The 72,089-nt window shown below is 37.9% G+C and overlaps 6 protein-coding genes and 1 pseudogene across 7 annotated transcripts in view; 6 read left to right on the top strand and 1 right to left on the bottom strand.

Annotated features, from left to right (window-relative positions):
* The first annotated feature begins 16,459 nt into the window (after nucleotides 1-16,459).
* Nucleotides 16,460-26,697, top strand: LOC126798945 (probable sugar phosphate/phosphate translocator At1g06470). Its single transcript, XM_050526042.1, has 13 exons — nucleotides 16,460-16,648; nucleotides 17,201-17,925; nucleotides 18,033-18,202; nucleotides 20,270-20,355; nucleotides 20,436-20,485; nucleotides 20,821-20,888; nucleotides 21,844-21,944; nucleotides 22,101-22,113; nucleotides 22,652-22,836; nucleotides 23,902-23,988; nucleotides 24,665-24,759; nucleotides 25,226-25,354; nucleotides 26,255-26,697. The coding sequence occupies exons 2-12, from the start codon at nucleotides 17,405-17,407 to the stop codon at nucleotides 25,344-25,346; spliced, it is 1,497 nt and encodes a 498-aa protein (XP_050381999.1). The 5' UTR covers nucleotides 16,460-16,648; nucleotides 17,201-17,404; the 3' UTR covers nucleotides 25,347-25,354; nucleotides 26,255-26,697.
* Nucleotides 26,698-28,029: 1,332 nt separating this feature from the next.
* LOC126798947 (F-box/kelch-repeat protein At3g23880-like) lies at nucleotides 28,030-30,754 on the top strand. Its single transcript, XM_050526044.1, has 3 exons — nucleotides 28,030-29,141; nucleotides 29,870-29,969; nucleotides 30,115-30,754. The coding sequence occupies exons 1-2, from the start codon at nucleotides 28,078-28,080 to the stop codon at nucleotides 29,925-29,927; spliced, it is 1,122 nt and encodes a 373-aa protein (XP_050382001.1). The 5' UTR covers nucleotides 28,030-28,077; the 3' UTR covers nucleotides 29,928-29,969; nucleotides 30,115-30,754.
* LOC126797039 (uncharacterized) lies at nucleotides 30,068-30,949 on the top strand (annotated as a pseudogene).
* Nucleotides 30,950-33,271: 2,322 nt separating this feature from the next.
* LOC126797038 (uncharacterized) lies at nucleotides 33,272-33,844 on the top strand. The gene is made up of 2 exons (XM_050523727.1): nucleotides 33,272-33,374; nucleotides 33,489-33,844. The coding sequence occupies exons 1-2, from the start codon at nucleotides 33,272-33,274 to the stop codon at nucleotides 33,842-33,844; spliced, it is 459 nt and encodes a 152-aa protein (XP_050379684.1).
* A 3,961-nt stretch (nucleotides 33,845-37,805) lies between these two features.
* LOC126798956 (NADH dehydrogenase [ubiquinone] 1 beta subcomplex subunit 8, mitochondrial) lies at nucleotides 37,806-38,454 on the bottom strand. Its single transcript, XM_050526055.1, has one exon. The coding sequence runs from the start codon at nucleotides 38,399-38,401 to the stop codon at nucleotides 38,024-38,026; it is 378 nt and encodes a 125-aa protein (XP_050382012.1). The 5' UTR covers nucleotides 38,402-38,454; the 3' UTR covers nucleotides 37,806-38,023.
* Nucleotides 38,455-65,430: 26,976 nt separating this feature from the next.
* LOC126798955 (uncharacterized) lies at nucleotides 65,431-68,843 on the top strand. 2 transcript variants are annotated; one of them, XM_050526053.1, is made up of 6 exons: nucleotides 65,431-65,823; nucleotides 66,202-66,500; nucleotides 67,443-67,598; nucleotides 67,725-67,857; nucleotides 67,953-67,992; nucleotides 68,516-68,843. In XM_050526053.1, the coding sequence occupies exons 2-6, from the start codon at nucleotides 66,231-66,233 to the stop codon at nucleotides 68,601-68,603; spliced, it is 687 nt and encodes a 228-aa protein (XP_050382010.1). In that variant the 5' UTR covers nucleotides 65,431-65,823; nucleotides 66,202-66,230; the 3' UTR covers nucleotides 68,604-68,843. The 2 variants fall into 2 exon arrangements, with proteins under 2 accessions (XP_050382010.1, XP_050382011.1); XM_050526054.1 differs by lacking the exon at nucleotides 65,431-65,823 and having other exon boundaries at nucleotides 65,924-66,500.
* A 1,586-nt stretch (nucleotides 68,844-70,429) lies between these two features.
* Nucleotides 70,430-72,089, top strand: part of LOC126798954 (uncharacterized) — a 1,828-nt gene continuing 168 nt past the window's right edge. Inside the window, exons 1-3 of the mRNA XM_050526052.1 lie at nucleotides 70,430-70,791; nucleotides 70,887-70,951; nucleotides 71,548-72,089. The exon at nucleotides 71,548-72,089 is cut by the window's right edge and continues 168 nt beyond it. Coding sequence (XP_050382009.1) covers nucleotides 70,543-70,791; nucleotides 70,887-70,951; nucleotides 71,548-71,959 — 726 coding nt within the window. The 5' untranslated portion in view covers nucleotides 70,430-70,542 and the 3' untranslated portion in view covers nucleotides 71,960-72,089. The remainder of the gene's footprint in view (nucleotides 70,792-70,886; nucleotides 70,952-71,547) is intronic.

The following is a 72,089-nucleotide window of genomic DNA, read 5'->3' as shown; positions in this document are numbered from 1 at the left end:
CACCGTATGCATGTCCTTCTTTTGCACTTGTAGACACATAAAAATTAATGAAGTAAATTATCTTTATTAAATGATTAAATCGACTAAAAGCCCGACAAAATTGTACATGTTGCCCAAAAGTCAACAAAGTTAGTGCAGATCCGAATAAAACTCATGTCAGCACATAAATGGATGATCGTAATCGAAGCTACGTAATTCCGACTTAAATCGGATATTAAATGTGACGATTCAAAATGGTAATCGGACATTTGATTAAATTAATAAATTCCTTAACGGTTATAATTAAATCAATTATTTTCTGTTTAATTCAGTTATAAGAATAATTAATTTTAAATTAATCAGAAAATACATATTGATTTAATTATACAATTAAAGAAATTTATTATTTCCAACATGAAGAGAATGAGACTTGAGAAAAAGAGAGAAAGTCACTTGAGCAAGATCACTCTCGAGAAATCCCGAAGTCCCAAGTCCACTAAGAACTATCAAGCTACCAAATCACTCGTTCTTCATCAAATCCAAACTCAAGTCCACGAAGAATTGTCAAGCTACCAAATCGCTCGTTCTTCATCAAATCCAAATCCAAACTCAAGTCCATGAAGAATCGTCAAACTACCAAATCGCTCGTTCTTCATCAAATCCAAATCCAAACTCAAATTCTCAAGATCAAGTGCATGTCACCCTTGAGCCAAGCTACATACGGAGATAGAATCAGAGGAGTTCACAAAGATTGTAACGTCGCGCTTGATTATCAATAAATCACATTTTTATGTGTACACGTGTCTGCACTCTTATTTGTTTTCAAATTCCCGTTCTACAAATTGGCACGCCCAGTGGGACCTTTTTGGCCTCTCATCTCCTTCTCCGAAGAAATCTTCAAATTCGTTTGTGTGATGGCTTCCAAGAACAACCAAGCCGTTCCATCGACGAAATCCAAGTCCACAACCGCGAGGTCAAACGGAGAGGCAGAGCCGGTCAAGAAATCCAAAGAAGCATTCTCCAAATCAAAGAGTGAACCGATTGCCCTTGTCACCCGGAGCGTGGCTAGAGCTCAACCCACAACATTTATGGCACTTGCTAGTAAGCCTCGTCAACCAGTCATCACCTTGGAGAGCTTGGGAGCAATAGAGCATGCTTCTCAAAGTGGGAAGAAACAAGTGTCAAAGGAGAAAGAGCCAAAGGAGAAATCTCTTCTACCTGTTCATGGTGATGGCCTTATCCTAGAAGACGTTTTCTTTGATGACGAATCAAGCACGACATCATACCATGGAAGTCCCAAAGAAGATGGCGATAACTTTCATTCTATGATGCTTGAATTCTCTTATGACAATGCGCAGGTCGTGGTGACGGAGACATCCACAATCGAGGAGAAACTCTCCAATCTATTGGAGATGGTTGAAAAACTCACCCGAACGGTTGAAGAGAAGGAAGTGCAAATCGTTGAACATTATAACAAGTTGGAAGATCAAGATGCTGAGAACTCCACCAAAGGGTCGCCTGCCAAGAGCAAAGTAAATGAAAAGGGAGAAGTGTCCAAGAACAATGACGACTCGTTTGGTTCCTTGTCACTCCAGCAATTGCAGGACATCATTACCAACTCAATCCGGGCTCAATATGGAGGTCTTTCTTGTGACTCCCTCACATACTCCAAACCTTACACTAAGAGGATCGACAACTTAAGGATACAGCTGAGGTATCAACCACCAAAGTTCCAACAATTTGAAGGTAAAGAGAACCCAAAGCAACACGTCGCCCACTTTGTGGAGACTTGCAGTAACGCCGGGACAGAAAGCGATCACCTTGTCAAGCAGTTTGTTAGCTCGTTGAAGGAAAATGCATTTGAGTGGTATACAAACTTAGAGCCGGAGTACGTTGATAGTTGGGACCAAATGGAGCGCGAGTTCCTCAATTTATTCTTTAGTACAAGGTGGACGGTGAGCATGATGGAGCTAACTAACACGAATCAACGAAAGGATGAACCCGCGGTCGACTACATCAATAGATGGCGCTCACTTAGCCTTGATTGCAAAGACCGACTGTCAGAGGTGTCAGCCGTTGAAATGTGCATCCGAGACATGCACTTTGATTTGCTATACATCTTGCAAGGAATCAAGCCTCGTTCTTTCGAAGAGTTGGCTACTCGAGCCCATGACATGGAGCTAAGCTTGGAAAGTCACAAGGGAAAGAATGAGTCCCTGGTTGACCAACGAAAAGACAAAGTCTTCAGAAGCAGATTTGATAAGGTTGTGAAGAAACTTTCCAAAGAATCAATGGTCATCAATACTGCACCTGTTAAGATCTCTACGCGGGATAAGAAGGAGTTGAATAAGGTGGAACCTCCTTGAACCTACTATAGGAGTAAACGCACGTTGAAGGAGATGGAGCGAAAGACATACCCGTTCCCAGACTCTGATGTGGCGGGCATGTTAGAGGATCTGCTCAAAAATAAGATAATAGATCTTCCGGAGTGCAAGCGTCCAGAAGAAATGCATCGTGTCAACGATCCGAAGTATTGCAAATATCATCGCCCGTTAGTCACCCTATAGATAATTGCTTTGTTCTCAAGGATTTGATAATGAATCTCGCCAAGCAAGGGAAGATTGAGTTGGACGTTAACGACGTTGCTGAAGTCAATTGCACTACTGTAATGTTCGGATCATTCGGGCCAGTTCTATTCCCCTTTCACCCAATGAAAGCACCATTCCACTTCACAAAGGAGGCAGGCGAATATAAGAAGACCAAAGAAGTAAAGAATGTCATGCTTCCATGCCTATCCCCCAAGTTTCCTTTAATGCCGATGATGAAGGATGTATATTGGTCACCCGGAGAAAAACTCGCAAAGGTATGATGTCAATTGCCCAATGAACCTATAAAGGGCCCACACAAACCACCTAAAAATGTAACGTATTCCTAAGTCCTTAACTCCTGAACTTGAATTTCGTTCCGGACATTAATTTGAGCTTCGGAGGGTCAAAGGCTGGCACACCGCTGACCTTATAACTTGACATGTTATGTGCAGGTCCCACTGAGCTGACACATCGGAATACATGCTACGGGAATTTAGATCTCCCGGATTTAGCTCTCGTAACATTTGGCGCTAGAAGGACGGCCCTCGTCATCACGACCCACCAGCTTCACAATGACCATCTTAAATGATGAGAATCTGCTATTGCCTTGCCAGTCCCCTCCTTTGGAGGCAGACAAAGCGCTTTCACTAAGGTTATTCCCCGACTTGGAACATATGGTCGGATGGCCGTCCCAGGTTCCCTTCACTGACCTCGAAACCACACTTAAACTAGAATTTGAAGATAATAAAAAGCTCAAGGCCGAGATGGAGGCAGAGTGCCGAGCCGTACGCTCCAAGGCGGCACGTGCAGCCGAATTTGAGAAAGAACAATGGCTCCTCTTGGCTGCCCTCGAGGGCCGTATTGGCACGTATACGACACTATAAATAGCGCGGCTACGGTTTCTTACTCCAAGCACGCGAGTGTCAACCGTGACAGGAACACGTGGATCGCCACTATGATTGGGACTACCCCGGAAGACGGTGCAGGTCACCCAACCCTTGATCAAAACATTACTAGATGGGCCACCACCACTACCACAATTCATGAACTTGGACTCGGAAGATTATCCCGGGGTTGGTCATGACAACTAGGAGGTCGCAGCTGAACTGCTACCCGTGAAAGATCTCCAGACCCAGCTCCTGCTACGAATGAATGACACCCTGGATAGTTTAATCACCATGGTGGACGAGATTGAGACCCGGAGCATGCCCCGCCTATTGCACGGGGGATATAATGGTCGAGTCAGACCATTTACATAGTCACCAAGTACAATGGATGTTCTGATCCATACACCCACTTGGAGAATTTCTAGTTCGCGTTAGCAAGTATGCGTTACACAGATCCCCAATCGTGCCACGCCTTCCAGGAAACGCTCACGGATGAGGCCATGTGCTAGTTTCTCAGCCTTCACTTAGACTCGGTGGATAGCTTCGGTCAGCTTATAAGAAAGTTTCTTAACCACTATCTTGTAGGCCAATGCACACCATGACACAAACTCCCTGCTCAGAATACAATAGTAGTGGGAGGAAAGTCTTCAGCACTTTGTATCCCGATGGCAGACCGCCATGGTGCGATGCTACGATCTGGATTATGCAATCACTGTGATGGCGTTCCCACATTCCTCCATCAGATCTACGAGAATCCTTCGGACACAAAACAATAACCAGGGGCAGGGGAGAACGGTCTGCCTGGGATAGACTAGATCTGCCCCATGCGACAAATGGGCAGAACGGCCAGCATAGAAAGACGAAAGACAAGCGTGGAGAACGCGGGGATAATCAAGGTCGTCCAGACCCATATCTGACCAAGAATTACAGGTCACTGATGAGGTATAGACGGCAGAGCCTCCACGGAACGAGGTCTTCATGAACCTCACAATGTCCTATGTCGACATATATATGAGCGCCACAGGGACCTCCTACTAAACCTCCAAGGCGGCGGTATGACAAAAGGCCGATCCAGACCAACACCGGGAAATAATGTGCCTACCACTCTGATTTGGGGCACGACACAGATGTTAGCTACTCCCTGAAGTCCGCCATCGAGGAGTTGGTCTGAGCTAAAAAATTGAACCAATATCGAACCCTGAAGACCAACGTAAATTCCATACAAGTCTATGGAGAGATTGCGACCCTGCGGGGTGGAGCGCTCCGCCCCTTGCCTCACAAACTGGCGAAATGCCAACAGGCCTTTGAGCTCTTCAAACTCAACCAGGGTGCCAAGACCGCCCCGATCGCTTGGGACACGATCCAGTTCTCCAGTCGAGAGACAACTGTTTGGACCTCCCAGAATGATCCTTTGTTGATAACAGTGCATGTAGATCATTATTCGTGTCGGGGGGCATTGGTCGACACTGGGGAAATGATCAATGTCATGTTCATTGATTGCTACCGTAAACTCCACTTGGACCGGACGAAATTCTATAGTAACCATGACCCACTAGTCAGCTTTTCCGGGGAGATTGTGCATTCCCTCCGTTCGGATCGTTTGAGTTTGTCACTTGGATCTGGATTGAAACATGTCATGATCACCACCCGGCTCCTTGTTGTATTGTGGGGACTCCAATATATAATTTTTAGGCACACACTCATGCTAAAGGTTCCAACACCGGGCGGAATTTTAACGGTCGTCGGAGATAAGGTCGAAATACTCCAGGACTATCTTGACTTTATTTCGGCCAGACGGGGACAACTTGAGATGATGCTGGTGGCACTAATGGAGGTCGTCGATGATCCCCGAGAAGAGACTGGCCAAACATCCACCGCAGGCACGGCCGGCTTCAATTGAAGAGACTGAGTGGATAAGTCTTTCGGACACGCTCCTAGATAGGAAGGTCCAGATTGGTACCGGGTTGGAGCCGAACCTCCGGGACCAACTTATGGCTTATTTCCGGAGTCAGCAACCTGTCTTTGCCTGGTCTTATGCAGACATGTCAGTGATCTGCACCGACATCATTTCCCACAAGCTAAATATTCTAAAGGGCTCACGACCGATCTGCTAGAAACGCCGGGCCTTAATTCAAGAAAAATACCACGCTATTCAGGCTGAAGTCCAGCATCTCCGGGACATTAAGTTCATCTGGGAAGTCAACTACCCAACGTGGGTCTCCAATGTTGTGATGGTTAAGAAGCCAAATGGATCATGGAAAATGTGTACGGATTACACTAATCTGAATTAGGTCTGCCCAATTGACAGCTTCCCACTCCCCCGGATAGATCAGCTGGTAGATGCAATGGCCAATTTCAGATTGTTAAGTTTTTTAGATACCTACTCCGAATATAACCAGATTAAGATGCATTCGGATCACCAGAAGAACACAGCCTTTGTGACTGACAAAGGTTTGTACTTTTATCAGGTCATGCCTTTCTGGCTGAGAAATGCCGGAGAAACTTATCAAAAGGCGGTCACCCGAATGTTTGAGCAAGAAATTGGTAAGACCGTGGAGCTCTATATGGATGACATGGTCATTAAAAGCAAAACGGCAGCCAGACATATGGCCAATCTAGACAAGGTTTTCCCCATCCTTCTCCACCACGGATTGAGATTGAATCCCACCAAGTGTGTGATGGCTGTTGTCGGTGGAAAGTTTTTAGGTTTTATGGTTAGCAAGCGGGGCAAATAGGCCAACCCCGAGAAGGTCCAAGCAATACTGGACATAAAATCACCAATGATCTAGAACGAAGTCTAGTGCCTCACCGGCCGGATCATAGCCCTCGCCCGTTTCATCTCTCGCTTAACGGACAAATGCTCCAATTTCTTCATAATACTCCGCACCTAGCACCGGGAGAAGATTAGATGGGGCTCAGAGCAGGAGAGAGCCTTTGTCCAAATAAAGGCATATGTTGCCACTGTTCTGAAAATCTCAACCCTAGTACCCGAGGAGGTTTTATTTTTATACTTGGCAGTCTCTCAGATAACAGTGAGTTCTGCTTTGATCCGGCAGGAAGATAGCAAAGAGCTCCCAGTGTGTTACAGTGAAAAATGCTTTAATGGCCCCGAGACTAGGTATCCGTAGATTGAGAAGCTCAGCTTGGAATTGATTGTCGTAGCGTGGCGACTTCATCAATACTTCCAGGCCAATAATATCCATGTTCTAACCAATCACTCGCTCCGCCAAATTCTCCAGAAGTTACAAACCTCGAGACGGCTGGTAAAGTGGGCCAATGAACTTGGAGAATTTGACATCCAATTTAAGTATCGGGGACAACGCTAAAGGGTCAGGCTGCTGCTGATTTTATAGCTGAATTCATCCCGCCAAAGGGAACCAAGGACATAAGTACCGCCAAGGCTACCGTACCGGCGCCAGTGTGGGATCTTTATGTGGATGGTTCGGCAAACAAGAGTTCCAATGGAGTAGGGGTGATTATCATCGATCTAGAGGGGAATGAATACTCTACACCCTTTGGTTCAAGTTCGAAGCCTCTAATAATACGGCTGAGCATGAAGCCTTGGTCGCTGAGACACAGTTGTGTCGGGAATTAAAAGCAACCAAGGTCTGAATCTTTAGTGACTCCCAATTGGTGGTCAATTAGGTTGATGAGAATTACCATCTAACCACCCCCAACTCATCTCCTATCAGAATCTGGCCATGTTATTGCTCCGAAATTTTGATTCATTTCAAATCAAGCAGATACCCTGGGCTAGGAATACCAAAGCATATGCCTTATCCAGGCTAACAACCGCCGAACCTAGAACCACAGTGCCCGGGATCCATGTGGAGACATTCGAGCGTCCAAGCATCAGCCGACCCTACTCTAAGATATTTACAGTCGTGCAGCTTCTACCACCTTCATGGATGGATCCCTTTGTTAAGTTCCTTACAACATGAGAATTGTTGGGGGACGAGGCGGAGTTTAAACGTCTGTGCCACAAGGCTGCATTGTACATGGTCTGAGATGGACAACTCTACTGGTGATGACAATATTTCCCGCAACTCAAGTGTTTAGCTCCATAACATGGCCTCTAGGTGTTGGATTCTTTGCAAGAAATTTGTCATTTAAATCCCACCGGACAAGATATTATTGTCCAACGATGGAGGCTGATTCAAAGCCCATTGTTGGCTCATGTATATGATGCCACCAATACGCCAACTACTCCAACTGTCCTTTAGTCCCACTTTCCATTATTGTATCTCCAGTTCCTTTCGCACAGTAAGTTATCACATCCATGGAACACCCAACATCTCCATTATTTCCCTAAGTAGTTTCACCCAGCACTTACAGTCGCCCTGTTTATTATCTCCAATTTACTTAATCCAAGTTCATTATTCCTCATATCGATGTTGTAATATTTCTCCTACAGACTTAGTCAATTGAGAAGTTTTGATTCAATAATGTAATCACCAAGTTCATTATTCCTCATATTGATGTTGTAATATTTGCCCTCCGATCATGACACTTGAAATGTAATCGCCAAAAGCAACAAACGTGTTCATTAAATTTTCTTGGCCAAACGGAATTGATTACACTTGTAAAAAAAAGAAAAAAAAGAAAAGTCTCCATCCGGCCGCTCAACCCCTCTTGCGGCCTCGACCTGGTCCCATCATAGGTTGGCCGACCTTTGTTGGAAGACTCACCCCAAACCCCTCGAGGGAATAGGAATTGGAACACTGACTCGAGGACTTGGCACCGAGTGCTTGGCGCTGCCCCCAAACTTGGCATCATAGCCGGAAGCCTTCTCCTTTCTCTTGCCTTTTTCCAACTCCACGGGCCGGGGACTCGGTGCTGAAATATTGTTGCTCTCTGGTCTCTCTCCTTCATCACTTTTCTGTAGCTCTTCCATCTGTGTCGCTCGAGCATTAATGTCCTCTAGGTAGATATGAGCCTTGTCAAAGTTGACATATCCAAGCTTTAGTTCGATGTAAATGAATTCTTGCCGGCTATCGATGACCCCATTCTCATAGGCCTCCCTCGCCCACGCCGCAACAACAACCTTCTCCTCCTTGACCCGCTTCATGAACTTGTCCTCCCGGGCATCCCACAACTTCCTCACCGGCTTCTGCTCCTCCTTCATCCTTATGTTAAGCTGGGTAGTCATTGCATCTTGCAATTACTTTCTAAAGCCTTCTTCTCCTCCTCCTCACACTTTACCTTTCTCTGCCTTCGTGTTTGCCATCTCTTCCTCCACCTTCGAAAACTCTCCAACTAGCTCCGCCACCCTCATATTGTTGGCGGTGACTGACTCCTTACTTTTCTAGAGATTTGCCCTTAGCTCCTCCACCGCCCCGTTCGCCTCGGCTAGCCAGTTCGAGTTAGTTGCCTGCTGATCTTCTAGCTTTTTCACCTTTATTAGGAGCCGTTAGTTTGCTGCTACATACTCCTCAACGGTCCTTTCTTTCTCCTCCTAGCCACAAGCATGTGACTCCAAGAAGTCTCTGGTGTCAAAGACTCACACCAGCGCCTGCGGACAACAAACATTTAGTCAAACACCAATGCTTGTTACGAAAACAAGGGAAAAACAACAAGGAATGTGGCATACCCGGACCAAGTTCTTCTTCGCCTCCTGGAAGTTCTTCGCCGGATCCTCGCTATGCCGAAATGTGGGCCCTTGGAACCTATGCCTCATATGCTCCACCATGCAGCGCAGGTGGGGTGCCAGCTCCTCGACCCCGGCCAACCCCGCCATGCTTTAGACCGGATCTCCCCGCTGGAGGACTTTGATTTTTTCGCCCTCCTAGACCCTTGGTCCGACCCTTCGCCATGGTTCTTCTTTCGTCGGACCTCCGAGGCGCCAACAATCACCCCATCTTCCTCCACACTATCCCCGTTCCTTCCCACTTCCGCTCGCGGTGCATCCGCCGCTTGATCATCCCCCTCTAGCTGCACCAACGACAACACTTGTTCTAGCGCACAACCTCTTCCTCCCTGGGTGCCACTCCCAAGATCTCCCTCTCCCCCTCTGATCCGACAGTCAGCCCCTCCGCGGCTCCTGGACCTTCAATTGGCTCCATCACACCCTTCGGACGAACCAGGGGTTCTCCAGCTTTCGTCACCTCCCAAAACGTCGCCACCTCCTTCGACAGCTCCAGGTACTCCTCCACTAGCAGCAAGATCTGGTATAACCTTTTGTCGTGCAGCAGTTGCAACACCGTAGGAAACATCTGCACAGTTTTCACATCCACATCGAGCTTGCATTACTCCTTGTAATGCTCCTCCAGCACCACCTGGACCTCGAAGTTTGTCGGATGGTCATCAGGACCGGGGTTTTTCCTTCCGGGCATCGACGGCCTCCACCGGCACCTGTGCAATAAAAATAACTAATCAGCACCCAACTCCAAATAGAAAACAATCACGTAAAAACCCGAATGCAGTGGCTTACCAAGCAATTTGTCAAGACAGTAGAATTTGTTAACCCCCGGACGACACAAGCACAAGGTCGACCAGTCCGCCGGGGGAAACATCACGGATTGGGAGATACACTTACATATCAGCTTAAAGGACCTGGGCATGATAAAGTGTGTCCAGATGTTGCCAAGCCTTGTCCATGATGAACACTTGCTCATGCCAATGATCTGGGCTACCACTCGGCGGATCATTCCTCCACAGGGCGTAATTCTGGCCGGGGGTGGCCAACCTCATACGGCCCCCGCTCCCCGCCTTGTCAGAGTATTTGGGCACCCAGCTTGTCAGGAACTCCCTCCAAGACGGCTTCTGCTGCCTCAAGGCCTGGAAGATGACCATGGTCCCCAACAACTGTTTTCACATGTTGGGGGTTACTTGCCCTGGGGCAATATTGAGGCACGAGAGTGTGTACTACACACACCATGGTAGCGGGAAAGATAACCCACACACTAGCGTGTGCTCTGACACACAACACGTGCCCGGGGGCTGATCGTGTGCCAACTCCCCCTCCACCAAGGGCCTCAGTACGACCTCCTTAGGAATCTTAAACATCGGCTGCATGGCTACTATCTCCTCATCGGTGGCGTTCCTCCTATGAGGGTCTATGCATTGGTCCCCCAACCAAAACTCCTCTTCTTGCACTCCGCTAGAACCCGCCTCAACGTCTCTCCTTTCTGCCATTTCTTCGATTACTTGTAACAAAAAACCGAGTGGGTTACTCAAAGACCCTGCATCGCTCACAAACCTCATCCCCACTCCAAAACACTCTGGCCGACTTCCCTATTTGCTACAACCCCCAAATCAATACAAATCAGCCCGGAACCCCAAAAATTCACCCTGAACACAAGAAAAACCAGTTTTAGATCTAGTGCATACCTTCGGTGGTTGGAATCGGTGTCGTAGTTGAATTTGGTGGTTGTAAATGTCGGTTTTTTCGCACTTTTCCGAATAAAAACCATCGAAAATATATATATCTCTCTCTCTCTATTCTCTCCTATTTCTCTTCTTTCTCTTCTGATCTCTATTTTCGCTATGTACCTTTCAATCTCATACAAGTGTGAAAAGAAATCCAATTTCCTCTCCCTCTATATATAGCCGCTCGAATTCATCTAGGTCGTTGAACCTAAAAGGCAACAACCGTCAAATCACTGACATGTGCCCCACTAACCCACGAAACTCCTATGTTCCCAAACTGACTTGCCCCACACACGCACATAATCTCATAAAACCCTAACTGACCCCCACTCGCTACAGTTCCCCAAGTGTCAACATGAACACCGACGTCAACGACGTTAAAATCCTTAAAGGCCCCACTTTTGTCTCTTGCATTAAATGCCAGACCCCCTGAGTAGACTGGTCATTTGCTCTGGCCGGTTTCGGTGTGATTTACCATTGACTGGGGACTTTGGGGACTCACCATGATACTCCAGATTAAATAAAATCACCGACCCTAGCCATTCTCCAGATCCATGGATGCTTCGGAGGCTAGCTAACCCTCGTGCCTAGCCCCGAGATCCAATGTCACTCTCTAAGTCTATTGATGCCCCGAAGGCTAGTTAACCCATGTGCCTAACTCTGACTGTTGGTTAGCCTATGCATCTAACATTGAGATCTTAGGCCACTCACCAGGTCTTAACCACACTCCATGTCACGCCCCGAATTTTGAACAATAAAATTCAAATTTGAAAATGTGATCATTCGAATCAACTTTGATTATTACCCTTACATCGTTGTGCACAACTTCTCTAATCTCTCATGCTACGAACCTGAATACCTCTACCTGCACATATAACTATACACCATAGATTGGTGCACCAGATTGTAAACAAACAAACTGGTAAGCTTTTTAAGCTCGTATGAGTAAACTTAATTACAGAACACATGCTTATAATTTTTCAGATACAAGCAACGACATCTAATTGTACGAATCACACTCAAACGAAAACGCAAGATAAAAGTTAGTGATTCTTGCATAAAAACATAGTTCAAGAATTCACAAATAAAAGTAAATAAGATAAGTGTAATCCATGCATAAAGTTTAGTTCAGGAGGTCACACGCATACAAAAAGAGAGCATGGAAAGATGAATTTGTGATTACTGCATAAAAGCATAGTTCAGAAATTCACAAATAAAAGTAAATAAAATAAGTGTAATCTCTTCATAAAGTTTAGTTCAGGAGATCACATATAAATAGAAGAAAATCACAAAACGAAGAATTTAGCAACTCAATATGAACCCAAGAAAATATCACAATCCATGGTCCTAGTCCTTCATGGACCCTTGACCCAACAACAACAAGATGAAAAAGAATAACTATTCAACTGACAAAACTATATTCCTGAGGTTACAATAACCCTCAGTTGCCCTTAAGAATAGATTGGCAAAAATACTAGAGCTCTAGCGAATTATCCCCACACCCGGCCAAGGTGTAGTTTTGATACTGCCTATCGCCACTTTAGCCTTCACTTTGATGAAACAAATAGAAATTCACAATACGCCAGTTTGAAAAAAAAATAGTAATTCACAATACGCCACTTTGGCAAAACAAATAGAAACTCACAATACGCCAGTTTGGCAAAACAAATATAAACTCACAATATGTCACTTTTGAAAAACCAATAGAAATTCACAAATAAAACAACACTTTTACCAGAAGGTACATTTTCTTCCATTCTGCCACAATAAACCACAATCAACATCAAATAATCAAAATTACTCGGAAGGTACATTTTCTTTCCTTCCGGTCCCTTCATCCAACAATAACCATTACACCATATAACTTAATTATAACATATCACCATTCCACACCATCAATACATATATTCCATATATACGTAGGCATTTACTTAAGAATCACTCACTAACACCAACTATAGTTCACGATCGCTAAACTTTTCAAAAATCATTTTTATAATAAAACTATTTTACGTACTTATCAATTGTAGTCGATCAAGTTCATATGAGTTAAAACAAAACTTATTTGTAAAAAAACAACTTCACATTTAGCGATTCAATAATTATAAACTGCTTTTGATCATGGCGATCATTATGAGACTTATGCACCTTAAATCCCGATGCGTCTTCTACGATATCAACACATAGATTAAAGCCTCCAAGTCAATCACCTAACAATCAAAATTAAAACTTAGTACCGATTAGAAACTAAAGACTTTGACTCAAACCCAACACACAAATATAACCCGAAGACTTGTCTTACGAGACAACTCTTTCACCCAGACCTCCCAAGGTCATGGAATACTCAATAATCCAATACCTCTACCAAAACAATGCTCTAAAATGTCACTTACCAAGAATGAAATATCAAATCATTCGGAATCCTCACATCTTCATATGGTACCAAAACAACCAAATTAATACTAAAACGCTCGTATCGACGAGCATGGGACACTAGAGCCATCAAAAGCTCTGTAATTAGTTGGTTGCACTGTTGCAAGCCACCATAGTAGGCTGCCTAAAGCTCTTCCCTAAACTTCCTGACCTCTCCACAATCCAACACCACACTCACAGACATCAAAGCATGGAAATACGCTTTCATACTTGAGGAAGTCCTAAAATCGACGGGAAGACTACCTGAATTTTCGTCACCACATGAACTTCAAAATTGGACACTCCACATTCCAAACTGAGTTGCAGCACAACATAATCAAGACTAGGAGTAGGGGCATCTTTTTGGTTCGGACCCGTTGCAAAAAAAAAAATCTGAAATGCCCTCTTCCACTGCTGCGAAAATTGAATTTCATCACATCCACTTCAATCCTTCGAAATAGACATCAAGGCTTGCTTAATTGGCTCTAGACATGAGGAAACATCATGAATGAAGTGGTTGAACGTCCGATTACCGCCGGAAGACTTGAAATTGAAGTTGGCTCAGAACCGAGTCGTCTTTCAACCTTCGATTTGCGCTACACGATGTAAACTGGGACAAGCCACCACAACAAGGAGGCGCGGAAAGGAGTGGTGAGAGGATTGGGGCTGGCGGCGAGGTCGGGCAGCATTGGAGTGGCAGGTCAGGTCAGCCGGGTTCAGTCGGGTCAGAAGAGAAATTTTGTTTCTGATAGAGGTGCGCGTGGAGAGAGAGAGAGAAGGGAGAAAAGATGAGTTGTGCAAATAATGAAAACTTAAAAAGAAAGTTTCTATTTATATTCACATTTTTTTCGGAACCCAAAGCTTCTAATGATTACAACGTTTACATACGACCTCCAAATGATGCATGTCGCGTGTTGCGTGTCTACGAACTCGTATCGACGAGCTCTACGACTTTCATGAAGGAAGTATTTTGAGATTCCCAACGACTAAAAAGTCAACACTCGACCCCTCACGATAACGTTCTCGAGTGATTACTTGCTCGATCAATTTCATTTTCACCCTCGCACTATAAAATCGAAGCACACACCTAATTAATAATCCCCGATATGTACTTAGAAAGTAATTATAAATTTTCAGGATATTACACTTCAGGCTATGGATGCTCGAGCATTTAGTTAACCGAAGTGTCTAATACATAGATCCTCGAACACTTTATAGATCTATGGATGCTCTGGAGGTTATTAACCCTCGTGCCTAGCCCCGAGATCCTAAGTCACACTCCAAATCCATGGATGCTCCGGAAAACAGATAACCCTCGTGCCCAGTCCCGAGATCCTAGGTCACTCTCCGGAAATGGATGCCCTCGAGTGTTAGTTAACCCGTGTGCCTGACATCGAGCTCCTTGGTCACATTCTTACTGGCCCGGGTCTCGAGCAATTTGAACTCGGATTTTTACGCCAGAAATAATGATATGAAACTACCCACCCAAGGAATCTCCTCGACCGGGGACTTGGGGACTTGTTAACACCTCCCTATGAGCGGGGTTCTTCCCACGTAAATCTCCTCCTACTCCGGTCGTCGGACCGACGACAGGTAACCCAGTAATGCTAGGTGGCCGGCTGGCTGACCCGGCAGCCTCACCGCTGGCTCAGACCGCCATTAATGCCACCCAAGGTGGCTCGCTTGAACAACAAGTACGCCATGTGTTGTTTTACATTCCCACATCGAAGAAAGGGCCTAGTCCATCCCCCAATGCACCTATAAAAGGCCCAAACAAACCACCTAAAAAGGGTAACGTATTCCTAAGTCCTTAACTCCTGAACTTGAATTATGTTCCAGATACTAATTTGAGCTTCGGAGGGTTAAAGGCCAGTGCACCGCTGGCCTTTTGACTTGACATCTTTTGTGTGCAGGTCCCATTGGGGTGACACATCGGAATACAGGCTACGAGAAGTTAGGTCCCCTGAATTTAGCTCCCGTAACAAACTCCAAAGCTGACACCAAACACATTACCATATATAGCATCAGTATCAGCCATGTCTCAATATGATGTAGGTGCTCGCAAAAAATCTCGTCTCGGTTTGACTTGACATTTGTGGCATGCATGTCCCACTAAGCTGACACATCGAAAAACATGCTACGAGAAGTTAGGTCTCCTGATTTTAACTCCCGTAACAAACTCCAAAGCTGACACCAAACACACTGCCATATATAGCATCAATATCAGCCATGTCTCAATATGATGCAGGTGCTCGCACAAATCTCATCTCGGTTTGGAACCCTAACCTTAGAGAGAGACCTTAGCTAGGTTTTGGAGAGAGAGAGAGAGAGAGAGAGAGAGAGAGAGAGAGAGAGAGAGAGAGAGAGAGAGAGAGAGAGAGAGAGAGAGAGAAAGAGAGAGAGAGAGAGAGAGAGAGAGAGAGAGAGAGAGAGAGATGACGACGTTGTAGTAATAAGACAGATTCTTTTAAACTTTATTACTTGACACAACCTATTAGGTTATGTTAAACATTAGGAATATCAATCGTTATTCATATTCTATCATGGTGAGCCTCAAACTTCAAGGTTGGTGGAAGGAAAATATGTGATCTTGGAAAATGGAAATAAGACATAGAACTGCTAAGGCAAAATGCTTTGACAAATCAATCCTCCTCAATTCATGAAAATACTATATAAAGTTGACATACAGGTTACATAGTGAATATTATGTTATTGATCCGTTGCTTAGTTATTCAGACTAATTGACATCATTGAAATCATGAGTTCAAATTTTATTAACGTATGTGTATCATGTTGTTTATTAATAGATTTTGATACGAGAAGTATCATCACAAAAAAAAATCATCATATAGGATCAACATGTAAACAAAGGAAACAAAAATCTATACTGTGCATGAATAGAAATCAATGGGCGTTTTTAAATGTATCTAGCAAACTTCTAACTAGATCCGGTATAATTTTTATTGACATTTTTACCCCATTTCAAGGTGAGAAAATAAAACTAAAACATTTTTATTAACGATTAGCAATCGATTTTTTGTCTCGTGTAGTTAGTTTTAGTCTAAAAATTTCTACCTAAATCGCTACTTTTTGGGGTTTGAGTTGATGGGTAACGAATATATTTTTCTCCAACTATTATTTAATATTAAGTTTTGACTTAATACATAACATCTGAACAATGCCACCTAAAAGAGAAGAAGAAAGAAACCAAAGATTAAGCAATAAAAGCCCCCTGTCCTGTTTCTGGGCTCTGACTTCGCACCAAACGACCAAGTACATATAAAAATCTCCAAAACAAATCCCAGATTGGATCTCTTTCCCTATCTCCCCCCTTTCTTTCCTCAGCTCATAGATCTCTCTCTCCCAATCTTTCCCGCGCCCATTCTATCTCAATCTCCTCTTACATAATCTCAGGTCAGTTCTATTCCTTCTTCTCCCCTTTTCAATTTCTATCACTCCCATTTTATCTCAAAACTCTGTATTTATATATATGCGGCACGTATTTTTGAGGGTGGAAAGTTTCTGGGTTCTTCTTGTAATCTCAGCTACTTGGCATTTGTGTACCTGTCTTAATGTGTGTGTTCTCAGCAGTTATTGGTTTGGATTTTGTTTGATCTGGATGTTTTAGAGGAAACTGTAACAACGTTGGTTTGTATGTTTGTGTTCCAGCTGTAATGCTGTGCCATTTGTTTCATTTGGTTCCTCTGAAGTTGTCTCATACAAAGTTTTTACTTGAGATAATTCTGGGAAAGTCTTAGAAGATTTCAGCTCAGTGATCGTTTACATGTAGACTCTAGTTTTAACTTTTGGTTTCCAAGCTTAATCTTCATCAAGTTGAGTCATGTTGGATTCAGTTTAGCCAATACTTTGGAAGTTTTAGGCTTTAGCTTTGTTTAATAGGTATTTTGAATATGTGTGTGGGAACTGTTGGAGTCTTCCCAGATTAATCCAAGCTTAGATGTTCAGGGGTTGCGTGGCTAAATCTTTCTACTGGTGTTTTGAGTACTTTTGACATCTGGACAAGACTTGGAATATCGTATTCGTGCTAGATTCATGATGCTCGTAAGTTAACAGATGCTGTTGTCTGATTTTGCGGAAACCAGTCATAATCTTAGCCCACTGGGAACAATTTGGAGGGTATCAATGAATTAATTTAGATTTGGATAGGAGATGGTGGAGAGTGGTGTGGACACAGAAAAGGTTGAGAATTCAGGAGCCAAATCCACTCAGAGTGGAAGCGAAGAATCCGGTATTCACAGGGATCCCTCATTTTCTCGCTGGTTTGATGAAAATGGAAGAGTGCAAGTTGATATAGAAAATACGAATGCCAAGGTAGAAGAAGATCCTGACTTTGAATTGCCTCTGCCCGAACAGGGAGAGCTAGAGAACAAGGGTTCAGACATGGACAGGGACCGCAGCAATATATCTCCAAGGGGGAGTAAGCGCTTGAACAGTGGTGATACCTTAGTTAGTTCTTCCATCCAGCTAGATGGAAATGATCACGAAAAGCTTTTGCCTTTTGACGTTGAGAAGGCGTCTGCAAGGGAGCTACAGGACATAGATCACTCTATTTCAGTGGATGACCACAAGACATTATCCGCTAATTCAAAGTTTCCGATTTCTGCTGCAAGTGTAATAAAAACATTGTTCTTCGTACTAGTATGGTACATTTGCAGCCTATTTTTGACCTTGTAAGCTCCCATTCTACATCATCCATCATCAGTAGTATCGATTTCTTTGATTTAAAAATGATTTAATGATAGAAAATTATTAACCTTTGCTGCCTTTATTTTCTTAGGTATAACAAAAGTCTGTTAGGAGACAATTTGGGAAAGTTCCCGGCTCCCTTATTGATGAATACTGTTCATTTTACAATGCAAGCTATTTTGTCGAACGGAATCACGTGGTACTGGTCTCATAGATTCAAAACCAGTGTTACTATGTCATGGAGAGATTATTTTGCTAAAGGTAAATAATGTAAACTCAGTTTCCTTTTCCTTTGTTATGTAATCTTGTATATCTGAAGTGAATTTTTTTTAAGTTACATTTTTCAAACTTAGCTAATGCCAGCATCCTCCAGCTCTAGTATAACAGGTGTTGGATTTCCATTTTTATTATATTTGGTATGATAGAAAAGTTCATTTTAAATTGAGCAAATGATACATTTAAAATAAATAAATTATGGTGTGTTTTTTTTTCCTAAAATCAGTGGATGAAATTTTCTACGGGTAATATTTATATCTATTTTAGTTTATATAATTGTATCAGGAGAAATGATTGAGAAGTTGGAGTTCATACCTCTGTTTCTTAAAGAGAAGTACTTTCTTTAAGGATGATTAATTCGTTAAAAATCTAATACTCTGCCATCTATTTCTGTTTTGTTTTGTTAACAATGCTAAATTTATATCCAAAGGAGCATGAAAAGTGAATATAAGGGAGTTGGAAACACAGCTAAGTTAAAGTAAATGACATGGACCCTCAAGCTAATAAGCATATATTTGACTGATTTTGAAAGGAGATCGTCTGGGTCAAAGTCAGGAATGGAGCATGTAGATATTGCATTTGCTCTTACCCATAAAACATCAACCTGGATACGAATAGGCCAGTATGCATAGTTTTTGGAAATTAATAGGAAAAAAAGAGTATGGACCAGGACCAAAAGATACCTGTTTATTAACAATAAGCTTAAAAAATAATTCTTTGTGAGTGTCGGATGCACCTGCTATTCTAAATTAGCTGAAATGGAAAAAGAAAATAAAGTTCAGTTTTTGTTTCGAAAGCTGTTGCTTTTCCTCATTATTTTTCCCATTCCGTTTTTCTCCCGCGAGTCTAGGTTCAGTTGTTATGTGGAGCTTTGTACGTGTCACTAATATGCTATTTAGTTGGGTCTCTCTGGTTCCATTATCAAAGTTGAGTCTATGTCTTATGACTCTCAAGAGGCTGGAATCTTTCATAAGCCATTTTAGTCCTGCTACGGAAGGTGCTCTCATTTGTGAAGTTCTTTTGGATAATTATTTGATGTCTAGGGATATGAATAGTAGGTAATCTTCTTTCAAATAAGATATGATCATATAATGCTCTCAGATATTCAACTGTGGGAAAACCACATCAACCAGTACAAGAAGTCAAGAACTGAATTTTTGTAACATACTTCAACTAACAGATTCCTTCCAGTTTAACAAAAAAAAGAAGGAAAGACTCGTGAACTTAAAATGAAATGAAGCAGATGCACTGAAACAGGACTAACAGTGAGCATATCTCATAATATCTCTACCCCTGTTTTGCTACAATCTGACGGATTTGCTTGTGTCCTTTCCCATCCAAATGACCCAAATGACAATCAACTGCACAAATTGTTCCTTGTTTTCCTCCACCAAAGCCTTCCACTGGATATAACCAACCATTCCTAGTATTACTGTTGCCATTGCATCCAATATGTCTTCAATCTTCTTTCCAGGGTTCCGTTGTTGTGTACGTGGTGTGTGCCATTAAATTTGAGAATACTGAAATAAGATGCAGTCTGCTCAGATCATGGCAGCGGTGTTCATGCTTATATGATCAATATGGACAGGCTTAAGTGGTTGGAATGGACCAGCATCTATCAAGTTACTAGTTACGTGAATAGGGAAATTGTACTTCAAATTCTTTATTATTTTATAGTTAATTAACTGCTGGAAATGTCAAACTTGATTTTTTTTTCCTTTGATTTCCTTTTGGTATGTGGGAAGCATTCAATCATATGCTAAAGAGGGTTGCATCGTCTACATTGTATAAGTACCAATTTGATTTAGTTCTCAGTTGGTAGATTATTATCCACGAATGTCAATTTTGTGAAAGGATATATAGTTTTCTGAATTTTATATTCAAATAAGTATCCATAGTGTGGTAATTTCCTTACAAATTCTTTACTGAGTAGATGTTGATATACTCTAAAAAGTGTCTGTCCATTTTTAATAAGCTAGTGGTTGTATACCTCTTGTTTTTAAATTAACTTTTCTATCAACTAATGCTACAGAGGGACTTTGCCTTTCACAGTTGTACCAACGGCTCTTGGAACAGCAATGGATGTTAATTTGAGCAATGCGTCCCTTGTATTTATATCTGTCACATTTTCCACAATGGTTTGTTTTCTTTCTCTGTGTTGTTCACACTATAATGTTTTACTTCATCAATCACTTATTTATTTTCTTCTATTTTGCAGTGTAAATCCGCTGCTCCTATATTTCTCCTTCTATTTGCTTTTGCTTTTAGGTGGAACTTCTTGCCTTGAGTTTTTTAACCAATTTCTCTACTTATAGCTTACATATTTCCAAGCTAACCAACATTTTCTGTTCAATCTACTTTCTTTAGTAACTCTATTTGTTTCTGGTTATATATATGTATCTTATGCATGTGTTCTCTGTCTCTCTCTCTCTCTTTCTCATCTTTTTTTTCATTTTATCTTATCATTGTCTGGGCCTTGTTCATGCATGTTAGTATCTGTGTCACCCTGTACCCTTAATCTATATGCTTTGACTGATGTCATCTACATTCTCTTTGAATTTGACCTCTCTTCTGCCGTTGAATGCAAATGATTTGGTTGGAAGGTTGGAGTCCCCAAGCTATAAACTTTCGGGAATCATTTTGGTTATATCCATTGGAATACTATTAACAGGTACTTGGCTTTATTTCCATTAAATTTGAGCATATTTTCTTTCTGCTGCTCCAAATGTTTTTTTTCCTTTTTAAAATTTCTTCCATATCAGTTGTCAGTACAAACATAATGGGCAATAGGTACATTGATTTTGTGGCCTTTAAAGGGGTGGCTAATGCAAAAGAACTCACATAACCCAAAAAAAATGTGGCTTCTGTATTATATAATAATATAAATGCCACATTTGCTTGGGTTATGTGAGTTATCTTGCATTGACCACCCCTTTAAATGCCAAAATCAATGTGCCCATTACCCATTATTTTTGTAGAGTGTATACCACTCTTTCCTTATATAAGCTACTCTTTCTACTTTTACCTCAATTCCATTCTCTGCCACCAATTATTTCAATAAGATTTTGAATATTATGTCTGCTATGAAGAAAGTTAAACTAGAAGTGCCGCATCTGTTCTTCATAAATTATCAGTTTATTCTTGCTGTTTCTTTGGCAAATATGTCTTAAAATCTAGATTTTCATTCCTGATTCCAAGTTTACAATATTGGCCATTCAGTTTTGTTGCTGTTGTTAGACTGTAAATGGCTCTAAGAAGATCCATATATCAGGGTGGGCTTAAGATCATAGCTTGTAAAATATAAGAGGATTCATCTTGATCTTATTACTATATTGAGATGATTGAAACATTACAACATATGGTGACTTATATAGGGACTTTATGACCAAAGACACAAGGGACTAAAACTTTTTTTATGGTAAAAAGTTGTATAACTTGACTTATGCATAACTTATTAAGGACATGTACGATTCAATATGCATAATTTTTTTATGGACCTTTTGAGGTTCCATTTCTAAATGATCTAAACTTAAATGTTTCTTGTCCTTTAAAAAAAATATTTCTGAAAATTAAACAATCAAAATTTCCTGTGTTCATTGTTTATTTCCATTTTGAATTATGTGCAGTTGCGAAGGAGACTGAATTTGATTTCTGGGGATTCATTTTTGTCATGCTTGCTGCTGTTATGTCCGGTTTCCGTTGGTGTATGACTCAGATACTTCTTCAGGTATGCATTTTTCTGCTTTCCCTTTTTCAGCCAACTTATATGATATTTTTCTACTATTTTACTGATGTATTAATAAATGACAACTACATCTGCTTACATCTTTGATGGCTATTTTGTCGGTGCCTTCTGCTCACCCACATTGATTCCAACATAAAGAAAGAATCATATGGTAAGCGCTATATGCTCATTTTAGCTAGAATTCAGTGGTGAATCACATATTTGTATTCTCTAGGGTTCCTGGAAAATGTATAGGATGATTAGTTGTGTCACTTGTGTGCATGATGTAATAATTTCATGTTATTCAAATTATATGTTGATTTTGATCATAGTGCTATGATTTTATCCTGAAACTTTTGCAAGATTTTTATTTTATTACGGTCATCAATCTTTTGTAAACTATTAGTGGGTTCACATACGTGTTCTGGGATCTGATGCTGAAACGTGCTTGGAATTAGTTGATATATTTTATTTGTTTTGTTTGCCTGGCATGATTATTCGGGATTTAATAAACTTGTTTCCGTCAACCGGGGTTGTACCTGAAACATGTTATAGTTACAGGGATTTTCACCTGGTTAATCATGACAACAACAATGTCAACTTTGGTGTCTTCTAAAGTTTGTATAATACATGTTCTTAGGATGTTGATTTGACCTCATGGTCATAACTGTTTTCCTACCTCTCACAATAGTTATGTTTAATTGATCTAGGTTTGAAAAATCCACTGACTTTGATGAGCTATGTCACTCCGGTTATGGCAGTGGTGACTGCCCTGCTCTCTTTTATTTTTGATCCATGGGATGAACTTCGAAGAAATAATTACTTCAACAATCCGGAGCATATCAGTCGAAGTTGTTTGCTGATGCTTTTTGGTGGAACCCTTGCCTTTTTTATGGTAGGTATATGTGTCCAACTTCTTGTCCCATTTGCATTATTTCTCTTAATTCTAAAATTTTAATATAATTGTAATTTGTTTTTTGGGCCAAAGACAAGTAAAGACTAAGATGAGGACTATTGAGCTGTCTTGAGCTTTGAATAGTAAAATATACTAAATTTCAGTACTTAAATTCTTTTACTTTCTGTAGTCACAAACTGGCACTCTCGATTTAATATGTTATGATTCCTTTCATTTTTTGGCTCTTCATACTTAGCTAATTCTTTGTATACGCGGCTGTTTTCAATTTTCAAATATGTGAATCTGAAATTTTACAATAATGTCAGTGTTTTGTGAGTGCCATTATTAATTATTTTCTTAGGTGCCAACATTACTATGAAATCTTTGCTATGCCACTGCATTGTATTTGGTCAGTATCAGTGGCACTACTTTATCAGAATAATTTTTGGATTTTCATAGCAATCATTTTGAAAGATGTGAGATTAAATATGACTTTGACTTGAGAGGGGAAAAAAAAAACTTTTCTCACTGAATAAAATATTGAAATTGGTAAACCCAAATCATAACATTACAAAATTTCATTTTCTAAAATTTATCTGTTCTCTCTTAATTTACTCGAGTATTGTAGATGTCATCGGTTGAGGCTAGTTTAATATAATAGTTTCCCACCCCGAAATCATCTTTGTTCTTTCATGGTGTGTTCTGCTTGTCAACATGTCTTCTCTACGACGTTCATTTTTTTAGGGGTAGGTGTTGCTCTTGATTCGGATGCCAACAAAGGACTATGATATTTCAGAAATTGGCTTGGCAGGCGAATTCTGGATAAGCAAAACAGTATGCACTGATTTAGTTCCTGTTCGGGTGGGTAGGATAATATAGTGAGAAAGAAAAGTTTAGTATAACTATAAGCTTTATGGCTTTGTTTCTCGACTCATCTTTAGTATTGAGTTACAACCAAAAAAAGTTTGTACATATAACTATATAAGCTTCCTGGCTTTGTTTCTCGACTTATATTTTCTTATACAGCTTTGCAAGATGACTGACATAGCTGTCTGTTTGCTGCAGGTATTAACAGAATTCATTCTTGTGTCAGTGACCAGTGCTGTCACTGTCACAATAGCAGGTGTTGTCAAGGAGGCTCTAACTATATTGGTATGCTGTGCTCTTTATACTATCAAACTTGATCAATATCTACATATTTCAGATAGATTTTAGAATTATGTAACAAGGTGCCGGTTTCATATGAATATATATACAAATGCTGTAAACTTAACTATTTTCTGTTGGTTTGTGAATGCTAGAACGGCTTTTTTATGAGATTAGAAATTGATCTTGAAGTAGCATCTACCATGGATGTACAGGCGTACAGGCCTACTTATGCTATAAATTTTGTTTGGTGACATAGATTTGTAAAAGACTAAAAGCCAAGCAAGATACATAGAGTGATCTCTGCCTAGCGCCGGATAATATCAGGAATACTTCCATTTATGACCATTGTGGTCATATGGTTCCAGTACTTTTCCTATTCAATATCTACATATTTTCATCAGTTAAGGGAGTTATGGACCCTGGCTTTAGTCAAACAATTATTTTAATTGCCATTTAGGTTTAGAGCATTATCCAGATCTTGGTGTCGTGCTGTTTATTCCAGCTTAATTTTTTGTCAGTGTGCCTGATTTGTTGCGAGCTTTATGTGGCTATGTATTTAGATTTGATCATGTTTCCCATTTCTTTGTTTGTTGCATATGGTGTATTAGGAAGAGATACTGATCGTCTCATGTATTTGTCAAAATATATAATTTCTAATGCTATAATTGTGCATACTCAGGTTGCAGTCATTTATTTCCATGATGAATTTACTACGTTAAAAGGAGTTGGACTCTTCACAATTATGCTTGGTGTCAGCTTATTCAACTGGTACAAGTAAGTAACAATTTGCAGATATTTTCTATGAAATTTCGTGAGAGTTTAATAACAGAGTCTCATGTGTTTCAAATTGCAGCGAAAGTTTTTCAAATTAGAAAATAAACTTCTTATTCATCTTCTTAAGTTTGTTTTTGATTTTGGTCTTTTTTTAAATCTGTTATTTACTCATCATCCGGCTAATGGTGCATTGGTTTTTATCTTTGCTATGCTTTACCATGTTCTTGCCATCCAATAATTTTCTCTTCCTTTAAATGTAAGTGGGAGTAAGAATTAGGCAGGGTGAGAGAGAAATCATCCAGTGATGAAGCTTTTGTTCTCTTCATTTATTTAGATAGAGAGAAAGGGATGAAAGGAGGTATAAGAAAAGTAGTTTTCCATTAAGCTAGTATAAAGGAAATAAATCACTTTATTTCCTGTACCATATCATTCCGATCTCTTCATTAACCAGATATTTTTATTACAGATATGAGAAATTAAAGAAGGGTCAGACACGTGAAGATGACATTAATGAATCAGTCATGGTGAATAATGCTGCAAAATATGTGATCCTTGAAGAGGCAGATGAGGCAGATGATCCTAGATAAGAGCTTCAGTAAGTCCATTTATCTGAATACGGAAGCTACTCCTATGCCATTCACTAATTAACTTCATATACAGTAAGGAGTTTGGTGAGGTCCAAATCTAAACAGTTAACTGTATGTCATGCCATGCCTGTTTTCTAAACTGTAGGTCAATTAATCACTAAATGGTATAGGGCCGGTAATGTTCTGAATGCAGTTTTGGCAAATTTTCCTATTATTGGTATATGCATGCCAATGTGAAAAAGTTCCGCATATCAATAGGCTTTGTCTTTATTATGTGTTATTTTGATCCAATTGGAATATCAAGTTGTCTGCTAGGTTCAAGGTAGATTTTTTTTCCACATCCTTGGACTTTGCGCTTATTTGATCACATATGCCCTTATTCTCTCCAGTTTGATTGACTGTGACCATTAGTCAACCAATAATTAAATTTATTTCTGAATTGTTGACGTGGCAAGTTATCTTGGCTCAATGACAATGTGAATGATGTGTTTCTTGTGTCACATGTGGCCAAAAGCTAGTTTAAAAGGGCTTGCCAGATGAAGAAATTGATGGATTAAAGAAGAGTGGTCTATCTCAAATTGGAGAGTAGATCGAAGGACATGATCAAATTAGAAGTTTCAGTACAGAAACAATTTTGAGTGTAAAGTTTCAGGGAGGTAAAAGTAGATTTAGCTCTCTTTTAAATTTTCACCTATGAATAAGAGGTGCAGCAATGAAGGGGTATAAGTTTTAGTCATGGATTTGAGTTATCTAGGGAAAACCCATTACACAGGGTTCTAATTGAAGCTGTCGTATGAGCAAATGGAGCTTTTGTGACCTGTCACAGTACCTTTTTATTTTCATTCTTCTGTTGATCGAGTGATTATAGTTTCTGCTCATCTAACTTAACATCTTTTATAAATATGCAGGGAAAGTTCATATTTGAGTCCACTTTTCAGTGAAGCGTGTGGCAAGATACATTTAGTCTGTCCAGCCTCAGATATTCAGCAATTGTGTTCCAAGCTATACATTTACAGAGCTCCAAATCATTAGGATTTGAGAACTTGCAGCTACTGCTAATGAGTGAGAAAGGAAAAGCCACTTGATAGGTTTTAGTATATACCCTGAGTGTCATTGTTAGGATGTGTACATCTGGGTGACGGTCAATTTGTTCCATTACTTTCAGAAGAGGATGTAGACTGCAACTGGCAAGCTACCCAGAATTTTGTATTCCATCATGCTAGATGGAATTGGGTCCATTGCCCTTGTATGTATATTACAAGTCACAAGCACATTGTATCCGAATAAGAATTATTTGGGAGAAGTATATTAGATTGCCGATTTGGCGATCATCATTCATCAAGGAAAGTCTTCATAAGTATGCAGGTTTGAGTTTTGCGCCTGAACTCCGAAGCAAAAAAAGTAGCAAACTCTCAATGGGTGCCATACAATTGAATTAGAAATAGATACATTCTTCTTCGAAGGCAGTAATTTCGAGTCACAAAAAAGTAGTTGTATATATTGAGCTGTTAAAAATGAAAAAATAAATGCAAAAAGCCGCTCAGTTTTTAATGATGCTTGGCTACTGTAAACATTGGCTTTCTCCGGACAAGCTCTTTGACAAGTCTTTACAAGAAGTCAAGAACACAATCCACTTTCTGAGGTTAAACTTTTGAATTCTGGAGTTGAGGCAAATTGCCGTGAAGCTGTCTCAGGTAAGTACCTCGATTTTTAGTGCTTGGGTAGTTGGGTTTGATCAACTCGGATTGGTTCTCAAATCAAGAACAGTGGGTGTACGCTTCAGAGTTATAAATGCTTACTTAGCCGCATTTGTTGAACCTTGCCTCTTGGTGGAACCTACTGGGGATTCCTCTCACTTTCAGGTACAATTTCCCTCGATTCCTCTTTGCCATTGTTTTTGTTTAGTTCCTTCCAATGATCAAAGTTACAACCCACCCTTGATACTGATGTTTAACGCTAAAGAATGCTTCTTTATTATATTGGTGTGGCATTGACTGGTTGCATTTGGATAAGAAGACTGGTTCAGTTGACACTGCTTCACACCAAAAAAGAAGCGAGCTACGTCTGAGTTAAACTTTTCGGAGGTAGAAGTCTTCTTTCGTTTCTCGACGCTGAAGTAAGACTAAGCCCATGAGCTTATTATCCTAGGTCGGAACAAGTTGATAGGATCTCATTTATTTACGTCGCCATGTCTCTACCGTGTGGGGGAGGCGTAAATAAAGAAAGAGAGAGATGAGGTTTCTCTCGTTTTTGGCATAGTGGGTCATTTTATGAAATACTTATGGTTCCTTTTTTTTCTATTTTTCTTAATATTTCTTGTTATGAATTGTTGAACCGAATAAAATCAGCACAATTGTTTGATAAAATTACGAATAGTGGTCTAGTTCAGGCATATATGACACAAAATCCGACATTAAACTACTCATTATCACCTTGTAATTCCAGCTTTACAAGAATATACCTTGAAAAGGATTAAGAAGCCTGCTTGGTTTCTAGAATCCTTTATTCTAAACATCAAGTTGATCAAAGGATGCTTCCCAGTTCCCACTTGGTTCCCAGTCAACCACTCAATGACTTTGAATATCAGTAACTCAAGTTTGATTTGTCTACAGTTGGTGTTTACCAAATACGCCCTTAAATTGATGCCTTCAACCAATCTTACTTCGTGTCTTCAATCATATAAGTCTGAAAGTCCCTAAAGAGAAAAGATCTAGCCTAGAGTTATAGAAAGATGAGTATGAAATTCTCACCAGACGACCTTCCTGAAGAAATGATAACCCAAATTCTTCTTAGGCTACCCATCAAGTCCATCCTTAAGTTCACCTCTGTCTGCAAATCTTGGAACTCCCTCATTAAAGACAGTCCCTTCATCAAAGACCACCTCAAACTCACTTCAAACAGAATCACCAGAGATGGTCCTTTGCTCCTTCTCAGGCATTGCCCAAGAGAGCCCAATGTAGAGCAGTATTCTCTACATTTCAACAATGACACCTTCGACGAGTACTCCAAACCACAACTTCCATCTAAAAGCTTCAATGAGTGTTTCCGAATTGTGGGTTCATGCAATGGACTAATCCTACTCTCAGATGATTACCTGACCGAGACCAATACTTTCATTCTGTGGAACCCCTCCATTCGAAAGTCCATGACCTTACATAAACCTCATATTCCAGACACTCAATACCATACAGGTTATGGGTTTGGATTTGATGCTAAGAGAGATGATTACAAGATTCTCCAGCTGTTGTACGAAGGTCACAACAGCGCTGGCCTTGAAGTTGCGGTCTACTCACTCAATTCAGGGTCTTGGAAAAGCAGCACTGCAGCTCCCCCCAAGTATGAGATTGCCAAAACAATGTGGTCTCAGGTATTTGTTAATGATTTTATCCATTTCATAGGGTATTCTAAGATGGGGGAAGCTTATTGCAATGTTGTTTTGGGATTTGATGTCAGTGAAGAGGTTTTTCATGAGATGAAATTGCCAAAGGACTTGACTTCTGTGGTGCCAAACATGATCATGTCAGTTACTGGCAAGACTCTTGCTGTGCAACACTATGATGGTATACGTAAGTGTTGCAATGTATGGGTTATGAGAGAGTATGGTGTGGTGGAGTCGTGGACAAAGCAATTCACCATTGATTTTCTCACCCCAAACTTCCGGGTAACAAAGGTCTTGGGGTCTATGAAGAATGGTGAATTTCTGTTAGAAACTTATAATGAAAAGAAGGGAGAGATAGTCCTTCATGATCCGAGGAAAGGCACTAATGAGCATCTTGGAATTTACACAGATCCAGGGTACACATGTATTGAGAATTACATGGAGAGTCTAGTTTTGATTGATAAAGCAAGTAATTGAATTCACCATCATGGTGCAGCTACTTGATATGATTAGCACTATAAAATTTATGTAATCTGTTGTATTAATGAAGTAAAGTTAAATTATGAATGTTGATATGTTCATGCTCTTGAAGTAACTTGCTATAACAGTAATAATGTCTTGTTGATATCATGTATAACAGCTTTTTAACACATCTGTAGGACATTCTAGAAATTTGCATTTGGTAACACAATAAATTGAAATACTAACATAATTTGGCTTCATTTTCTAAGTCACTCTGCCAAAATACATATGACTTCTGTACTGTCATCGGTTAAATCACTAGAAAGTTTCTTGATACTGTTTCTTTTCATGTATGTAACAAAATTTAAACTATCCAACCCTCTATAGTGATGTCTATACTTGTATTTGAAGTAGTACTATTGTACTTTCTCATTAGCTGTTGTTGCATTATTGTGTAAGAGAATATTTGAATAAGTGAGTTATGTTGTAAGAATTGATGATTAGTGAGTTATGTTGTAAGATTTTCAGAGTTATTGACAGAGTAAAACAAGCTTAAATCAAATTCCAACATAAGTTTTCAATTGCAGTATAGATGCCGTGGTTCTCGTACTAAAGATAATATGCCTGATAATCTGAAATATGTGTCCAACATTTTCTTCAAGCTTCTCATTTTTTTTGGCAGAGTGGTGGAACACTGGAACCTACCCAGGCGTGCTGATTATAATCACCAAAATTCTTAACCAAATATCATAGCCTTCAGGTCTTTACCTTTTTTGCAGACGGTGCGTTCCTAATCTAGTACCAACCTTTATCTAATATATTGCTTCTTCATTATACATTACTGCAACTAGGTGAAACATCAGTAAGATTCGAATAAATCATGCTGACACATTTTGGGTTTTCCTTTTCCCGTTTTGTTTATCCCAGACCTAGATGAAAAGATAACGAAAGTTGCCAAACAATGCCACACAAACAGGCAAAAAGGATGAGCAAATTCAACAGATGGACCCTTTTGCAACAGGAATTCCGAAGTCTATTATTCAAGATATCCTTCTTAGACTTCACACAAAGAGCATTACCATCTGCAAATGTGTATGCAAGACTTGGCATGATCTGCTTTCGGAATTTAAATTCGCTAATCTTCATTTGCACAAGCAGAGGCCTGTCCATTGGTCTGGCCCTGGCATCCAACTCGTGTGTCAAGAACCCTTTACTTGCTTGAATTTGAAGATATTTATTGAAGGACTGCGACTGCAAAAATTCTTGAACTGTATCCGGTGTCATGTCCACATGTATCTTGGAAGGTATAAACTTCCACTGCGCAGTGCTGAAAAGGTAATTGATATCAATCTGGTGAGTAACAGAAATCAAGGTACTGCAAGGAAAAGCTGCATCAAAATTTTATCAAATGAGCACAAGTACAACTGTACAAGGTGGTGAATTCCTTTAATGGATTTCTTTGCTTGGCTGAACCCATCTCCGGAGATCCTCTTGTTGCGTGCAATTTAATAACCGGAGAGTTTATACTACTACCAGAAGCTTTGAAGCATACTAACAATGAAGAAGAACCTGTTCTGTGTTGAGTTTCTTTGCTTGATGATATTACTGTGTGGGTAATGATAGATCGATAATGGTATACTGACAATGAAGAAGAACCTGTTTTATGACTACAGGTACAAATATGAAACTCTTTCACCCAAGACTTCTCGGTACGTAACGGGAAGTCTTGGGTGAAAGATTTTCATATTTGTATCTGTAGTCATAAAAGGCAGTGGCCATTTGGCTTGTATCAACCGATGAAGTACTTACAGAATGGAGGTTAATTGGCTGATGTTTCATTCTGGCATGGTAATGACTTCATGTACTATCACCCAAAAGACTAAACATACAAATACCTTAAGCTCTGTGTATCTCGATCAAATTGTGAAGCCATTAGTCACGTTCCAACCTTCCTTTCTCTGGACTGGCTGTAGAGAAATTGAAGTCACTGGTTTTGTACCTACAATGAACAGAAATATTCTGTACCATATCAAAATGTTTAGCTTCTCTTTTGCCATTTTCTCGGGAGCACATTAACAATGGAAATCTATGACGCTGACTACTATGAGCATTGAGGTTTGGTCTACAGATTGGTGATTTACATTACAAGGATGGAAAATGAATATCTGCATGTTTAAGCAACGTTTCATCTTAGCTATGCAAGCATTATGAGAACATTATGACCTGGTTGAGAAAAGAAAACAAACATATGATTGGCCATAGCTCGTTTTCTTTCTTAAAAAAAATAACGCATTTTTCAGTTTGAAACACCATTTTCAATTCTAGGATTCTGTTCCATGCTTGAGAAACACCATTACAATTTCTTTGAGAGTAGCTAGTGTTGTTGCTTTTACCTTCTCTCGAGAAGTATGCATCACTAGCTAAACTGGAAGTATTAGGTAATATGCAACTGGTAATAAATTTTTTGGACAAAATGGTGGATATTGAAGTAGTCCTGGGACTTCTGGCCTTGTAACGGCAATAGATGGATGAAGTACTGATCGTTTCACTGTCACAACATACTGTTGATAGAGGTGTGCTGGGTACAAGTTGTGGGGAGAGCTAGAAGTACTCTCTCTTTGGAGGAAGAAGAATTCTAACTTTGCTTTCCAAATGAAGTACCTAAATGATGAAATAACCTCAGTGGTGGTGTCGACTAGGAATAGAATGCAGCGTTAACACAGCAGGGTGATCACATAAGTGACTTTTAATATTTTGGGTAGAAACCTGCTTACTTTTCTTAATGAAGTAACAATGCGATGTGCTATAAACTAGTTCACCAATCATCTTCATTTCTTACTGTTAGTTTCGTTTTTCTGAGCTTAGAGCAAGGCTTGTAACTTTTCCTAATGAAATTACAATGCTATGTTCTCCCTGCATTGCATTTTACATCATTCATTAATGTGTTCAAGAGCTTAGTAACCACATTATATCAATGATTTCTAGGACTGGAGGGTTTAGGTCATTGTGTAACGCAAAAATATAATAGACCCTGGTAAATACATGGAATTTTCTCAATTTGGGGGTGAGATCAGATTAGAGTTTCTAAAACCTTGATCAACAATAGTCATAAATCATAAGCCTTGGGCATTCAAGGTAAGAAGGCTAGCTACCTAGAGGGTTCTACACCTATATTCAATTTAAAACGAGGCTTGACAACTCCATTGTAAAACGCAAACGGACCTTGTGACACAATGCAGTACTATACTGTCCTACAATGAGGCTGTAAGGCCTAGTTTCAAACTGAATACAGTATAATTAAGAGCCTCTGAAACCTTGATCGATCAACGACAGTCAGAACCTTGTCAATTTATCTTATTACAACCCAACGCTCCTTCGATTCCATGCCTGTTTCCTCCAGGGATGCCGCAGGAGGCACCAAAGTGGTAGCTGGTCATATCTTGGTAAGTGGATGTGCTTTAGAATGACGAGTACGTTCCAATTAAATAAATACCCAACACAACTTAAGTTCCAGAGAGATCGACGGCGGAGTAATTTAAAAGTAGACCTCCAATTGGTTACACCTCACTTAATTAACATCATCAGCTGCGTCATGCAGTGCTTTGATCTTGCAATTGGGTGTGTTTTTGTTTTATATTATATCCTTATCGATTTTGGATTAAAAGTGAAAATGTAGCCAGGGTTGGCAGCTGGATCGGACAATGGTTATGGAGGAGGCATGTCCAAATTCACATGCAAGGCGGTGGCCCCCCTAAGTATCTGTACGTTGCATGCAATGTTACTGAAAACATATGTCGCTGCTCAAAGAGGTCCAAGTGTTTCTCTGAACAGGATCAGGTGATAAGAACTGTAAAATGCATGCATATCTAAGCTCAAGTCAATGATCACTGCGATGTCCTTCTCACTACTGTGCAACTAATTTTCGACTCTGTCAAGACATGGTACGTAATAAATTTCAGGATCGGTATGTCCTCATCTTTTCTTAAACCCATCCGCTATAAATATACAAGTAGTCCAGGAGGAAACCGAGCAAGTTATCGATCGTGATACTGTAAATATTTAGTATCGAAGTTTCGGAGAAACCATGAAGAATTTCAAGGCTTTCAGTGTTCTAGGGCTTCTGTTTGCCCTTGTTCTCATATCTTCCGTTGTCACAGCTGATGAGAAATCCAAAGAGGACAATACAGGTAATTCATGAAATAACAACTCGATAAATTTACATATAGGTTGTGTAATGCATGTGAGGAGTACTTTATATCATAAATTCATGCATATAATTTTTTTTTTATACATACATGCAGCGGTAGTAGATGGGGCAACAAAGGACACGAATCCGGTGACGGGCGATGCGGAAGAACAAAGATCCACCGCTAATGTCAACCCTGATAGATATGGCTGGGGAGGCGGCTGGGGAGGACGAGGTGGTGGCCGGGGAGGTGGACGAGGCGGAGGTGGATGGGGAGGTGGACGAGGCGGAGGTGGCTGGGGAGGTGGAAGAGGCGGTGGTGGATGGGGAGGAGGCAGTGATGAGGCTGAAGTAGTCAATCCTGATGGATATGGCTGGGGAGGCGGCTGGGGAGGAAGAGGAGGTGGCTGGGGAGGAAGAGGTGGCGGATGGGGAGGACGAGGAGGCGGATGGGGAGGCGGTGGTTGGTGAGGAGGCGGTACGTAAGTGATCGAAGCCAGAGACCGAGAGTACGTAGTAGGCTTCTGAAAAACTGCATGTATGCGTACATAAATAATATGGTCGATATCGTTCAATGGATCGATCATAAAGCATGTCATGTATGGTAGAGACTAAAACAAAATTATGTGCATTATGAGTGTAAGCTCCATGACAAGCATGCAAGAGAGCATGAAGCAATGTATATAGGGTTTAACATCAGCTAAAAGGATGTGAACCGTTCCTAGCCAAGCTACTGATAACCTCCACACTACAGAGGACTGACCCTCCTCCATGAAATATGTAATCAATAAAGCTCCTTTATCTGGAGCACTGTCTACGCTCTCTAAGCATGATACGTGCAGTGCAATGTTATTGTTAATTATTAGGCATATGCATGTGTGAGGATTTATTATTCGATCGAACTCATCGAAGTAGATTTGCATGAGAGAATATGATGAGGCGAATGGGAAAAAGCAAGGACTATATAGATCGTTCGCAGGCCAAATTACAATGTCCCCGTTCTACGAAACATTTTACCTCATAGTCCTCACTAGCACATTTGGTCTATAAAGACCGCAATGTATATCAAACAACACAGACAACTAGATAGATAACACTCATCAATAGACGGATGTATTCCAATCAATCGATCATCATTATCAGTGTTAAGTAATATACATATTAAACAACAAAGACAACTATACTGATAGCATCATGTCCTTAGTTGGTTGCCAAACATGGTGTCTTGGAATTTCACCAGTCGAGGTTCCAACAACCAAGCTACTGATGCAGTTGTTACCGACGAAATTTGTTGTCTTGCGAATTTTGCTAATGCGAGTTGTTGCTACTCAAGTAATATAAGCCAACTTGAGGTTTCAGTGAAAAACTCATTGTTTCTTTAGAAGGAAGGATTAGACAAATGCCTCAGTGATAGTTTGCAGCCTCTACAAAGTACAAGATTCAGTCTCTAGGGTGCCTCAGTTCAAAATTAAATCTCGAACTGATCCACATCAGTCCATTGATGCTAGTTATCCAAACTTATTTGTGCATAATTCATAGGTGCATTCGAGTTTGGAAATTTCAGGTTGAGGGTAAGAAAATAAAGTATTGCAACCGGAGTAGGTGGTATTCAACCGGACTTCTTCACCAAGTTGAGTGCTATTGTAGTCGCGTGATCTAATGTGTAATACTTCAGTCTCCATTTGTTACCGAGGCAATAGCAGTTATAGCACCCAAAACATGTCTGACAGCAAATCACCACATCGCAAACCAGAGGCTAGATAAGACGTGGAGCCGCCGCCGGACTTGCGAGGATTAATCGACTTCCAGAAAGACTGGAGGCTAGGCACAGAGCAGCTAGTGTTTCTGGGGCAAGGTGACATTTTGTTTTAATGGGATAAATTCTTAATGAAGGGAAGGGAATGTGAGAAAATTCAGTTTGCTATGGCACTAAGTTCAGTTTGTTATTCACTATAGATGAGAACAGAAAAGGGGAGAATCCTCGACCGTATCAGTGACTGCTGTATAATAGCAAGTTTCACCATAGAATGAGAAGGAATGGGCACTAAACTGCAAGCGGTCTGTTCCTCGTATTTTCTGCTCAAAAAATAATACTTGACATTGCCAGGTCTTAAAATATCCAATGAGAATTATCCCATCCAAAATGCAATTCACTAAAATGACAATGACCAGATTTTTTTTTTATCAACCCACTAGATCTTATTAACGTCATAAACTAACATAATGAAAGAGTGAAAGACTATTACAGGTCAGAAGTTAATCGTTTGTTGTGTCAAACACTTCAGTGTATGTCTAAATAAAAGTCATTTATCTATCAGACACATCAACCTATCATGCAGAGGACAAATATATTTTGAACCAATGCAGTATCATAAGAAAGGGGAAGTACCAGACTACATTTCAGACATAAAAAAATACTAGAAAAAAATTAGCTGGAATCATATTAGACTATCTAAATAATCATTTCTGATCAAGGAAGCAGTACCCGACTGTATACAATTCAGACATTTATTCACATTTACAATAAAACTCAGACTGATAAGAGGGGTATCTATCTTCAATTATCTCTTAGGTTAGTTTGCATGAAATGGCCTACTCTTGCAAAAGTCACGCACATAATGTTCAAAGAACACCTCAAATACTGTAGGTTACACTGCTCACACCTATTCAATCAGCTAAACAAATAACAGAAAGTTCTTTTCCACACAAACATAATGAATATAGGATGTCATTGATTTGATCAATTGCTAAACTCTGAAAAAGCATGTCATGCTAGACCAAAACAAACTTGAAAGGCGACTGAGACCTAATTTTTCACAGTCAACCAACTTACCATTCTACTTGCAAGAAAATTGAGCTATACAACCAATCACGTAGATTTCAAAACCAGCATGACCCACAAGGCTACAACTCAGTAATTTCAGCACTCCGACACAATTACATGATTAACAAAATAGCACATCACACGTACAAGATGTAAACACAGTTGGATAAACCACAAACTGACCATCTTAACTTCAAATCAGAAGAAGGTGATGTAATAAAACAAGAGGAGCTGTCTAGAGGCACAACCAATATCGTTTGTGTCAGCTAGAGGCAATATTTAGATTTTAGAACCATATTTAACATTTAAATCAGCAAAAGCAAATGAAAAACTGACTATCATACAAATAAAAGGTAAATAACATAACAAAAAAAAACGTTCAGTAACATATCATTGCCGGAAAGTTTCAATAACACACCAATGGGAGGATAACAAATTATAGGTGACGTAATTTGAACTCCCCGTGTTCCCCATCAATTTTGTACGAACTAAGAAGAGTTCAAGGAGAAATTACTACTTAGTATAAAAATCACAGGATTTAATCACAACTCACAACCCCGCCACTATATACAGGTTTACAAAAGGTTAACCCTTTCCTGCTCTCGAAAGAAGCTAAACACAACTTAGCTGTAAAAGCAGCAGACTTGCTTTCAACATGAAGTAGTACAATTATGGCATACACCCAAAACTACAACAAAGATTTAGCTGTTGGAAAATACCATGATGATAATATGAAATGAACTCAGAATTCTATCTTTCATGGACGTGATATGAAATGAACTCCGAATTATATGGTTTGATGTCCATGACTTTACAGGCAATTGCTCATTTTCCCATTATCAATTGACTCTTCGAAGGCATCAATGGCGTAGTCATACGAGAGCCTCTTAAATAATACTGAACAAACATCAAATAATTCTCTAGTTTGAAGTTAACACTCTGTTCACATCTATATCAGCTATAAAAGATAACAGAATTTGCATCAAGATCAGTAACTTAATTTCCTAGGCCAATTATGAGTGTTTTCTCTTCTCGGAAAAAAAAAAAGAAGAAGAAGAGTATTTGCATCATGTCAAAGTACTAGAGAAACCATTCAATATTGAGAGCCTCACTTTTGGTAATAATCTTTCTATTTTTCCTAAAAATTGCGCCAACAGTTAGTGCCCTTAGTGCCATGTTTACATACTTTGAAACACCAAAACGGCCACAGAATGACCCTTGCAATGCCACCACAGAATTAAAAAGTCATAAACTATGCCCCAACAGATGGAAATAAGAACTCAGTCCTCCCACAAGAAACCATGAGAAAGTAAAAATCTAGCGACCACACAGAAACGACTAGATAGAAATGTGATCCACCGATACACTTATAAGAATACTAGGAGAAACCTAAGCACACTTCATACACACTCTTCCACGAGTCATCTAACCTGGTTCACTGTTACTCTCACGTCTCATAACACCATTCTAAACTATATCCATTCCCACCCTTCTATAATGCCCGATACCCTCTACCCCAATTCGAACCCAACTACCGGAAATGTAGGTTCCAAGATTTCCCATCACTCACACTCCCTAATACAGAACACTCCAACATAACCTAAACAGTTACAACATACCAAAAACTGCATATAAAATCAGAGAACCTGATCCAAATTAAATCGAACAGGCAATTTGTTCCGAGATGGCATCATCCAAAACATACAACTGCTCTCACAGTTTCAACTACACAGCATTATTCAAAGACAACCAAATTTTTCAAACACGAAAATGCACTTAAATCAACAAGAAATTACCACACAATGATAACAAGCCCAGTGATCCCTCTAGGGTTCTCCGCCGAGCTCGACTCGTAGATTGTCGTAGGGGTACACTTTGGGGGCGAACGGAATCTTGGACGCCTTGTCGTTCCAGACGGCGAGGAGGCCGAGGCCGACGAAGCAGCTAAGGCCACCGGTGAGCCAGGCCAAGGCTTCGTACTTGCCGACGGTGTCGGCGATGCGATCGATGCAGGGCTCGGGGAAGGGGGTGCCGTTGTCCCAGGTGAGCTCGTCGTTGACGGGGAGGGGTCTGTCGGGGACGATGTGTTTGCCGACGGGGAGGCCCATGCCGGCGCGGAGGCGGAGTGAGGAGGTGATGGAGCGGTGGACGACGCCGTTTCCGCCCATGATTTTGGACGCCGCACTGCTCAGTCTTCCGGCCATTTTTTGAAATCTGGAGAAATTGCAGTTGGGGATTTTTTGGGGAAAGACGTCGTTTTGGGGGAGTGTGGTTTCCAAGATGTTGCTGTGCCTATATTGTCCCAGCTAAAAGTGATTATTTACGTATCTACCATTTTATTTTTATTTTTTTAAGCGAACTACCATTTTATTACTAACTTGGAATTATGGAAATTGAGAAAAAAAATTATACAAATATTATGTATATATATATATATGTAATTATTTTGCTAAGATATAACATATAATGTTTTCTCAATTTATATACAAAAATTATACAAATTGAGAAAAAATATATATATAAATATTATGCATGCCCAAGCGACTTGAACTTGCGTGTCCCACGGAGCTCGGGGTGGCACATGAGGGGAGCCAAGGGACCGTGGCTTGTATGACACCGTGTATGAAGTTCAATAATTCGCTATTTTGTTGTACTAGAGAGTATACTTCACCAGAACCATATATACCAATTATTTGAAACAGAGATGTCTACAAGCGCATATCTATGCTTTTTGAGGTAACCATCTCTGCTACTAACTCATATGATATATAAATGCTGAATTCTCGACTCTCTCTCTCACACACAATATCACTCTCTGCCGACTCTCTCTCTCATCTCCGGTCGATTCTCTCCATGATGAGCCGGAAGGAAGACACCCTTAGCTTGCGGTCTAAATGGGGAACGTACACCCTAAAGATTTATCCGAAGGATGGGAATGATTCTCCCCCCCCCCCCCGGTGATTGTGCTACCTCCAGCGATGGTCCAAATGGGAAACGTACACCCTAAAGATTTATCCCTCTAATCCCGACGGCACCATTTTTTTGTTTGAGAATGCTCACCACATTCACAACCTCATCCAGCTTGTCAAGTATAAGAGAATTCTTCATCCCAACCGCTTGTATTATAAGTTCCCAAAAATCGAAAAAAATATCAAATTTGTCTCAGTCGATGCACGAGTCAGAGCCGGAGCCGGAAGAAGAAGAGGCATTTCTAGGGCTTGTGGACCAGCTTATCGTTCATATGCAAGCTCATCTCAGGGTCGATAACGTGCATGTGTTGTATATTATCGGTGGATTAATCGTCTTGGGTTACATTTGTTGGTGGCTATGGGGAAAAGGACAATGGGGGACTGAAGATGGGGGGGATTCCAGGGAAGTTATCATTGATGAGGAGTTAGACCCGGAGTATAACCCAGAGGATGATTTGAGCGAGGAGGAATTAGAGCCGGAGCATAACCTTGGCTTAGCTGACTTTGGAACCTGAGTATGACTCATCAGAATGAGGACTTGGAACCATACATGACCTAACTGATTCAGAAGCAGAGTATGACCCTGAGGATGAGAGTGAGAGCGATTGAAGAAAATATAGGCAAGGCAACCACCAAGTCTTTTCAGAACCATTCCAAGTTGAAGTCATATCTTCAGTTATATCTTCAGGCGATTTTGAATAACATTTTGAAATAGACATTGCTAATTTCACCCTTTTGTAGTTATGTTGTTACTAGTAGTGTTCTCTTTGTAGCTTAACCGCGGTAATATAAAGTTCTGTAGATGAATTAGCAACTGGTGTTCAATTATTCTAGAGCTAACATATATATGCATATGGCACTGGTGGAAGAGCCCCAGATACACATAATCTTTCTTTAAGGGAACACCTCCCTGGTGGGGGAATCCCAAGTTCATAACATAGACTACATAAACTGTTGGCTCATTTGTTGCGAACCAATGTTTTAACTCAGTCTCCAAATGTTTTAAAGCCAAGTACATTGTTGTCTTTAATATATATAAAAACTCATATGCTATATCTTAGCAATATAATTATATATGTATTCACAATATTTGTATAATTATTTTCACAATTTCCACAATTTCGATATATCCTCGATATGTTTATCGAAATAACTAATTTTCGAACCATTGATATTTATTAGTCCTTGCCAAAATCACATATCTTTACTTGCATCTTTTCGGTTAATAATATATTAGAGGTCTTTATATCTCTATGAATTATCAATTATGGGTGGCTTGCAACCATTATGTAGATAATCCAATTCTACAAAACATCATCTGTCATTTTAAACTAATCAATTTCAGGTACTAATGACAATACGTTGATACTTGATCATATTTAGAAATGAATGCTGACTATATATAGACCAAAGGAAAAATAAACTCTTTTACATATATATTATATGATATATCAGAATACCAAATTGAATATCATTTTCCAGAATACCATGATAGACTTGGATTGGCGATGCAAAATTATTGGTAATCTTTACAAGCTCCGAGTATGTAAAGTGTGGACCATCCTCTAAGTCAAGTTGAATCCCTACAACACAATGATCATGGTAAAAAAATGACTAGCGATAAATATGAAAATCTGACATTCAAAGTCGGCCTAATAAGTATTCATTTTTCCAACCTTGTTGTCTTTTTCCTTTTACGTCTCCATATGGCCGTTAACCAATTACTAAAAGATCGGACATCGAGGAAATATTGAAGGTTCGGAAATTAGATATTTTGATTGAAATATTGAGAATATATCGAAATTGTGGAAATTGTGAAAAACAATTATACAAATATTGTGCATACATATATAATTATTTTGCTAAGATATAGTATATGAGTTGGTAGCTGAGATTGTTACCTCAATTGGATTGAGGAATACCCAACCGGTTCGAGTCTCCATAGCACATGTTGCCCTTTTTAATTGAATTTAAAAGTACTTGGACATTAAGTGGGAGAGATAATCACATAATATACTTAAAATCTCGAAATTATCATGAATTATCGGGAAATATTCTGAAATTTCAGTAAAAATCTAGAATGTCGCGACTTTTTTTCGATTTTGGTGTTTCCAAACTTCTTTAAACTAAAACTGACACTCATACCATGATAGACCACATTAGAGAAACTCGCGAATACTTTGATCTTGAATAAGTTAGTCAAGACATCCATAAGTTACCTAAAATAGTTGTTTAACTTGTTTATAGATAAGCAACACTAACATTCTACAAATTTCTTCTTTTCATTTCATAATATTTAGATATTGCACCACCTGAAAATTGAACAAAAAAACAGTGATACACACAACTTTGAGGTTGTGTTGCTAGAGTTAATCACCGGAAGAACAACAATAATAACTTATGTAGAACCCGAAGCAATTCAAATATGTCAATGGGTGAAACCAATGTTTTAGATAACACATATTGAATGAATATTAGATATAAGGATACAAGCAAGAACTTACAATGTGTCTTCTGCTTGGAAACCGGTAGGATTTGCAATGAAATGTGTATCTTCAACATCTATCAAAAAAACCAAATATTAGTGTTGTGTATAAAGAACTAAAGGAATGTTTGAAAATTGAGGTTCCACCAAAAATAGCAATTGTTGCTGAGAATGATAATTATAGTACTAGTTCAAGTGACTATGTTCACTTAATGTCTCACATTAAGTCTGAAAGCTTCTTAGCCCACATGAAGTTTCACAATGAGTCTAAAACTGAAAGGCATACGTGTTAGTTATTGTTGACATTGTCAAAGACATGTATTAGAGTCAAGGACTAAAATATCGGACTTCGAGGAAATATCGAAGGTCCAAAAATTGAATATTTCAAAATTCTAGAAATTGTGAAAAAATATTATACAAATATTATGCATACATATAATTAAGCTGCTAAGATATACCATGTAAGTTGGTAGCAGAGATGGCTACCTCAATTGGTTGAGGTGTACCCAACCGGGAGATATAATCACTGAATATACCTAAAATCTCGAGATTATCGTGAATTATCGGGAAATATCCCAAATTTTGGTAAAAATCGAAAATGTTGCACGAAATCAGATTGGTTACCATAGGAAATATTGAGACTTCAAATAACTGAAATTATCGCTTATATTTTCAATTTTTTGAGTCCTTAGAATGTACACTTATGAAAAGGAAAACTAGAGAGGAAGAATAAGAAAGAGGAGTCAACTTGAAGTGACAATTGTTATATGTTTAGAGTTTTTATACTCAATTATATGACATTGATTTCAATAGTTAATTTTTAACTATTGATGATAGCTAACGATCAATATATTGTCAACTCATATGAATACAAGTATTTAAGTATGTAAGACGTTGTCGTCTCTTCTCTTTGAAGTGAGAAGTAGCAAACATGGTTGATAAATGATGAAACACGATAACAACTGGTGGCCACCAATTAACATCAAGCCCGATGGCAAACAATAATGGAAAATCTGGAAAAAAAATACAATGGCGCGAACAATAACAATCCAGAACAAATAATATTTAGGACATTTAAAACTTGGAGAATACTTATGGACATGAGTTTTTCTCCAACTAGACTTTATTTGCTAGATGGATTGTATATCACTAATGGAAGTTGCTCGTTGTTTCTAGATGTGCTTTCAAATGATTCTCCAAGTTGAAGTTGTAACTAAAGACCCCTCAGCTCTTAGGAGACATCCAATGATTGATCCAGGATTCATAGTTGGAGTGGGCTTAAATTTTTTTTTTGTTGACTGAAATTATAAGAGAAAATCTAACTAGTACAATGGCAAACAAATCACATAACATATACAATTTATTTTGAAGCAAATAAATAAAATAAATAAGGGTAAGAAAAACTATAGATACTACGGTAAATTTGAAATTGAGCGGGCTAAGTGTTAAGGAAAACAGTTAGCTAAGTCTACTATACATTGGTTTATGTCTATACAACACATGCTAATTTATTTGTACAGAATTTGTCAATTGGGCTTATGCCAAGCCAACATACATGCTAGATCCGCACCTGGGCACATATGTATTTGGATCAGAAACATTAGTTTAAACTTTATTTGCAATCGATTTCGCAACCTTATACACATAAATCATAAGAAAAGGAAAGTGGACCGATATGTTTACTCCGTAACACAAAAGAGACTTGAATTTGGTTGCCAAATGAAGAATAAAAACTAAAAGAAGTGATCAGAAATGGGGCAAGTTCTCCATTTGATCATCCCGCCAAAAGTAATGTCTTTCCCGCTCTCTAGACGCAAAGTCTAAGAATATCATTCTCACATTATCTTTGAGACTATGAGATAAAAAAAGATCAGTAGATAAATCAAAACGGATGTTTAGCTGTGTTAAGTCTTCTTTACTGTTATTGATGATCTCGAACTTTTACATACTCATCTTTACTTGAGTCCTATATTTAATTGTTGTTATATGTATCTTTTATGGGAGCTTCTATTCATACCTCCAAATTTGGCACTTGCACCTCTCTATTTATTAAACCTCCAATTTACTTTTATGAATAACTACTTTGCTATATGAACCTCCCCATTTTTTTTTCATAATACCCCTCATTCAATATGAAACAAGATAAGCTTTCTTGAAAACTGAAAATGTTGAAAAATTTTCAAATTTATAATGAAACAAATAAATCCAAATTCAGAAGATGAATCTTCAAAAAAACATTTAAAGGTGAAGATGAAAATGACGATAAAGCAAATATATGCAGTACCCGCTTTAAATATCTTGAGTTTTCCAATTGAACATATCTCACTACCTTCTCCTCCCTAAATTTAATTCCCAGCTTTTATTCGCATTTGTGAACTAATAAGATTATTAACTTGGTCTTCTTTTTCTTGGAGTTGCTAACAACCTCTTGATTGCCATGATTTTTGAGGTAGAATTAGAATATATCCAGGACATTTGCAGAAAAACAATTCACTTATGAATGAATATCAATATTACATCTCAGTCAAAGTTATATACAATTATATATAGTATAAAATCATTAAAATGTTTCTAATGATTTTGGTGAAAATATAAACTATTTGGAATTTTAAGGTTCATGTTGGAGTTTTCTCATGAAGATGGAGGCGAGAAGTTTTTCCCCATTTTCTTTAGTTTGTGGTTGTATTAGTAATTTAGTATGCGTTGATAAAGTCAACTATCAAATAGAAAAACCAAGAGGTCTAAGTGCCGGATTTAGAGGTATGAATATAAACTCCCATCTTTGATTACTATTAAGAATTAAAATTATGAAAATTGTCTTTTGCCCACTACAATCTGTTACTCTCCCTAGGAGAAAATCTTATTATTCTTTTTTTTTTCTTTTTTTCCTATAGGTTCATATGATGGCTATGAAAAGGAAAAAAAATTCAACAACTTATCATACCAATGAAGGGAACAAAGACGAACACATTATGCAAATGTGTCTTGTCATAACAAATCTTTCAAAGTTTATCTGTCAAAACATTCTATTAAAGCTCTCAACACTTCGTATTCTCTAAGGCAAATGTTAGTGCAAAACTTGGCATAAGCTAATTTCTTATCCGGAATTTGCCAAGAAACACTTTGCACAAGAACAGGTATATCCATTGGTTCGACCTTCAAGACCAACACGGATCTCAAAAAAGAACCCTTTATTTGGTTGAACCTAAAAATGACTTCAGTTTGGCTTTTAAGAACAAACTATTAGATCCAAAAATGCTCAAAAGTTGGAATGCTACCCTTGTCACACCTTGCACGTTGTTTCATATCACGTGCAACCAAGACAATAAGGTTACTGTAATTGATTTAGGTAATGAAAATCTCTCAGAAATTTTAGTACCAGAATTGATTTGTAAGTCTACGGATTATTTACAATAATAAAATAAAAAATAGCTATAAATATATGTACTAAACGACAAGTTGTATCATTTTACAAAACCGAAATATGTCCCTGTCAAACTCTCACACTTCATCTTGATAAATGATAACCCACAACAATAACATACTATATTAATTTACATAAGGTCATTACAAATAATATATTTCATGGTAAGAAAAAATCTCGTGCATTTTTCCCTCTAGACATCACTACAACTATCTATTACTAGTGTCAAGGGCCGCACTCGGCAATGTGTTACTCTTCATAGCCAAAGTTGTCAACAAGAGCATTTCCATAAACGTTAAGCACCACTTAGTATCATGTATGAGTTACTGTAAACACTATATCTATTACTAGTGTCTATTAGTTCCACAAATAATAAAAAGTAGCTTTAATGAGACCAAAAGATAAATGGCATTAGGATGGTTTATAATGATCGAGACCATAATTAAGTGCGAAAATGATTGAAACTTTGAAAGTGAAGTTGGTTTCACTACATAGTACATAACTACGAGCACAAAGTAAAAAACAACTAAGCCAAAGACTTTTGATTGTTGATTATAAAAATTGATCTCAATGTGACTATTGTAAGCTTCATACATAAAAGATCGGTCTCCTTTACAAACAATTACAGTCTCATCTAAAAAGAACCCATTTATAAAAAAGTATAGCTTCATCTAATATTCAAATTGGTATATACTAAAAACTAGATGAGGCAAATAAATATGATAAATTCCCTCAGTCAAGTTAGTAATAAAATGTACATAGAGACAGTTAACAATAATACAAACTTGTACTACCAACAGATGCCTTCAGCAAAAAGAAACTAACAGGGTACCAATTGTGACAGCGGATGAATCACATATGGTCTCCACATTCAAATATTCAAATTCACATGGTCTAGCATGCAAATATTAATTATTTTAATTATAAGGGACTTTTCACGAGATGGATAACAAAAAATATACCATTTATGTGGCAATCAGAAGGTCATCATTATCAATATTAAAAAACTGAAACCATGATGTTGTATGTATAACATGCATGTATAACGCCAAAGAGAAAATTTAGGATACATCCATCTTTCAAGCCCGATTGTCATATAAACCCACACCCTTGTTCGTTTTTAATTGTCACATCACTAATATTTGAATGATAAAAATTCAATTCAAAGCCATGAAAAACTCTAAAATAATCTCAAATATGTTGAAATCATCTTATATCAACATTGTATCGAAAATGAGTTTAAAGTACGACTCAGTCGACTTAAATAATACACCAATTTATATACACTAGTATCAATACAATTGGATAATATAATGCCCACTACCCATCACCAAAATCCAAAAAAGGGATCACTCTTCAATCCTCCACATCAGCTCCCCAAGGTTGCTAGTCCCCACCTGCAGGAATATCCCCTACACCATAAATTGGTGCACCGAGATTGTAAATACAAACGCCATAAGCTTTACAGCCCATATGAGTAAACCAACATTTAATATAATTCAAAAAATAAAAGAAGGGTAATAATTAACACTTTTTTAAAAACTGTGCACTCATGAGACCCATGTAACCCCACTAGGTTACCCCTTATGTCGTACAACGTCAGACAGACTAGAGCTCTAACCGATCGTAACCAATCACCTGGTCAAAGACTTGGTTCCCGATTTAATTGTCATCACTAGGTCCGAAGACCAGAAAACGTTTTAAACATAGACTCAACGTTAAAACCACGTAAAATATAACAATCCACTCATGTTTATATTATACTAAAACCAAGTGACTATTACACAATAAATTATATATAAAGTCATACCAATAACCCATTATACCGGAACGTACATTTTTTTCCCTTCCGGTCTCATCCGCCACAATTACTTCAAAAAAAATATAAATCACATAATTTAAATAATACCGTAGCATTATATCATATAGCAAACTATATATATATATGTACTATATTTACCAGTTTAATACACATACACAACCCACTATATTATAACGTCACAATTTACTTATTTTTAAAGAATCATTTTATTAACTTAAAACAACGCTAACATAATTACAAGTCACCGCCAAGGGAAAACTTGACATATTGAGATTTACTCACCTTAAATCATGCGTGCAACTTCTACAACACTAAGTGAGATTCTGTCACTTGTTTCGTCGATCACTTAGTGGCATAACAACGCGCTTAAAAACAACCCTCATAAAATACATGAGAATATTCATTACAGTCAAATCATTGTTCATGAAAACACTGTTCCCACATTATCACAGACGGCCGCGCGTGGGGCTCATGCGCCGCCCCCAAGCAGTCGCGCGTGACCTCAACTCGCAACCTTCAATTCAACCCATTTTTTCATCTGCATCAACCCTACAGCCTAATATCTACTCCCTGCCGCCAAACATCCTCCCACGCGCCGCCCTAGGCGGCAGTACGTGTACCATACTCTCCTCCATCCAAAACTTCAACAAAACACAAAACTTCCAACAACAAAAACATAGATCACGTGGAGTAGGACATTTTCATACCTGCAGCTAGCACGAAATCCGCCAGAATCTGGCGGAAAAAATTGCCGCAAGAAAACCCATATTAGAGGTGAAGCAAGGTCGTGCAACAGCTCGAATCGAGCCTCTTCACTGATGGAATCGTGCCTACAGTGTGGAGAGAAGGCAAACGATAGTGGCCTTAAGCCCTAGACTCGCCGACGATGGAGAGTGTGACGGCACCGAAAATCATAGAAACATTTGAGGCGTTACTGCAGCTATGTGGTGAAGAAAAGTAGCGCACCACCACTTGAAGTTTGAAGCGTTCGGCCGTGCGATTCCAACGACACCGGCGATGTCGAACACGACGACTGAATGAAGGAGATCGACGGAGAATTTTTCGATTCAGAGGCGATTTGAAGTGGAAATATCGGGGAGGGAGAAAAAGCTACGTGTTTGATTTTCTGATTTTTATGCAAATAGGGTTTCCAAAAATGCCATTTTTATACTCTTTCCAAAATCGAAAACTAAACTTCTGTTGCTAACAACTTTCACATACGATGTCCGATTTAAGCGTGCTGTATGTCTTTGAACTCGTATCAACGAGCTCTACAACTTTCATGAAGGAAGTTTTTAGAGATGAGGGATGGATTAAAAGGCAACTCTTGAGTCAAATGAACTTAACGTTTTTCAACTTTGGAAATCCGAAAACACTTCCGTTTCGCAAAGTCAACTATCGAGAATGCATGAAATGTGAATTTACTCAAAACATCATTTTAATAAGTTACATGAATTTACAAAAAAGGATAATGAAAATTCTGGTTATTATATATGAAGGAGTTTCGAAACGGAGCTTCAATCAAGCGAAATAAGGATTATGGTTTTGGTTTTGGGTTTGTGGCATGTTTTGTAAATTATTGAAAATCTAGTTCTATTAACTAGGTCTAAATTATATATTTTTAAATTTAAAATCAACCTTATAAATAGATTTGGGTGTAACTTGAAGTGGTGGATTTAATGTAAAACATGTACACCTTTTTGGGTGTATATCTAAAAACCCCAAAAGAATACATCAATCTGGGATTAGAGGTCTCAATCGAGCACCCCATCCAACAATTAACTACCACCAATTAAATCTAAGAGTCATAAAGGCCCATGCTCCATACCTCTATGCGAGTTAGCGCAGAGCGAGCTAGCTAATAGGGAATTGCATTGTATCTCTTCTTCACATGTTTCCAAAACACCATCTCAAACTCAGACATCATCAACTTTACTGCATCAAGAACTCCTCATATTTCCATGTAATCCCAACCTTGGATTTTCAAACCATCTAGGACATTAAGAGCATCACCCCTTACTGCAACACTCCTTATCCCCAAGGTTTTATAAAAATCCAACCTGAGGCATAAAGCAAGAGCTTTAATGGCAGCTGGACTAATTGGGTATGACAAAGTCACCGATTTAGCATTGAATAAATTATTTTCAAGACTCAAAACAATCATGCCTAGTCTAACCCTTGCTTTACCTTTGTCCACAGCCCTATCAAAAAAAAAAGGCTGGATGTGAAGAGTGACTAACCTGATCAGAACCTTCTAGTACCCTCATAACACCTCCATTAATGGGGGAGTTTTTGCCTTCTATCTCAACAAGCTCTATTTGCCAGTCTAGCACCCATTGAATAAGAATTTCAAGTACTATTTCTGACTTTTCATGAACAACTTCATTACGCAATATCCAAATCCACCAACAAGCTAAGCAAAATGCTCCAACTCTTTACTAGATATAATTCTACAAGGGAGTAGTTCCTATAATCCACAATTAATCACATCACTGAGTGAAAATAGATACTTCTCAGCCCAATTAAATATGATGTACACCGTACCCAAGTTTTTAAGTATCAAGCAATTGAGATAAACCCTTAATTAATTTGATATTCCACCAACAAACATACTAGAGTTGCAAGAAATTTCACCATACTAATAATTGTGTTTTTGATTAACAGAGTAGGAGAATACCCTCAAAAACTCTTTTTTAGGGCTTATTAGTTCACCTGAAAATTCCAACAAACCCAAGATTTGAAGATGATCGAAGACCACAAAGTGAAAGAACTACAAAATCAAGGAGAGAAAAACGATTACTTAGAGGTTTGGATTTGATCGTATTGGCTTATTACTTTGTCAAGGCCATGCCAGTTCATCGTCACAATGACAGAGAATAGAAATGCTTCAAAATATGATGGTTAGAGAGCAGATTCTTGATAGAGGCTGGTATTTATACTTATTATCTTAAAATCCATCAAAATCTGGCATATAGTAAAATTCATTAAAATAGATGAATTATTGAATACCATGGGATTTAAAAGGTTTTTTTTAAATCATGATTGAATACCCATAGACTTCTAAATCCAAAATAATCTAATAAACTCCTAATTGAATACACCCTGTGACGCCTGGCTAGAGAAGCTAGCAGACAAGTAAGTCACGGATCCCACATCGCCCGTGAGAGTATGGATGTTTTGCTTATATAAGCAATGTCAGTTTCCCATTATGAAACACGTTTTGGGGTGCTACCTCAAGAACAAAACCGTGCAGGTCAGTGGGGCCAAAACAGACAATATCTCAACTATGTGGATTGTGGATTGTTACACCCCCTAAGTATTCGAATTATTAATATTTATTATTTTTATACATGTATTTTTATGATTAAAAATATATATGATTTAATAAATTTAATATATGGCAATTTCACAAATTTCCTTTCAAGGAACAAAATTTCCAAATAAAATTATAATCTACTTTTATTTTCTTATTACAATCTCAAACAGTTTCAATGCTTTTGAAAAAAAAAAATTCCATGTTCGTCTATTCAATTCATGTCTAAATATATGATGTTAACAGTGTTGTAACTAACAAAGCAAACAATTTTTTTTCTTTCTAACTTGTACTTGGAATTGTAAAATTTTTGAACAAATTAACATAATGGTTTAGTGAGATGAATAACAAATAATAACAACAAAGAAAAAGAAAAAAATACCAATGCAATATTCAGTATTTCTTATTAATTTCATAATTTGGTAATAAATTAGTGTACATATTAGTCAATTTATACTTGGTTAATATAGTATTTTAATAATTGAAACATATGTTGGACGAACAAAGAACATGGTAGGGTATCAATAGCCGCACCCTAAAAGAAAATGTTTTCTTATTCCCCTCTATCTTTCCAAATTAAAATTGATTAATAGCCTCTTTAGAAAATAATGTAATTTACAAGTTTCAAATAGCATAAGGACAAACAAAATTAATGCAGAATCTCAAATATGAAGGCCTAGCTATGTGAACATTTTGCAGTAGAAGATATACCATTCTAAAGCTTCTGAATCGTTACACATTATTTGTATCATGTGGGTTACTCATGCATATATATAGTTACAGTGTCAAACGTGCAGAGTCCCCTTAAAGAAAGTCATCACTGAACTTTCACAGTTTCTCTCTTTTTCTATAGTATGAAGCAATTTTTCAAAATTCAAGGAAATTTATAGGTTGTAATGTCATACAATTAAGAATGAAGGTCGATATTGGGTTCGTCATGAACAAGTACTTGTGTTAAGGGTTAACAAGTATATATGCAAGTCATCAAAAAGTCTTCCTACTATTCATAATGGTGTGCCAAAGATGTTACAAGAGGAAAATTCTCCATCAGTGTCTCAACTCTTGTGTACAGACCAACGAGATACTTAGACTCTTAATGCTATCAACATGACGCTTGAACACTATTTTCATTATCTGCGTGATACTTCTGTTAATTAAATTTTCTTAATAGCGTCATTAAATAATATATTAGTCACGTGCAACAAAAAAATGGGATAAAGACAATAACAACCTTTAGGTTCAGAAACTCATCTAAACTCATCTTAAAAATTGCAAGGTAGACAGTGAACTCGGCTTGCTCGACAATGAAGGCATAGATGTGGTTGGACTACCGTGATCTCCTCGTTAGAGCAATTTGAACTGTCCACATACTAATTACGCCAATGATACTACTCCAGCAAAATCTGTAATGATAGTAAGAGTCGTTAGAATTAAGATTACCACTATACCATTTCGCATACTGATGTGCAGTTGGTTATGTGTCCCTTATAACCGTGAAGAAATGCAATAGTGTTGCAACCATTGGAATTAAACTTGTTTTTGAAACCGGAAATAAAGAAAGGATAATAATTACGCTCTTTAATCTATTTAAAGTTGTATAGCGACTGATTGTCAAATGAAGCTACCAAGTCTAGTTTACGTAACTCACCATGATCAATGGAAATGTTCCTAACAATGAGATTTTGGGGCCCAGAGTCCATTGAATATGATGTTGGTGTTTGCATCGTATCGTAGCTACAATTTATATAGAATTCTTCTCACATATAATATCACTACCTCATGCTAGATGGAGAAGGCACTGTTAGATCGCAGACCAAAATAAATAGTTGTTGAAATATGATGGGAAAAGTTAAGAGAATAGGAACTATGTGAAGTGGAAGTCTGGAAGACATCCCAGTTCCCCATGCCCTATATAAAGATGGGTCTGTCAGGTTTTCAAGCCCAAAGACTAGGTTATTTGTTTAGGAACCGGATTGCTTTTTATGTGTGAATTAAACTACTCCTAATTACTTCATTTTCCTTTTCAATCTCATGTTAGCATTGATAGCTACACTTTATTAGTGTAATAGCTGAAAGCATTTTTTTAAAGTAAATAAACAAGAGATGATATTAGGAGGGCTCGCCCATTTTGATATAGAGTAAGAGAGCTACATTCCTACTCCCTATTATGGTTTCAACTCGAAGGGAGTTGGAAATAACTTACAAGTCCAGTTAACAAACAAATTAACAATTCTTTTTTGTTTTTGTTTTTGTAAGAAAGATTGGACTAATTAACATATTTACAGCCTATTCTCAAAAAGAAAAAAAGTATTAACTTATTGACATTGTAGTTAACAAATTAGGGCGGCGACAACTAATTAGTAACAAACCTAATTAATAATATAATAACTAATTGTAAGGGCATAGTTTACGAAATCAATGATGTGTAGTTATGATCATTAAAGGCAACAAACTCTATAGGTATATAAACTAGTTGCAGGTTCATCTTAGACATAAACACAATCATATTCTTTCAATTCTAAAAAACAAGCTTGTGTCAATGGAGAGTTCGTCGACCTGCTTGATGTTGTTTACCCTAATATTTTCCCTAAGTGTAAACTTTGTTCCCATGGTATATGGAGCGCTACCGCACTTGGAGGCAGGAGTTTGACTTGCATTCAAAAACAAACTATCCAATCAAAAAAATGTGCTCAAAAGTTGGGATGCTACCCTCGTCACACCATGCACTTGGTTCCATATTAGGTGCAACCAAGACAATAAGGTTATTGCAATCGATTTATTTGACAAAAATATCTCAGGAAATTTAGTACCAGAACTGGGACTGCTTCCAGCTCTATAATACATGAGATTAGATAAAAATCACATCACATGAACCATTCCCTCTGAGCTTGGGAACTTGAAGAGTCTCGAGGTACTTGACTTGAGTAACAACAAATTAAGTGGGAAAATTCCCTCCCAAATTGCAGTCATTTCGCGCCTCTGATTTGCCGACTTTTCCAACAACAATAATTTGTGTTGGGATTTTTGGCCCACACTGGTGTTTAAAGGTAGTTATAATTTATGTCAAAAGAAGAAAAATTAACTCTGATAGCCTTCCTCAAGTTGCGATGGATTTAACCAAGGTTTGAAAAATGCTAGAAAGTACTTGAGCGAACATCTACGTCATAGCGCCTAAATGGCTAAGCAGTATTCGAATTATTAAATAGTTATTTATTTTATATATGTATTTATATGATTAAAAATATAAATGATGTTCAATATCAATTTTTTAAATAGTCTAAAGTCTAAACACAAAATAACTTAAGTCCAAAGTCCATACAATACTATTAGAACAAAAGGTAAATTGTAAAACAAAAGCAAGACTTAATCTCAAGTTCTTTATCTCCAAATTCTTCCCTAATTCATTCGAAATCGGACTCAAACTTAATATTCATTTCTCGTAATGCCCAAATTAATGGCCAAATCGTTCTTTATTTCAAAGTTAATTTCATTTGCATTTTTATTTTAAGTTAAACAATCTTGACCGCCTAGGACCGCCTAATTTTCTGACCGCCAAGTATGGCCGAATTGGCATTAAACAACGTGATAAGATGTCGCCTAGAGCTTAGGCAACCACTTTTTAGAACATTGGATTTAACACATCTCTTCTGACTTCTGAGTAATAAAAATTTGTTCGCTTAATAGAACATTTGTGTCATTTTATCATAGGAGATTGTAGCTTCCCAGATATAAAGCGCATAACAAAAGAAAAGGTGTGTATAGAAGATATACCATTCTAAAGCTTCTAAATCGTTACACTGCATGAGTATCATATGGGTTACTCATGCAGTCATGCATATATATAGTTACAACGTAAGACGTGCATAGTCCCCTTAAAGAAAGTGCAACAACCCTAAATTCTAAACAGTAAAATTTCAAAATTTAAGACGCTAACACTCTAAAATAATCTCAATATAATTGAAATTACAATACAACTGTTGAATATCGATTTTGAGTTCAAACAAACAACTCAGTTACAACTTGAATGCAAACTCACTATTTACACTTAAGTAAATAAATACAATTGTAGGATTCCACTCGAGCCTCACCAAACTAAAAGAACTGAAGTCAAAACAACAAACTGCTGACAGCTGCTCGACTCTCCAACTGTAACTACGTACTACCTGCAACACTACCCCATGTACCGTTGGTTGGTACACCGGGATTGTAAACACAAACCCGGTCAGTTTCACAACTGGTATGAGTAAACTAAGATATAACTACTCAACAGATCAACAAGAACAATATTATGCAACAACGACAATAGATAATGCATCACATCTCAATCAAAATTAAGTTTTCAACTTAACATCATCATCTCAACAACAATACACCACGCCCATCTCAAATTCTACAACACTCTCTCCACCTTACTCAAGGTCTAACTCATACCACTAAAACAAGAAAACAATTAGTGAATCCTACAGGAAAACATAGTTCAGGATTTCATGTATAACAATAAGAAAAGCACAGAAGAACATATGTGATTCCGGCATAATGACATAGTTTAGAATCACTTAAACATACAATAAATACAAAGATAAGTAAACAAATAACAATCCCAAGCAGTAAAAGAAACACCACTCTACAACTACGGCAACCACTTCCCACACATACAACTCTACTCCTGAGGTTACGGCAACCCGAAGTCACTCCCCAGAACAGACCAACGACCAATCCACTCACTCTAATCTATACATGAGGTTACATCAACTTGAAGTTACTCCCCAGTATATTCAATAACCAATCGACTCACTCTAATCTATACATGAGGTTATGGCAACCCAAAGTCACTCCTCAGTATAGTTATCACAAGACTCACACACACACAACGTCAACCCACAACATTCACTCACACCAGAAAGAACATACAAGAAAACAAATAGTGAATCATGCATGAAAACGTAGTTAAGGAATTCACGTCACAAGAAATAAGATAAGAAAAGTGTAATCCCTGCAATAAGTTTAGTTCAGGAGATTACACCGCACACAAGAACAATTAGTGATTCCTGCATAATAACGTAGTTTAGGAAATCAATTAACATAAAGACAAGTCTAAGAAATAAGAAACCATAATCATACATCACAACATTTAACATAGTTCTTAACCATTAACCCTTTTAAAACCATATCAATAAAATCTCATTTTACTTACCTATGGACCGTAGTCGATGAAGTTCATATATTTTGAAAACAAACATATTTTAACAATATTTAGTTGGTTAATAGTCATGAACTATGTTAACATCCTTACTACTAGAAATAACAAAAAATATAAATCAATACACGTTTAACATGGCCCTCCTATCCAACAACCTTTCAAACTATTTTATTAAAATTCCAGTTTTACTTACCCATGGACTGTTGACGATCAAGTCCATGTATTTTCAAAACATTTATATTTTTAGAACGATTTTACGGTTGATGGATCAATAACCACGCTAATAGGCACATCATCACTAACATCAAGAAATCTCACAACAATGTCAAACATCTACAAACAATTTTATTTTCACCCCTTGGGCCGCACCAATGCAAATCACACACTCACACACTCACATTCAATTTTGCCAAAAATGTCACCACCAATACAAAACACACACTCTCATATATTTTCCCAAAAAAAACCGCCACTTAAGGCAAAACACTTTGATACTCACCACATACCATTTTGGCGAAACCACACAAGCGCAACATCAATACTACATGAATGTAAAATTTATTCCATTCCGGCCAAACAAGCAACCAACACTTCAACTGTACAATTAATCCATCCACAAACCTCCAATTTACCGAGAGGTACATTTTATTTCATCTCAGTCTCATCCTCCACAATCAATATAATCCAACGAAATTGTACAATATATATTTTACGAATATAACGTAACCATATATATTTAATGATAATATATGCATATCTTTTTACCATTTAGATATATATATATATATATATCACCAATATATTCACAATCTCGAAATAAATAAAGTCAAACATTAAACTTAAATAAAAAGCATAAATAACTTTGTCACCGCCAAGGGTGATGTTGAAAAGGGTGAGCTTTACTTACCTTTTTGCTTCTGCTAGCAAACTTACAACTTCGAGTTTAACTCACTCGCTCGCTCCGCCAAATACCAAGAATTTGGCTTCTTGAGCCATTACCCAAACTTCAGCAGCAAGACCGAGCCACTTGTGCAACAACAAGCAGCCCAACAGATGCGTTAAAGCGCTCAACTCGCTGGTGCTTCACCCAGGCGGTGGCGCTAGCAGCCGAAGCTCATTGGCGTTGGCGCAACTCTCCAGGCGATGGCAGCAGGAGTTCCACTTCGCGCAGCTGGAAGAGATGACCGACACAGTTTCACACAAAACAACAGTGGCATAAACAACCACCAGCCATACAGTGAGATGAGGAGGAAAAAGAAGAATTTTCTGAAGAAGGAAAGAAAAGAGTCGGTTGAAGAAGAAGAAGGATCTGGGGAGGAAGAAGAAGAGTGAAGTCTGTGGGAAGAGAGGGAAGCTCTAGCTAGTTAAGGAGAAAAGAATGAAAATATATGATTGTGGTTTCTAATTCTCTCCTCTTCCAACTATACCCCCTTCTCAAAATCGAAAACTAACTTCTAATTATAAAAACTCCCTCACCCGACTTACAAATAAAACGTGTCACATATTTACAAACTCGTATTTACGAGCTCTACGACTTTCATGAATGAAGTTTTCTGGAAAGAGCGACGAATTTAAAAGTCAACTCTTGAGTCGATTGAATTTAATCAATTAACGACTTATTGGTTCTCGAAACCAATTTATACTTTGAAAAAAAACTATTTAAAGACGTAGAATAAAATTATAACAACTTTATTCATTCCATTAAACTCCGAGAATTACAAGAAATTGAAATGAATATTCGAGTTATCACTGAAAGTCATCACTGAACTTTCACATTTTCTCTCTCTTGCTGTAGTATGAAGCAATTTCAAAATTCGAGGAAAGGAATGGGCTGTAATGTCATACAATTAAGAATGAAGGGTGATATTGGATTCATCATGAATAAGTACTTGTGTTAAGTGTTAACAAGTATATATGAAAGTCATCAAAAAGTCTTCCTATTATTCATAATGGTGTGCGAAAGATGTTACAAGAGGAATATTCCCCATCAGTACTTGAACTCTTGTGCGCAAGCCAACGAGATACTTAGACTCTTAATATTATCAACATGATGCCTGAACACTATTTTCATTATCTACGTGATAGTTTGGTTAATTAAATTTTCTTAACGGCGTCGTTAAATAATGTGTTAGTAACGTGCAACAAAAAAAAAGTGGGATAAAGACAAAAACAACCTTTAGACATAACAAAATAACTGTAAACCCTTCCTCCTCTCATCACACTCTCAATATGCTCACGAGGTGTATATATATATATATATATATATATATCCCTCACTCTATAAGGACAAGAATAACTATTGTTGCAAAATTAGACACATGTGATATTTGCATCACATATCCCCATGTGTCCAATCACACATCTAATGATTCTATTGAAATATTGCATTTATTATTTTTTTAACAATATTATAATTTTTTTCTTTAAACATATCAATAATAGTGAAGACACACATGTCCTACCTTTAATGCGTTTAATCTTCTTATTCTTCATCGTCATATCCACTCACACCCACATGATTACCATTACAATCATCAATGTTCATTGCTTCAATATGAGGACGTAAAGTAAGGTCTTTAATCTCATCTTCGTTCCTAAGTAATGCATCCAATTTTTTTATTTTTCTTCTTGGATTTGAATTTTTCCTTAGGGTTGTAAATCAGCCCTGATCACTTAAGGAACTGTAAGCGAACTAGTTTAACCCCGTTCAGTTTAGTTTGTGAAAAAAAATTAAGTTATTACTCGAACCAAACCGTTTTGTATTCAAACAATTCAGTTCGGTTTTAGTTATTAAAAGCATAAGAAACGTTAGATTTTAAGTCATTGCATACCCATCGTTAGATCACTTTGATGTATATGTCTTCAACCATAGTCGCAATTCAACTCTCTGTCTCTCATCCTCTCAGCCTCTCATCTCTTTATTCCAAACTCTCTATGCTTTCTCAGCCTCTTCGTTCCAAAAAATCCAAAATCTCTTCCTCAGCATGCCTCAGCTTCTCAATAATGAAATGACATTCCTCTGCTCCAGCCGCACCTCCAACCTTGATCTTGCTGAAGTTCGGCGATGAGTACGCCCACCGAATCTTCACTTCTTCGATTTGAAGTAAGATTCTAATCTCCGCCAATATGTAGCTTCTGATCGAAATTGGGATCGCAAAATTAATTACAACAATGAAGGGCGACAAAAGAATGTTAGCCTTCCCATTTGAAGCGGAGAAGGGGACCCCACAGAGATATACTTCGATTGATTGCATTTGTTTGTACATAAACTGTCAGCTCTTTTTTTTCGATCTTGTTTCATTGTAATGTGTAGTAGAAATTGGCAAATATGGGGGGGGGAGGAGGGGGGAGATCTTTGTTTCTAGAGAAAGTATCAGTCATATATTAGGGATTTTTTGGTCAACAAGTAATTTACCTCTATATTTGTGGGTGCATTCATTCAAGAATATTAGTGTCTTTACTTTTTATATTGTGTGCTAAGTCATGCTAGCTCTCCAAGTTGTTAAGTATTTTGAAGGTACAAGTTTAGTTGAAACTATTAAGTTTTTGAAATGTGACATTTGATTTAAAGCCTCACATAATACACATGGGTTTTCTTCTGTTTAGTTCTGATCTCCACCAATCTTAGATGTCTAATGCAGTGGAAATTGAAAAACGGGTTTCTGTTACAGTTTTAGTATGGTGCTTTCATAATAATGTGCCAATCTTCAATATCTGGACCAGAGAGGAGTGACTCTTCTGATGAATACGATTCTGGAAGTGACAACAATAAAATTGTAATTAATGATGTAGCTCAGAGAAATGAAGTAGTTGAGAATCATGAAGCAGCTCACATTTATAAATTTGAGTGTTTGAATATTTGATTGAATTGCTGCAATTATCTCATTTTGCTATCTTTAGCAGTTTAGCTTACTGAGTTTAGCTTAATAAAAAAAGTCCATATTGTTGATTGTTCCATGCTTCCATTCCATAATCATGAAGCATATAGTAATGGTAGTACTACTCGATAGTAGCTTTGTGCATTTGTTTGTTAGTTCATTCCAGGTATTCTACGTTTGTATAATGTCGTAATGATGAAGTGCATTGCTATATATACATAATTTAAAGCTATAGGAAGTAATGAACCAAATGAAATTGAATAGATTTAAGGAACTATTTTAACACTGGAACCGAACCGGTCCTAAATAGTTTGGTTTGTGAATTGTTCCAGCCTTGAAAAACACAGGAACCGAACCGCTTATTTTAAACGGTTCGGTTCGCGGTTCCTAATTTGTTTTTGCATTTTTGGAACTGTTTACAACCCTATTTTTCCTTACCCTAAAAATTAAAGTAGTATAAATATGGATTGATATATATATTCTAAACAAACTAAATAACATGAGGATGGGTAAGACAGTACTTACTTGAGCTTTCAACATTCTTCCTTTTAGAAGATGTGTAAAAGGGCTCATCAAATTATATTAGATATGAAGACATAATTGATAGAATTGAAACAATGAGGGCAAAATAGGATTTATGAAAAATTCATTCAAGCCTCCATGTTTTAGCTAAAGGGTTCACACAAAAGTAGCCTCCAAAGAAACCCCCATGCTGCTTTTCCAAAACTTGTGGTTTGAGAAAATCTCTTCCTCTAAAATTAGTATTTTAGTTCTTTACCAAACACCTCATTTTAGACTCTAAAATACTTTTGATCCTAAAAGTAGCTCAGGAAACCACACCAAACGGGTCCATAGTCATACAATCGAGATAAAATAATAAGCAAACATAAACTACAACAATTGCATATATATGCTTAGAACAACTATTTTTCTTGGAAAAATGGTACACATATCATAAATAATTAATAATATCTTAACTATGTATTACTGGAAAAATTGCGATCTAATGTCAAAACCAAGGGCCATTGTAGAGAAACTGCTACCACACCACTAGTAGTCTCATTCGTCTAAAACCTACGCTCGAGGCGTGGTTAAGTAGTAGAGACGTTCTGGTTGTTATCACCGATCTCGTAATCCTAAGAGCTACAATATAGACCTTAAGAAAGCCAAAGAGACTGTGAAGAGGTGTAACTTTATATGGAAGAAAATTAGCAAACTAGGGTTGGTCTGCTAAAACCGACATAATCCAATGAAAAAACGACACGTGTTATTTTCTAATATTGGATTTAATAGCTGCTAAAAGAGAAAGATGATCCCTGAACGTGTTTGTTGGAGAAAGTATAGCCAATTTAGAACATATAATTTACCAACAAATACTTACCCTCAAGGATGTTATGCTTATTCATTTATTCCAATACTCAAGATCCCAATTATCAAGTTTTCGTTGCATGTTTTGTATATATATGAGATTGATTCTTGGTATTAAAATCTAAGGTTGGTCTGCTACGATTGTAATTGGGATTTGGGAAACAAATGGATGTTGTGTTTAGGGTTTCATTGAAAATAGAAAACTAGGGCATGTGAATTTGACGAAGAATTTGGAGAAAGATAAAGAACCATATTATGTTGGTTGTTATATAATCTGGATTGGTTAGAAAGATTGAAGATTGTGAGTTTTGAAGTTGTGGTTGGGTCATCCCATACTCAATTGGCAGTTGAGAATACAGTGTTCAATGACATACAAATAAGAGCATGTGATGAGTTCAACTATTTGGATTCAAATCATTCGATGAGTATTTAGAACAGATTGGAATCAGGAGAAGGTTATCCTAAATCTCTTCGTTAGCAATTAGCAAAGTCAATATTAGTTGAATTCACAACCTTCCACTTAAGAAATTAGAGGCTATGCTGCTAGACCAAATGGTACCAAACGGCATTTTTAACTTTTAGTGAGATAAACAACAATTAACAAAACAAATTACGATATATATTTTTCTCGTAAAAAAAAAGAACTAACATTTGCATTCATTGATGTACAAATCACGATCCTCAGTTCATTTTCTTATAAAATTCTTTAAAGTAATGCTAGATACACCAAAATATTTTACAAAATATGAATCCCATATAATGTGGCATAGGCCACCTAATCAGTTTTGTTCACCAATACTAATGTCTAATGATGTGGAAAACTTTTCCTTTAATTATATTATTATAGAAAAAGAAGAAGAAGAAGAAGAAGAAAGAGAATGAAAAAGAAAAGGAAAGAACATAAAACCCTAATTTACCCTGTGCATTTGCAAACTACCATTCAAGCCTCTTCTTTGTTGATTATATCACCATCCATCGATTCTCTCTGTGCATGCATACTACCATAACATTCAATTTGAATCAATTAAAGATTCTCCATATTGAACGATGGTATAAAGCTCCAACGCTCGTTTATTCGTCTCAATGCTTTCACCTAATACTTCCCCCAAAATCTTAAGCTTCTCTCATGAAATTGTAGGTGTTCATCCTCTCTTAAATACTAAAATTCAATGAAATGATTATTTTTGAGTTTTTTATAGGGTTAAAAAGATTATAAATTTGTAAGCTAATCCTCATGACTTTGAAAGGGGAATATGCTATGAAAACACTAATATTCTATGATATCGGTCTTGTTTTTACTTTTTCTCAAAATTAAAAATAATAAAATCCATGTAATTAAATTGGTGGAATGGTATTTCTGAGGTGACGCATGCCACATCATTTGGTATTTTGGGAGAAAATTTTCAATTCTCCCGTAGTACCACGTGACAATGCATGATGGTCATGTTTACCTGTTATATTTCGACACGTGGATTTATTACACCAAAATTTATAATTTAACATCTTTTTATAATTAGTGAAATGACATTCATGAGTATTGATGATGAACTAGAATTTCAGGTTTATAATTTCGAGTTAGGGTTTAATGTTTAAGGTGTAGGGTGTAGGGTTTTAGATTTTAGGGTGCATGGTTTATGGTATTAGAGTGTAGGGTTATAGAAAGAAATCCAAAATAATATTTGATAAAATAGCTTAAATATATATTTTCTGATTAAATCATGCATGTCAAATTATAATCAAAAGAATACACCAATATATATTGACATATGGTACTACGGCGGGACTGAAAAATTCCTTAATTTTTGGTGTCCTTCTTAAGCATTTTCCAATTCGTTATAGCCTATACAGAGACAAAACATGTGTTGAGGTGAGACTGTGAGAGGACTTGAGGAGGGTAGATTGTAAAATAGAGGAGCATTAAATGTTATTGTTTACTGTTTCAATGTTCTGTGGGCAAAAGACACCCAAGTTCAGTACTTTGTTTTAGTTTAGGCTCAGACCAGGTTCATTATTAACAGGAGACACATATATTTGTTCCATTTCGAGCTTCTTTCCTCCACCCAGTGAGTGTTCACTTAACGAAACGTTTTCTCACGCGCGTTAAACTCGTTAGTAGTTGTTTGACAGAACATACCACATTACCACACACTCCTTCCCCAAAGGTCAGTCACCTCCTAAAAGTCTAAAACCCTCAATTCCAACTTTGAAGCTCATGGGTCTCTACCATTTTTCTAATCAACTCCAAGAGTTCAACAATTCCACCACACATATGTTTGTGTTAAAGCCTCCATGCGTATTCTTGTTTCAATTTTCAAAGGGAGGTCGAAGAGATTTCCTTGCTTTGGAGTAAAACAATCATCTCATTGTTGTGCATGTTGACGACGATGACGAATCGTGCCGGAGGAACTGTCTGGCCCTAGATTTGGAGGGTGAGGTCGAAGACCGCCGCCTTCTCAATCCCGGTGGTGAGGGACGGCGGGGTGATGATGAAGAAGGTGACGGCAATAAGGGAGAAAGGATTTGAGAAATCAGAGGAGGTGGACAATTTGCTGATGGTGATGGAGATTTGGAGATCGAGGAAGGAGCTTGGGCTTTGTGATTGGGGAAGAAGGGGCTGAGAATGGGACCTTGGAGGAGGTCATGAATCCCATGATCATGTAATTCATGTTAGCCATGGCAAGTTAAGAATGAGGGAAAACTTGGAAAAGACTTATTTTGCAATTGTTCTGTGTGATTAATTGCAATTAATATAAATATAAAATCTAAAATGGTTAATCATCAAATCTTGGGGAATATTTTTTTTAATATTATATTAAATTATTCAAAACAACGAAATATTCAGTCATTTGGACAGACGACCGTTTCGAATTGTGTCATGTGTCAAATTTGACATCATAATTAGTTTTAAGAAACATAAATATCTAAAATTTTAATAAATGAGTCAGATACTTCAAAAAGTTGCAAAAAAAATTATATATAAAAAGTTACGTAAATGGAGACCTAAATGTTAATGAAAATATACAAATTTGATACCATAGCCATATTTCATTATACTTATGACATCCTACGAATAATATTTTCATGTTTCATTTCCTAGGCACAGTTTGTATGGAAACATAATATGGTTTTTCCTTGTTTTATTTGCAAAGTACATTTAGTATAAACTTTTTGTGCTTTACACTTACATATCACCTATGATACAAGTTATACCACTATAGTAGACATGTTATGAGTCATATGGTAAATTTAATAAAATTAAAATTTGACCATTAGAGGTGATCACGATTTTTCAAAAGTTCATTTCCTTACGAGAATTGGTTTGGAAACACGCATTTATATATAAACTATGAAACAAGATATACCACTTTAGTGGCCACAATGTGATTCACGTGACTAAATTAAAAAAATGAATATTCGACTGTTAGATTTGACCGTGACAGTACAATATGGTTATGGTTCGAAATTTACTTATATTCATTGATGTATGGGTCTCAATTAAGTAGTAAAACCATATGCATCATCTTATATGCGTAAGGGTATCAGTGCCTCCCTACTATTGATATTCGAAAGTTTTTATATGATCGAACATATCGCATTATTCTTGGAATGCAATAATTTTTTGGGCAACCAACTTTTAAAGAATTTGTATATTGTTTCATAATCCTAAAATTCAAGTAAACGACACGTGGAACTATGATATTTAATTGATTTTTATCTATTAAGAATTTCAAAATTTTCTTATAAATAGCTCGGACGTCCATTAAAAACACCAAAAATTACTATACACTCATAATAATGCGATCTATCCACACTGATAATATCGTACGACTGATTTTTCAAATTTTCATTTCCTTTTGAATTGGTTTGGAAACACACACATATATAAACTATGAAACAATATATACCACTTTAGCGGCTACAATGTGATTCACGTGAAAAATCAATATTCATCTGTTGGATTTGACTGTGACAGTAAAATATGGTTATGGTTTGAAATCTACTTATATTTATTGATGTACGGGTCTGATCAAGTAGTAAATCATATGCATCATCGTACTTGTGTGAGGATAGTTGTGCCTCCCTGCCATTTATATTCAAAAGTTTTTATATGGTCAAACATATCACATTATTCTAAGAGTGCAGTAATGTTTTGGGAATTTTTTGAGCAACCAAACTATTTTTAAAGAATTTTTATATTGTTTCACAACCCCAAAAATTCAAGTAAAGACATGTCGCACTATGTTGGCCACATTTATCTTTTTTTTTTCAATTTATTTTTAACTATTTTTAATTTCAAATTTTCCTTATAAATAGCTTTAAAGTCTGAAAAACAAACACTAAAAATTACTATGAACTCACGATATGCTCTCTATCTACGCCCATAATTTTTTTATACATTCATCGCTACATGGTACGTCTATCCTTAGGATTAAAAAATGATACACAAGGTTAGCTTAGTGAATCAAGACACAATGTTATCGAAAATGGGTGAATTTTTTTATAGTAGTCATGTATCACTGTACTAATGATATCTTACGGTTGATTTTTTAAAACAGTGAAATATGGTTCTAGTTCGAAATTTACGTAATTTCGTTGATGTATGGGTCTGATCAAGTGGTAAACTCCATGTAATGGGTATTATCCATAAAAAACTAGTTGAATGTTAATTCACATTTGGGCCGTTGATTAAATTCATCTCAAGATCTCAACCGTTATTTGGGTAATATATATATATATAGGATCAGGGTGAGAAGCAAAGATAACGTCCCCAAAGCCAATTGAATTCTACGATGGTGCCGAGTCTTTGTCGTCCGGCTACCTCCCAGCGTTGCACTGGTTCGGTGAAAGGTCAGTTCTGACGAGATCTTCGAAGTCGAACTCTACCATCATAACTCCATTCGGGTCTTCACTGTTCTCTTTCCCGACATCCTCGAACCCATACTTAATCACCAAACTAGCCTTCCTGGCGTTTCTTTCTCCCTCAATCACTGTCGAAATCCACTCGCGAACCTTTTTTTGGTCAATTACTCGCGAACCCAACCACCATCAATTTGTTCTAATTCCCGACTATTTTCCGACCTCAAGCTTGCATGCCGCACCGCTGCACTCTTCCATTCTATCCTACAGAAGCAAATATGTAATCAGAACCCCGCAGCTGGACCAAAAGGTGAGTTTCCTGTGGCATCCGAATTCTGGAGGATTATCAATTCATCACATAGACTTCATCACATGGTCTTTTAGATTTTTGTTTATACAGAATGAGGAAGAAAGATGAGAATGGGGACCATTTTGAAACAATCTCCACAAATTAACAATTGCACAAACAGTGCGTGGGGTGCATTTTGGCTTGATAACACCACTCACGTTATCAAATTAAAAAATTGACCCAAATTTGTGGCTGTGGTGATGCCACGATAGTGAGATTAGCCGAATGTGAATTTTCACATTAAATGTTACTGTTTACTGTTTCAATGTTCTGGGCAAAAGACACCCAAGTTCAGTACTTTGTTATAGTTTAGGCTCAGACCAGGTTCATTATTAACAGGAGACACAGATATTTGTTTCATTTCGAGAATGCATGCTTTGGGAGGTGGAGGCCATGGCGGGTTCTGGGGCTGGGACTCTCTTCCAAAGAAACACAAACAACAAAGAAAGCGGTTCGATTCCAAATCCTCCAATTCTGTCGAGGGCCCCAATGGCGGACCCGGTTTCCGGTTCCCAATAAAGCAAGCTGTGACGGCGGGCTCACTCGCTCTGACCGGAGACACTATTGCTCAGCTCAGAGAGCGCTGGAGAAAGTCCAAGTCTTTAGACCAACAGAGCAGCTCCGAACCCACCTCCCAGGTTTCTTTAACTTGTTTCATTTATTCGTTTTGTTTGGATTGTTTGTGTTTAATGTTTTATATTCTCTCTTTTGATTGTTGTGTTTGTGCATAGTTGGTTAAGAAACAGTTAGTTGAGACATTTTTCACTTGCATAGGTTTGCTGTTGGATTTTGTCATAGATAACGTTGTCAAAGTCAGCGCAAATGCACATATCTATGCTCGATTTTTGTATACTATGTTGAAATTGAGGAACTTGAACATTGTTATATGGAATAAGTGCTGATGTCGAAATTGTTGCTGTTTAATTGAGTTAGTGCTGATGTCGAATTTTGGTATATACATTCTCCCTAATTGCTGATAAAAGTTTGGAATACCTGATTGCGTACGGAAAGAACAGTGAATATTTATTTTTGTTACAATGTAAAGCACTGTTTTTTTTTTATGGAAAAGAAAATTATCTGAGGTACTCATGCTTTGCTTACTGATAGACACATAAGATAATTTAAGTACCCACAGAGGACAGTAGTTTGAATCAAAGCTTGTATGACACTGAAATGGATAGGTAGCTGGATTAGAACTATAATTCATACAAGTGTAATCTATCATTTGAGATGCACCATTAGACCACACTTTCTAGCTTAATGCTTGTCATGTGATCACGGTGTCTAGGTTCTAGAGGTGAATAATGAGAATATGAAAAGAATTTAGCTCCAGTATCTAATAAGCATATACATGTTAGAGAAGTTTTAGTCTGCTTCCTTTGTGATTTGGGCATTTATTCCCAATTGGTCCAATTATTTTTTCCGAACTATCCCTTATCAATTCTGGTCTACTTTAATGTCTTGGCTTCTTGTAGTTCACATCTCTTATGTGAGGTATGCTGCATCAGTATTTTTTTTCTTATTTATTTGATTTATCTTTCTCTTTTGAGTTTAATGTTTGACCAAAAGCGCTTCCTTAGGATGTCACACAAACTCTCCTCTCTGATCATGACTGGCTTCGTGCACTTCGGATGACTTCTTATGGGTTTCTCTTGTATGGCCCTGGCTCTTATGCTTGGTACCAGTATCTTGATCATTCTTTGCCAGGGAAGACTGTAGTGAACGTATTGCTGAAGGTGAAATCATTGTTAATTTCTCACTACCAGTGTTGAGGTATTAAGATTTGAGACTTAAAAACGGAACTTGGACAAACCCCACTGAAAATATACCCCATTGCTTTTTTCTCCTTTTCTTCGTCGCAGGTTTTCCTAAACCAAGTTGTTCTTGGTCCATCTGTGATAGCTGTTGTTTTTGCATGGAACAATATATGGCAAGGGAAAGTCTCACAGCTTCCAGAAAAGTACCGGAGAGATGCTCTTCCCACATTGCTTTACGGTAAATAGTGCTTGGTTGTTATTTCTGTTCAGTCCCATCAGATTTCATGATCTTTTTTTTTTTGACATTAATGGGTAGTTTTATTCTGTATGCAGGACTTAGGTTTTGGATCCCTGTCAGTTTATTGAACTTCTGGTACACTTTCCCTCTTAACTTGCTGGTTTTATGCTCCTTCTAATTGGCATGTAAAATTTATGTGTTTCTATGAGTTCGAGCATAGTTCACTACTTTATCCTTTCCTCTGCTCTCTTGACGTCTTTGAATGGGAACTTTTATGCTAATTTTTATCCTGTCAACCACCTTAGTATCGATCGTCTGAACTTAGTTTAATATACAAAGAAAGGATGATCTGCATATGTGCGTATCTATCTGTATGTATATATAAGGTTCTCGTGTAAAATAAACGACATTGATTTTCGCAGGAGCTTTTTATGCCCAGCACTGAAAGTCTAGTTGGTATTCTATATAATCCAATCAGTCTGGGAAAAGATTGTTTGCTGTGGTAAATTATTTGATGAGAATTTTCAATCCTAGGAACTACTTACTCTTGGCATTACACCTTCAAAATGTAAAATTTGAGTGGTTTATGACTTTTGTGTGATGGTATGATCTAAATGCTAGTAATATGTAATAATTAAATGTAAATACGTCTATGCAGGGTGGTGCCTCTTCAAGCCCGTGTAGCTTTCATGTGTGTTGGTTCAATATTCTGGAATTTCTGCTTGTCTTCGACAATGAGCAAGTAACATCTGAGCATTTGTCAGCATTTATATATCAGCAACCAAAACTTTGGCAATGCGGTATCAGCAATTGTGCAGAAGTGGTAGACGACTCCATGTGCAAAAGAAATTATATGGAAGCAACTTCATACATCGGTGAGCTTTAACTGTAGAGATGGTTGTAAAATCATAGACTTGGTGTTCGGAAAGATTGGAAACTGATACTTTTCTGATTTACCTGGTAATTACTTTTGGTCTTTCACATTATCAATTTTTTAATTATTTCTCGATGCGTATACTTTGAAAATTAAGATTAAACAGTAAACAGATGTGGGTTTGGGAAGGATGATATTCATTGCTACTTACCCGAAACTCGTGAATGAGTTGCTTATATTGCATTAACATGGTTGGAGGTTGATACTAATATTGATTTGCTGTGAAGGATGCGATCACTAGCTTTTCTGTAACATTCCGCGGGCTTGAATGAGTTGCTTATATTGCATTAACGTGGTTGGAAGTTGATGCTAATATTGATTTGTTGCGAGTAATTATGGCAACATACTTCAAGTTTTTAGTGCTTTTATCGGAAATGCCCCTTGAAATTGACTACATACTCACTGTTATTCCAACTTTTAATCCATTTAATGTCACCCTAGAACATTGGTGTCTTCTATTGACGTTGCCCTTACACGAAACTGGAGATGTCTGAATTGGTGGAAAAAATACAGAGTGGATTGATGCCTGGGACCAAAGTTTCGAAGGACAAAGTTTGGTGAGTCTGAAGTTGGAGTACCATAGATGATTGATTGCAATCTGGCTTTGGATCTGTTTCTTGCTGGCATTGCTGAGTTTGAACTTTCCAGTCAGCTCTATATATAAACTCTTTTATCACAATTTTTTTCAATTTTGTTGCTCTCACCAAACTCACCACCAGCATGATATGATTAAGAGTTGAGGACAGAAATGAGAATCTGAAACTTCAATGGTAGTTCAGTCTTGGTCACTTTCCTCTTTTCTAACATATCGCGTTTGAAACTATATGCTATTATGCTGCGATTGCTGTCTGTTGTCCATGAAAGGTTTGGCATTTCAGATACCGTCTGGTTTTTCAATCAAAGGGAATGAACCCTAGTGAAGTTAGCAAAAGCAAAAATGCCTCGGAAAAGATTTTGGTGCCACTCCGGGAATAAAGTTCAAAGCACTCAACTTGAAAGTTCCAGAGAAAAGCAGAACTGCAATCTCAACGTAGTAAAACTTTTACACGTATTTTGTTCCTAATTTATATGCGTGTATATATGTATACCTTAATCTTCTAATCTTGCTTCTCTCTTCTCTCTTATTTCTGTTAGAGTTTTAGTAGAGAATTAGAGCAGTCATCCATGAGGGCTTTAGAGACTTGCCTGCTCAACAGCAACCAGCTCAATAATCCATCTAAACTAATCATGGAAAGGCCATCCTTCACCATATATAGTCTTCTCTCTAAACTATGATCGAATTAAGTCTTCAAAGCAGGTCTGACCTACATGTTAATTGCCTTCGTGTTCAGCTCGATCATCCCAACCTTCTACATTCTAGAGTTTTACCAACAAAATATGAATGTCTGCTAATTTGCCGATGGTAGTTGTTCACGCATCGAATCCATCGATTCCTACCTTTCCGTAAAATTAATGGATGTTTCAGTGGATGTTTCAGTGGATGTTTCACTCAGTCCATTTGCCAAAGAATCTAGCTAGCGGATGGAGAAACATCACATATTCACCGCTTTGTTTCACAATGAGAAAGTGTAGAGCATATATGAAAGGGAAAAAAAAAATTGGAGAAGTACATATGTATCCATAGAACAATGGCTGAAAATTTTTGTAGCTAGAGGAAGGAATAAAGCTATAAAGTCTTAACATTCCCAAAACCACAGGCATTGCATTGCTAGGGAGGTAACCATAGTTCGACGGATTCAATAAACGAAGACATGACGAGCAGAAGAACCAACTCTAACACTTCGGCAACAGCTAATTATAATCCCGGATATGCGTACTCTCCTCCACCTACGTATGAGTACTATTTCACTTCTCCTCCACCACCTTCCCTTTCTTCTCCCCTTAACCAGCTAAGTCCATTTGACGACTTCTTTTCAACTGATGATGCTGATGATGTTAATGATCAATGGCATTTCGAGTACCCTGATCGGCCCCTGTCAAACACCATCCAAGTCACCCGTGTAAGAAAACTCTCTCTCTCTCTCTCTCTCTCTCTCTCTCTCTCTCTCTCAAGATACGACATGTTTGGTTTATTGCTTACAATGATGTTCACCAGGTTACCAGAACAAGGCGGCCATATGAGGGAGCGAGAGAAGCAGCACAACTTCCTGGCTTTGCAGGGTACGTAAACTATATCCTCCTAACTCTTCGCCTTCACGTATCATTCAAATTTCTAGAATGCAAATTCTTGATTAGTAACGTACTAATAGCAAAATTGCAAAGACTTGATTATATACGCAGAACTTGGTAATTAATTATCCAGAATTACTAATACTTGGAGGACTGCTCGATCATTGAATCAACACTGAAGATCGAGAACACGTACAAGTGGTGTTAGACTGTCACCAACACACAAGAATTGTGTACAACTTGTCATAATTTTATCTCTTGTACGTTCATCGGTAAAGCTAATTAGTGCTGTGTTTATATGCATGTAAATATGTGCAACGAGCTGTTCATACATAGTTTAATTTGGAATAACTTCGTTGCCTAGTTTGATAAGAACACACACCCCAAAAACTATGTTAATGAATAATCGATAACTGCTTTACTATATATATATGTATACCATCTTCTCTACTAATTAATTAACGCATGTTGAACAGCTATTAATCGATACATGACAACTGAGTGCATAATGGGTAAAATATATTGATGATCAGCATGTACATGTAGAATCACTAGAATGGTCATATTTTTGTCTTCCCCTCTTGCAGCTCACTAGCGCCACTAGGTTCCAGAGTTCATGCAGTGCTCCTCAACGATCCAAGGACTAGACAGATCCTCAGCAACCAATGGACTCCGGCAGCTCCTAGACAGGAAGCCGACTCCAAGTTGACCCATAATGAACAAAAGAGGGCATTGCAGAAGCTGAGGAAGGAGATATACAATCCTCTGAGGAGAATATCGCCTACTGTCAACTTGTATTATAGAGGCACTATTGTTCAAGACATTGACAAAGAAAGAAATGATAATGGTAAGAGTTGTGCTATCTGCTTGGAAGACTTTGAGCCTAAACAAGAGGTTATGCTCACCCCGTGTAACCACATGTTCCATGAGGAATGCATTGTTCCTTGGGTTAAGAGCAATGGTCGCTGCCCGGTCTGTAGGTTCGGGATAAGTGACTGATCAATCACAAAGGAAACCAAGGTTTGTTGTTGAATTGATCGAGTGATGTTATCTGTATCCTATGAGCTGATGACCATGATGGTTACCCTAAGTAGGTAATAAAGAGAATGAAACTTCCAGTCTGGGATTT

This window comes from Argentina anserina, chromosome 6, assembly GCF_933775445.1.
Source record: "Argentina anserina chromosome 6, drPotAnse1.1, whole genome shotgun sequence".
Lineage (NCBI taxonomy): Eukaryota > Viridiplantae > Streptophyta > Magnoliopsida > Rosales > Rosaceae > Argentina > Argentina anserina.
The sequence above is the reverse complement of the archived record's forward strand: the minus strand, read 5'-3'. Positions and strand labels throughout refer to the sequence as shown.

Excerpts from the sequence above, each read along its gene's own strand:
- LOC126798945 (XM_050526042.1), top strand. The coding sequence starts at position 17,405 with ATGGTGGAGAGTGGTGTGGACACAGAAAAGGTTGAGAATTCAGGAGCC. Across the intron at positions 18,203-20,269 it reads GAGAGATTATTTTGCTAAAG|TTGTACCAACGGCTCTTGGA; the intron begins GTAAATAATGTA and ends TGCCTTTCACAG. Across the intron at positions 20,486-20,820 it reads CTATTTGCTTTTGCTTTTAG|GTTGGAGTCCCCAAGCTATA; the intron begins GTGGAACTTCTT and ends TTTGGTTGGAAG.
- LOC126798947 (XM_050526044.1), top strand. The coding sequence starts at position 28,078 with ATGAGTATGAAATTCTCACCAGACGACCTTCCTGAAGAAATGATAACC. Across the intron at positions 29,142-29,869 it reads GGAATTTACACAGATCCAGG|AGTGGTGGAACACTGGAACC; the intron begins GTACACATGTAT and ends TTTTTTTGGCAG.
- LOC126797038 (XM_050523727.1), top strand. The coding sequence starts at position 33,272 with ATGAAGAATTTCAAGGCTTTCAGTGTTCTAGGGCTTCTGTTTGCCCTT. Across the intron at positions 33,375-33,488 it reads ATCCAAAGAGGACAATACAG|CGGTAGTAGATGGGGCAACA; the intron begins GTAATTCATGAA and ends ACATACATGCAG.
- LOC126798956 (XM_050526055.1), bottom strand. The coding sequence starts at position 38,401 with ATGGCCGGAAGACTGAGCAGTGCGGCGTCCAAAATCATGGGCGGAAAC.
- LOC126798955 (XM_050526053.1), top strand. The coding sequence starts at position 66,231 with ATGCATGCTTTGGGAGGTGGAGGCCATGGCGGGTTCTGGGGCTGGGAC. Across the intron at positions 67,858-67,952 it reads TCTTCCCACATTGCTTTACG|GACTTAGGTTTTGGATCCCT; the intron begins GTAAATAGTGCT and ends TTCTGTATGCAG. Across the intron at positions 67,993-68,515 it reads GTCAGTTTATTGAACTTCTG|GGTGGTGCCTCTTCAAGCCC; the intron begins GTACACTTTCCC and ends ACGTCTATGCAG.